At 30.9% G+C, this 71122-nt stretch overlaps 7 protein-coding genes across 7 annotated transcripts; 4 read left to right on the top strand and 3 right to left on the bottom strand.

Moving 5' to 3' along the window:
- The first annotated feature begins 14487 nt into the window (after positions 1-14487).
- LOC125858518 (protein DOWNY MILDEW RESISTANCE 6-like) lies at positions 14488-20907 on the top strand. Its single transcript, XM_049538320.1, has 4 exons — positions 14488-14797; positions 14885-15132; positions 19550-19874; positions 20075-20907. Exons 1-4 carry the CDS (start codon positions 14600-14602, stop codon positions 20315-20317), a joined length of 1014 nt encoding a protein of 337 aa, XP_049394277.1. The 5' UTR covers positions 14488-14599; the 3' UTR covers positions 20318-20907.
- A 745-nt stretch (positions 20908-21652) lies between these two features.
- LOC125858515 (caffeic acid 3-O-methyltransferase-like) lies at positions 21653-25354 on the bottom strand. The gene is given in 5 exon segments (XM_049538313.1): positions 21653-21871; positions 21873-22118; positions 22210-22274; positions 22438-22748; positions 24868-25354. Coding segments are annotated over 5 exon segments (1113 nt in total). The 5' UTR covers positions 25287-25354; the 3' UTR covers positions 21653-21799.
- A 7055-nt stretch (positions 25355-32409) lies between these two features.
- Positions 32410-34570, top strand: LOC125858526 (uncharacterized). The gene is made up of 3 exons (XM_049538328.1): positions 32410-32752; positions 33566-33652; positions 34068-34570. Exons 1-3 carry the CDS (start codon positions 32498-32500, stop codon positions 34185-34187), a joined length of 462 nt encoding a protein of 153 aa, XP_049394285.1. The 5' UTR covers positions 32410-32497; the 3' UTR covers positions 34188-34570.
- A 1101-nt stretch (positions 34571-35671) lies between these two features.
- LOC125858525 (protein OVEREXPRESSOR OF CATIONIC PEROXIDASE 3-like) lies at positions 35672-37276 on the top strand. The gene is made up of 2 exons (XM_049538327.1): positions 35672-35903; positions 36507-37276. Exons 1-2 carry the CDS (start codon positions 35759-35761, stop codon positions 36914-36916), a joined length of 555 nt encoding a protein of 184 aa, XP_049394284.1. The 5' UTR covers positions 35672-35758; the 3' UTR covers positions 36917-37276.
- Positions 37277-38370: 1094 nt separating this feature from the next.
- On the top strand, positions 38371-40263 carry LOC125858524 (nascent polypeptide-associated complex subunit alpha-like protein 2). The gene is made up of 3 exons (XM_049538325.1): positions 38371-38589; positions 39536-39648; positions 39739-40263. The coding sequence occupies exons 1-3, from the start codon at positions 38436-38438 to the stop codon at positions 40084-40086; spliced, it is 615 nt and encodes a 204-aa protein (XP_049394282.1). The 5' UTR covers positions 38371-38435; the 3' UTR covers positions 40087-40263.
- Positions 40264-40333: 70 nt separating this feature from the next.
- On the bottom strand, positions 40334-41858 carry LOC125858519 (peroxidase 5-like). Its single transcript, XM_049538321.1, has 4 exons — positions 41617-41858; positions 41350-41541; positions 41011-41173; positions 40334-40934 (listed from the first exon to the last, which is right to left on the bottom strand). Exons 1-4 carry the CDS (start codon positions 41824-41826, stop codon positions 40525-40527), a joined length of 975 nt encoding a protein of 324 aa, XP_049394278.1. The 5' UTR covers positions 41827-41858; the 3' UTR covers positions 40334-40524.
- A 1788-nt stretch (positions 41859-43646) lies between these two features.
- Positions 43647-49201, bottom strand: LOC125858509 (uncharacterized). The gene is made up of 6 exons (XM_049538304.1): positions 49051-49201; positions 48189-48884; positions 45935-47505; positions 45211-45387; positions 44902-45073; positions 43647-44770 (listed from the first exon to the last, which is right to left on the bottom strand). Exons 2-6 carry the CDS (start codon positions 48850-48852, stop codon positions 43830-43832), a joined length of 3525 nt encoding a protein of 1174 aa, XP_049394261.1. The 5' UTR covers positions 48853-48884; positions 49051-49201; the 3' UTR covers positions 43647-43829.
- Positions 49202-71122: the final 21921 nt, after the last annotated feature.

Below are 71122 nucleotides of genomic sequence, written 5' to 3'. Positions count from 1 at the left end.
GGCTATAGCAATTGACAGAGTCAATAAGACTTAGTCTCAATTTTTCCTTTTGTTTTCTTCTTCTTATTTCCATGTAAGATGGCCCATTTAAAGAGTGCTGTCGCAGTAGAATCATTTCAAATCCTTGGCGGTGCAACGTGCCCTGTCCAAATCACTCTGGTTTATTTTCTCTCTCCAAATCTTTTCAGAAAAATCGAATTTAAGATCTTAGGGTGGATTCGATAAGTAGGAATTTTTTTTCTTGAAACATGATTTTTGGGATGATAATGAGTTTTTTTAAAAAAATTTATTATCTAATGTTTGATATTAAAGCAAAAAAAATTATCCTAAAAATATTTATGTATAATTTAGAGAAATACTATGAAAGGTGAATATTAGGACGCTATGAATATAAATTGATGATGAGGCGTGTTGAAGCCCGGAGGATATCAATGTGCATGTCACTTGTGAATTATGATATATAACTACATAAATTGGACTCAATAAGCAAAGTATTTATCTATATTGGACCAACTCAATATATTCACTTTGATTTGATCCACATACCTGAGTGTTCCTTTGTTCTATTCATTGAACCGATATCATTGGAGTATATATATATACTCTGATGGCATCAAGGAGGAAGATCAGTGTTTCAGTGATATGATGACATATATACTCTAATTGCATCAAAGAATAACTGAGTAGTATCTTCACGAAAACACTGTTTCTTTTTCTTTGATACCATCAGAGTATATATATACTTTGATGGTATCAAGCAGTAAACATGAATTAGTAGTTTAAAATGGAATATAAAAATAAGGAGATACAGCTTGTAAATAGTTTCTATTTCTGTAGTACAAGTGTTTTTCTCCCTTTATTTTTTTTATTTCTACCGGAGATGTCATTACCTCAAATATTTTGACTGATCATAAAAATTAAAAAAGATATTTTCAAAAGATATTTTTCTCCGCACTAAACGCACTCTCCCAAGTTGCTATAACTAGTCGACATCAAATAGGACGCGCAACACGTGCAGTCCCCTCAAAAATTGATTAGTATGTATTCTCAATCATATAAAGTCTTTGTTCCTATTTATATATGTATCCTTTTAAAATTAGATGGTCAATAAGATTTGTCATTTTATAAAATTGATGTATAAATAATGCTTGAATATGAAATTAATCTATTCATATCTCACAAGACATATCAAATTATTTTAGATGTGAAATTTCATTAGTCATTGGAGTGCAAATTAGGCATAAACTGACTGTCCTTTCAAAAGAATCAAATGCATGCATTTCAGCAGCGTGGTTAAAGGTTAAAAAATTATGAATGGTATCGGAAATAATTTCTTCACCTCACAAAAGTTGGAGATGTCATCGTGTTCGTACACTTCACCTTTTTCAAACTTAACTTAAGAAATTACATTGAAACTTTTTTATTGCTATAATAATGATGAGTAGGATTCTGAATTTTCAAGAATTAAATACCAAAATAGCTCGTGTCTATATTTTTTTTCCTTCTAGCGGACACAAGAGTTTGGCCACAAATATATTTGAAAAAAAAATGAAAATTAGTGTTTGGCCATATAATGTTATTACTTGACAAATATATTAAGTTTTAGAAAATAAAAAATGAAAATTGGGCCAAATTCTAGTATTTGAAAACTTTAAAAATCTAAAAATTACAGCAAATTTTTATATATTACTCCATAAAAACACCAATCATCTATAGTTTTGGATTATTTCATTCCTAATTTGTTGTTCAAAATTTATATTGTTATATACAATTTTTATTCGAACCTGCTCTTCATAGTTACTTCCAATTACAAGTAGTAATAATAGTTTTTCGTATACAAATCAATGATATTTCTTTTGTTTTCTTCCTCTCTTTTTTTTTTTCCGAATTCATATTAATTATGGTTATTCTCATGGCTTTTCAAAGATCATTCATTATAAAATGATAATACAAATTTATGGCTGTTTTTAACAATTTTTAAAATTTATAGGAATAAATTATTTTAGCTATTCTTTTCAAAAGTTATGGCCAAACGTATAATAAAACTTTACCCAAAAGTAATTTATCAAAAATATTTAAAAATTTGTGGCGAAACGTTAGCCAAGTGTTTTGGATCCACAAAATAAGAGTAACATGTGATGCTGGATTAATGTTGACATCTCAATTTAATGGAATGTCCGTACATTGCTACCCTCTTTCGGACGCCTTATCTTGCTTGACTTCTAAAGTTGACTGAAAGACCAATTTAGTTCTGATGATTGCATTAAAATTTGAGTTCCTGTGTCAATTTAAAAGATTAAACTCTATTAAATTTGTAAGCAAAGTTGAGGGATTGCGAGTATAACACATATCTCAAAAGCTAGTTTAAAAAAATAAAAAATTGTCCAAGAATTAATAAGGAGAACTTTTATGTTATTAACCATCAATATGAAACTTTTTCATTCATTCAATAAGTAGTACTTAGGTAAATTTAATTTGGAGGTTCAACATCGGGTGATAGATTTGCTGTGAATTTTGATATCATGTAAAATTAAGTTTTGTGCCAAAATTTAGGCCCCAAAGTAAGCTAAAAAAAGGAGGATTACTTAAATTTTTATTTTTTTTACAATCATGGTGTTCAAGTAGACTAATTTCGTGGGATACATGTCACCTAACAAGTCATACCATCAACAGGTACCAAGTAACTCTGTCCACCGATGCTAGGACAAATGAGAAGAATCACCTAGTGTATTTTTTTTGTATCCACTGAGTATTGAACCTCAGATCTCAGACCCAACCACTTTATTGATCTCTAGGTCACACCATGGAGTAGGATTGCTCAAATCATAATTATCTCATTAGCCAAATGCGAGACTTTTTTCATTTTTCAACAAGTTAAAATTTAATGAGTTAAAAACTTGAAATTAAATTAATAAATAAATATTCACAATAATTTTCAAATATTATTTCAAATATTTTGAATTCTATTCATAGGTCAATCAACACTCTTAGCTTTGGATCCCTTAACCTAAGTCACATGTTATGTTTGCACACCCCGCCTAATGAAAACATGGGATGCCAAATTACCAACTAACTTTATATAATAGGTAGAGCTGTCAAAAAGGGTCGGCCCACCCTCACCCGGTCCAAGCCTCGTGGGTCAATGAATTTGAAGGAGGGCTGACCCTTTATTCAGAAGGGCCTGAATATGCTCAACCCAACCCAATCCTTGAAGGGCTGAGGGTTGGGGCGGGCTAGCCCTTCTTTTTTTTCTTTTCAAACTTATAATTCTATAACATCAAGAAAATGAGAAGATTTTCAAATCAAATATGACAAACAATGGTGTTGTTTTAATAACACTAGCAAAAAGCCTAGTGTAATTAGCATGTAAGTGATAAGCAAGATTGGAGGGAGGCGAGGGTGCGAGATTTTGTCTATGCATCCTAGATACATGTGAATCTACTTTGATAGAGTGTATCTAGAACATATTAACCTAATTTTGAGTCCATATATTCCGAGATATATGTATCTGGACCTACCAAAAATTCTGATAAGATTCATAATATTACAACATAGAGTGTATTTAAGTAATTAGATTATATACTAGTTAGATTATTGTAAGTTACCCTAATAAAAAGTTTTGGCCCATGGGCCGACCCCAACCCGTCCCCAATCAAGCCTCAAGGGTCAAGGGTTTATATGGGTCGGGCTTATAAGCCCTTGTGTTTAAAAGGGCTTGAAAAATCTTATCTCAATCCTACCCCAATAACAGGTTGGGTTGGACCGGCCCCATGGGCTAAGCCCATTTTGACGGCTCTAATAATAGGGATTCAATATTTAAGACAATCATATTAATAATTTTTATATCATAGAGTATAAAATTAAATTAAAATTATTAAATTCGATGAATTATATCCAACTAATTAATATGAGAAACTGAGTTGTATTTTATGTAGTACAGTAAATCTCAAGTACTATTATTGGAAATCATTTCTTGAAATTTGAAAATAACTTAAAGGGGACCATTCCCTACTGCAATTTCTTAACCAATTTAGAAGGCGCGATTTTCCTTTTATGGTACGACTATTCCTTTTCTATTTAAAACTTGAATAACATACTTTTAAAAAAAAATTGATATCGAGTTTAGAAAAACAAGTAAAACAAATAAATTGAAACAGAGTCTATTATGTGTTCAACAAAATTTACTAGGTAGGAATATATAATTTGAAACATGAGTCTACTGTATCTTGAAATATTTTTTCGAAAAGAACCTGAGATTATTGAGTCTTTGTACAACGTACTAATAGAACCAACTTGTCAAATATTTTCACTGTTAATTGAAGTTAAAATAATTGCGCATGTTTTGTTATTGTAGCAACACTAAATTTTAAAATTTTGGGGCCACTAGTAGTGTTGTATTCACTACAAGAAAACTGTGAATTACATGAGAATTTTTTCTAGGGAAAATTTTCGCAACTATTTCATGCAAATTTTTCTTGCAAAAGTTTTAAATTCCTCAATATTAGAATATATTACCTACGAAATGTATATTTCCAACAAATTCCGCAGGTAAATTTGGCGCCATTTTGCGCCAAACATGAACTTGCGATATTACCTAGGAAAAAGTAATGGCTAGTACATTATCTCTAGCTAAATCCGCAGGTACATGAACCAAAAAAATATTTTAAAATTATTTTTTTATTTCATAGAAAAATCTCCAGGTAATCCATCCTACATATTTTTTTGGAGATATTTTGGTGAAAATTTATCTAGGGACTTTATTACTTGGGAAATTATTTGGGGATTAGTTGCGGTGAAATTTGTTGGGGATTTATCTAGGAATTTTGGTACTTGGAAAATTATTTGGGGATTAATTGTTGTGAAATTTGCTGGGGATTTATATTTGGGGATTGACCCGGGGATTTTATTACTTGAAAAAATATTTGGGGATTAATTTGTTGTGAAATTTTATGGGGATTTACCTAAGAATTTAATTATCTGAGAAAATATTAAGGGATTTTTTGAAAATTTACGTAGAAATTTCGTGACTTGAAAATTTGAAAAATTAACAAATTACATAAAAGAACATTATAATAACATTAGTAAAAGTAATTTTAATAGGAAAATGTTAAAATCGAAGATAACAAATATATATATATATATATATATATAAGCTAAGCACTATCTTTAATTACTTCCTCATTGATAGAATTATATAAAATGAAAAAAAAAATTACTTGTATTTCCAATTGATATATTTTTTTTACAAGCATTAAAAATTATATGGTTTCTATATAGTAAGTTATTAAATGATATTTATTTCTAAATATATAATTAAGTATTTTAAAATATAATTATTAAAAGATAACTTTAAATTATAAATACCCCACATGTCTAATAAGATATACTATTAACTGTTGATTATAACTTCCTTGCACATTAAACTTATGAATAAATTTATATTTTTAATGATTTATTTATAAGAACTTTGTACGTATAATATAATTTTTTTCTATATTTAATATGCTTAGTTATGATATTATCTCATCGAAAGTATAAACATAAAATCTTCATGATATGTTGTGTGGCAATGATTTATTTTAAATATATAAATAATTTTCATGTTTCATTTTTTAAGAGTTAAATCACATGAACTTTAGCTAATATTTTAAGATATAATTCGTTACCATATTAATATGAGATGACTTTATAGTTCTTTTTATGTAATTTATATTGTATTTTTAATATTTAATTAATTTAATTTAATTTAACTTTAAAAATTAATCAAATCGGAAAAGAACACCAAAAAGTAATATAATATCTTTGGTACTTCTTGTACCACATCGATGGAAGACCCTAAGATATTAGCATATATAATGCTAAGAGTTAGAATATTAAGAGAGTGGAGCAATTATGTATGGGTGGGCACTGGATAGACAATGGTATTTAATATAAGGTAATTGGGATTAAGTGTTAACCATTTAATATGGGTAGACAATGGTATTTAATATAGGTAATAAAGAAGAGGAGTGTATGTGTAGTGAGTGGATAAATACGGGTCTCTAACCAAGAAGAGGTGTATATGTGTATGAGGTTATATAAATTAAATAATTAATTATGAGATAATAATTAATATTGCTTAAAAGAAATTTCTTAAATATTTTCATGCGGCTATATTTGTGAAAAATATTCCTATTTTGTTACTTTTTACCAAAAAAAATTAGGATATTTTTAGTTTTTTTAAAAAAAATTCGCAAGTAATTTACATGCAAAATATAAACCTCTAGGTAAATTACTTGCGGATTTTGAAATTCGCAGGAAATAATTACCTAGAAAGGTTTTACCATCGGATTATTTTTGGTAGGAAAATTTGCAGGAAACCGAATTTTCATATACAATCCCTAGGAAAATCTCCAAATAATCCACACTTTTCTTGTCGTGATTGTGATTTGTGACATATATCATTCATATAATGCTCACCCAAAAAACACGTTTAATCCAATTTATACTTTACTTTTAGAAAAATAGGAGCCACATCTGTAGCTTGTTATTATCTTTAGAGATAAAAAATTGAGGATGGCAATTTCATCACTCAGTTTCAGCATCAATGTTGTGGTGATATATCATATATCTATTGTAGTAAAGTATTTTCTATCAAAATTTTATATTCAAGTCGGATTTAAAAATTCTTTTAGGTGAGGGGTGACTAATTTTGAACTTGCGATCTCATGATACAATTTACAAGTTAGTTAAAAATCATTATTTCACGAAGCAAACTTTACCCAGTAAAATCATTTAATTCATATTTCTATGTTAATACATTAATTTTATATTTTTATGTTAAAATAAAATTATTATATAAATTAATATTCAATAACATGCTTTTGTTATGATATATCTATCGTCTTCATATTCTAAGTTCACCCATGATGATGATTGATGAATGAGACAATATCATACCTACCACAAATTTTGGTGGTTGGCTTTTCAGACATCACTTACACGCGGTCAGTAGAAAGAAGGAAAGGGCTGTAATTAAAGTGAAATTATTCAACCTCAGCCTAGAGTATTTACTTGGCTGTTAACGTTCAAGCCATTGCCTCATATATATATACACATAAAATAATAACATTGGCTGATATCTAATTAAAGAAAAACAATAATACATGTGTATTTCTTCTCTAATTAAAGAAAAACAATAATACATGTGGTTTTGTTTCACTAGTTATTATTATTAATAATACAGGAAAGAGAAGAAATATTCCTTAATTAGTTTTATATATAGAGATTTGAGTGATACACCCTTTGGCCTTTGTGAATAGTTGATTGTGTGTCTGATCTTCTTTATTTTATTTAGTTTGAATTGAAACACATGGTTACCCCAAAATTCATTTGTTTTTATTAATATTAGAACATCTAAATTTCAATATATATATATATATATATATATATATATATATATTAAAATATAAATTAAAATTTGAATATATAAATTTGAGTACACAAATGAATATTAAAATATTATACTACTAAGATGTGAATATACAATAATTAGTAATTAAGACCGTTTGTTTTTCAACATTTGAAGATATAAAATTTATTTTAGAAAGAAATTGAACAAAAAATAAAATATTAAATTAATTCAATATTATATTAATAATATATATATATACACATGCCAGTTAATTCAACTTTACAGCTTTGCACCAATTTGAATCTGGACAGAAGTACTCTGCCAAGGACCAGGTCCTTGCATTTGTGAGGATCATCAAAATACTAGAATATAATGGTGATGATCGTAAATGGTAACTAGTGATGGTCAAAATAGTAATTGACAATGGCCAATGGTGCATGTTGTGCCTGGTGTGTGGTTAAGATCTAAATCTACAAAATACAAACGAACTTAATGATTGAAATTAGAAGAATTAAAATTAAGAACTTCATTAAGTAAGTTTGCATTTTATTTTTTCCTACTTTTAGAAATTGTTTTAGTTTTGACATTGAATGGACAATGGTGATACTATTATATATCGTTTTATTTATTAAACAATGAACTCTAAAAGGAAGGTACCTAGTTCCATCCATTTAAGAGATGAGATTAATATTCCAAAGGGGAAATTATATTCTATATATCAAGAAAAGTTTTATTCCGTTCATGGCTCTTCATGCCTCACTAGGACAGCATATGCTTAATTTTCTCCATACATCTGGAATCACCATTTTACTTTAATAATTTGCCTTTTATTTGTATTCCATTCACATTTTATTTTTTCTAAAAAAAGTGATTCCACAAAAATGGAGTCAATTCCCTAAATGGTCACCCAAGTTTATGGAATTGCCTTAAAATATCATTTATGTTTCATTTAGGACCAAAATATCACTTAACTATCACTATTTTCCTCCAAATATACTTACCACTTCAAAAGTCCCCTCTCTCCAAGTTGGCATGCCATGTCATTGAAGCCTTTTTTTAAAAAAAATAATAGACTTATTTAATTATTCAAACTCATTTAACTAAAATAATGATCTTGTTGTTTTTTTAATTTATATATATATATATTAGTTTATTGAGAAGAAATTTTCATACTTAAAAATCTTTTATCATAATTAACTTTTTATTTTTTTATGCTATGAAGAATAGTTTTTTTTTTTAAACTTACTATAATGCCATCAATTTTGAATACTTATAAACACATATATTCAAAAAATATTGATATATAAATCACTGATCAAAATTAAATTAAAAACAAAAGTTAAATAATAAATTTCTCCTTTTTACCAACTATTTTGTCAACCTTACAAATTTATTTGAATACTTTTATGAAAAGAATTACTTAAAATTTTCAAATAATTTACTTAGAGATTTCAAAAATTCTCAGATAACAATTGCACACAAAAAAAATTCATTGAATTTTAGTTGGTAGAAAAATATGAAGGAATTAGATATTTTAAAAGTATTTTTTTATAATCTTCATAAATTCTCACGTAATTTATATATTTGTTTTGTAGATGCATAAGTTTAATGAATTAAATAGGTCTATTATTTTTTTTAAAAAAATGATGATTTAATGACATGACATATCAACTAGAATAGAAGGAGACTTTTGAGGTATTAGTATATTTTTTTTTAAGGGAAATAAATTAGTAATAATATTAGTCACTTCCTATTTTTATTTTTTAAAATAATAATATTGTAAGCATGAATTTCAAAGTACACAATTTATTATATTGTAATAGTTAATTGACATTTAATATTATTCATGATTAATTGATGTAAGTTAACATTCATGAGTGATTTGCATATCGATATTTTTTTGAACATATGTGTTTATAAGTATTTAAAATTGATGACAATATAGTATATTTTAAAACCCTATTTTTTTATAGCATAAAAAAATAAAAAAGTTTAATTATGATAAAAGATTCTTCAGTATGAAGTTTTCTTCTTAATAAACAAATAACATGGCATGCCAACTAGGAGAGAGTAAAGTTTTTAAAGTTTTAAGTATATTTGAAGGAAAATAGTGATAGTTGGGTGATATTTTGGTCTTAAGTGAAACATAAATGATATTTCAAGGCAATTCCCCAAACTTGGGTGACCATTTAGGGAATTGACTCCACAAAAATGACAAGTTTTATCATTTTTGGCATTATCAACTAGTCAAGACTTTTGAGTTTTGACCGTTGTAGACAAGAGTATATTCTTCTACCACTAAGATCATTAATTTTTCATGATGAAACTTAAAACCATGGAAAATGCATTAGACTTGTCAAGAAGGGTTAAAGGCAAGTGAATTAGGTCCGATCAAGATTATTTCCGTTTAGGGTGAATCGATAGAGTATGAAAGAAAACAAGCAAAGTAAATTAAACAAGGTATCAATGATCAAATATAATGGAGAATATTTTATTATCAGAACTCAACAATGGTGTTTATTGGTGAGCAAGAATAAAGCATATGTTTTTCATAATGTGAGAAAGCTTACTAGGAGCCAGATTGCCCATGCGATATGGAATCATGAGATGAAGTTGAAGTTTTGTTTGGACATGCGATATGAAATTTTTGTGTTGTATATTTTCTTATAAATGTAACAATCTCATAAGTTGTAAAACTATTAAAATAACTCCAATTGTTTATTTAATATTATCAAATAGACAAAAAATTATAAAATCGCATAATAAATTATTACAAAGCTATCTGCCTCCACTTAATTAATTGTTTCATCTAACTTTAATTGATCAAACTTTAATTCAATAAAAAAAATTGAACATAAATTGTAGTGTACTAGTCTTTAATATAATCCTCCCAAGTAGTACGGACAATCTTCTCACGTTGAACTTGCATTTCTCTATCATATGACAAAGAAGACAAACCAACATTGTTACTTAGAGCCATTTGTTGGTCAATATCATTCGCAACTATATTTTCATGCTCATAGACCTTAAATATTTCAAAACCCTTTTGGTATTATCGCAAATAATTATGTAACATTGTACAAGTTATGACAATTTTCACTTGTGTGTCAATATCATATGGTTCATGCCTTATTTCACTTGTGTGCAATTGCACATTTTAAGTACATTAATTTTGTGTTAAAATCAAACATATTGGAAGTAGTGATTATTAAACATTCATCGCCAATTTTGTCTTTTTTCATATTAAATTGCTTTAAACATTTTCATATGTAGCCGAAAGAGAAGTTTTTATATTATGAAAAACCAAAAAAGTATTACTCCATCCGTTTGTATTTATATTCACCAAATCAATTCTTACTTTATCATTTATATTCACCAAATTGAACGCAATAATAAATTCTATGTTGAAAAGAATAATAAAAGTAATGATGTGATTATTAATTTTTATTTACATATGAAATAAATGTTTAGTAGATATAATGTGGTGATGTTTTAACAAAATATAAACTTGTGGATCAACTTTTGTATTTAAAAATCTCAAATCATGATATGGAATTTCCATATCATGATTAGAATATGATATTCCATCTCATGATATGGAATCATGAGATGGAATCAGCGTGAAATCGCATGCCCAAACATTGATTTCATCTCACAATTCCATATCGTGATATGATATCGCATGACCAAACACCTACTTAATTACTTACTGGACAAAAAGTTAAGTCTATGCGTTGGTCAGCATTTTAATATTATATTATATTCTACCTTGGAATGGCCATATTAACAATTTTTGTTTGTCTATTCGTTGGAGCATCTACTGGATCATTACTTGCAATGGATAAACATTTGTGCCTTAGTGGATAATTAATAACCGAAGGCATTATTGCATTAGCCTTTGTGATGAACGTTTCTTTGAACGTTGGAAAGTTGGCCGTTGTGCCAATGCACGTTAGAGGCATTGGTTACCCCTCTCATTATTCCATTCTTAATTCCTCTATTATCCTTGTAACATATGTAACTCCTAAGACCATTATCTTCGCTATTTACTATACCATTATCTTCCTATTTATTTCTAGGAAGACTCCTTTTAGTATAAATAGTGATGGTCTTCATTTGGTATGTTATACACAACACATAAGAAAAAAATAGAGTGTATAAAGTTTGTCAAAAAAAGAATTCTTATTAATTGAAGGAAGGTGTTCTTTTTTGTGGATTGGACTCAACTCTTGTCCAGAGTTGTTGAGTTATATATTGTGATTAGGTTGTTGTATCCTGGAGGGAACAAGTCAAGAATGACTACTGCTGGACCGATGAAAACATTTACTGTAGTGGACTTGAATCTCCTTAAAGAGAGCGAAATATCTGCGCCTTAGCCTGAAAAGATTTATTTCTTCATTTTATTTTCAATTTTAATCTTGTATTTTTTTGTTATTTTGTAATTTTTCACTAACACTATGTTATAGTATGAAAAAATTACTTAAAGGATGGATTATTCTATGAACAATATATTGACTAGTTAAATGTAGTCTTTGTAACTATAAATATTCAAATAATAGCTCTAAGGGAAAGGTTTAGTCATAATATTCACGATTATATGAAGCTCTAAGTGGGGAAAAAGGTCTTCCAAAGCAAATTTAGACATTGCTATTAAAGAAAAAAAGAGAGAATAAATTTAAAGATTAAACAGAACATGATATTTAGTAAAAAGTTAATTTTACATGATTAGGAGTTATTTTTTTTATTTTTTTTTGTAATTTTCTACTTGGCCAATGCGAATTTTTTTTTGTCCCTTGACTTTTTGTTGAGGAAGTCCTCAATCCCATTCTAATTTAAGATAGCGTTATGTCATGTCCCGCCACTATTCGAGCCAAATTTTGCAGCCAAGTAGGCGTAGAGGTTTCTAGAGTCAAGGAGAGAACTCTAGAATGCATTAGATATTTCAAGAAAGCCTTGGAGAATTTTAGACTATGTAGAATTTTCTAGAAAGGGGGCCAATGTGTATATACCTTAGGGACTTCTCTTGTAAATATTAATTGCACTTTTGTCCTTAGGAAGTGTAAAACAATCTTCCAAAAGCAATACAAAAGTGTTATTCCAAAACTCTCTTTGTTTTTTCTAAGTCTTTCCTTAATCATTCTCTTAGCGATTCAAGTCTTAAAGGCTTCCTTGAATTTACAAGATCTTGAAAGAGTAGTGAGTAAATTGTCAAGGGCTGCACGGAACTTTAGCCAACACTCTAAGTTCGTGACAGTTAGTTCTATTATCTCATGAGAATGTATAAAATAGTACTCTATATAGATTCTGATATATTTTTTCTATTAAATTAAGTTTTAGGCTTGACTCCCACCTAAAAAAAAATACTATCAAGAGGAGAATTTTTCAATTTTCATAGTGAAATAAAATTAGGAATCTCGTCCTAATTTGATGTGAGATTCTTTCTATCAACTCCTTCCCCTTCATGCTCGAATTTGAAAGTTCTATATTTGAATTTTCACTATTTGGTTGGAGTGATATTCAAGGATAAGAAATATATTCCCCTCTCCCACGTACAATACGGTGGCGCCATACCGAACCCAATAAACTTGACTCTTATACTATATAAAGAAATGAATAGTGAATCTAACTCAATTCAAAAGTTAGTTTACAAAATAAAGGATTGCCTAAAATCAATATAAGAAGATTACACATCTCTTTTTTATATGATGTGTGATTCTTCAACACCCTCACCTCACGCTCAATATTAAATATATATGATACATGAATAATTTAATCTAGGACAACATCATCCATAAATAATTAATTGAAATGAATTTTACTTTGATACCAGGGAAATGAATTTGATTCTGATGTGAAATAAATATCCTCACATATTGACTATATTATATTGTATAGAGTAATCCTTATTTATTTCATCACTTTTGTCCGACCAATTTTTTTCTAAAAAAAATATTTTTTGCATTTCTCATTGACGTCGGCACATTGTATGAATCTGACCAGTCTAAAAAGGGATGATCAAATCCAAGACAGGCATGTCGGTAATCATAATTTATTTACATTAACTATACAGGAGATTAAAGTAGCTTGTGATTGGTTACCTTAATTATAAATTAAGTGATTTAGGACCCATTTGGATTGACTTAAAAAGTAGCTTTTAAGTTAAAAGTAAAAAAATCAAACTGAAATGACTTTTAAGTCAAAAAATAAAAGTAAGGGGAGCCTACTTTTGGTTTCTGACTTATTTTAAGTCATTTTTGTCTTATTTTAAGTTATTTTTTACCTTGCCAAACACTTCATAACTTATCTTAAGTCATTTTTTGCTTATTTTAAGTTATTTTTTATATTTGCAAAATACTTTCAGAAGTAAAAAATTGACTTAAAAGTATATTTGATCAACTTTTAAGTCAATCCAAACGGGTTATTAGTAAGTTATTTTAAAAGTATTTTGATTTTAATATTTAGCTTTTAAGCAAAGAAAATCTGATTTACCTAGTGGTTAAAAGTACAAAGAATCTGATGATGCCGGTCAGATCTACAAATTAGTAGGTAGTACTCCGCTCATTTTAATAATTTTTTTAAATCTACTATACGTTTTAGAAAGTAAAAACGAATTTTAAATTTTATGCTATTAATTAAAAGATATATAAAATGTAGTGAAATACTCTATAATCTTGTTATATTAAACATGTCACGTGAAAAAATTAGAATTAAAAAATTGTTAAAAAAGACATCATTTTGAAATGGATTATAAAGAAAAATGATCAAACAAATTTATACAAAAGGAGTATTTAATTTTTTTATTTTAGTCCGTCGCATAAAAAATCAGACGTTTTTGATGATATTATCACTCTCATCTATTTAGCAAAAAGTTCATAAAGGTATGTTCTTCTATTTAAATTTTATTTATTTAAGAATATAGTTTTAAAAGAAGCAGTATAGTACTTATATACGCTCATCTTGAGTCTTTGTTTAGCTTAGAGAAAATTCAAATGATATTTTACTAATATATTAAATAGGTACGGTGACATGACACATGGGGATAACTAGCCTGTCTATATAAACATGAACCTTCTCAGAAGTATGAATAAGAATATTGTGAATAAATCTTCTTCATTTGTAATTCACAAATTATTAGTCCTTTTTTTTTATTTCCAATTTAATTATATTTATTTGGTACGCCATATATATATAATATCAATAGATTCCATGGAAACGAAAGTTATTTCGAGCGGAATCCACCACTCTACTCTCCCTCAAAGTTACATCCGACCCGAATCCGACAGGCCACGTCTATCGGAAGTGGTCGATTGTGAAAATGTTCCAATAATTGATTTAGGTTGCGGAGACCAAGCTCAAATAATCCGTCTAATTGGAGAAGCTTGTCAAACTTATGGTTTCTTTCAGGTTCTTATCGTTAAAACTCATGAATTAATAATCATTTTTTTCGATTAATAACGGAAAGATTTAATTGACTTTATGACTATATTTTAGGTAATTAATCATGGTGTACCAAAGGAAGTTGTAGAGCAAATGCTAAGGGTAGCTGGGGAATTTTTCAATTTACCAGTAGAAGAGAAGCTAAAATTGTATTCAGATGATCCTTCAAAGACCATGAGATTATCTACTAGTTTTAATGTTAAAAAGGAGACAGTTCATAATTGGAGAGATTATCTCAGACTTCATTGTCATCCTCTGGAGAAATATGCTCCTGAATGGCCTTCTAATCCATCGTCTTTCAGGTAAACACCATTAATTAACTTGTCTTAATTACTTTCATTATCTTAATATACATTGCTATCCGAGTCATTACTTTTAATTATCTTTATATACGTCAACCACTTTGTGTGTATAGTTATGCATGGTAACCTCAAATAACAGCGTGTATCGTATCTGATGTTGTTACGTATTTAAGTTGTTTATAAATAGGAATATTTTAAAAGTTGGACATGTGTCAGATGCGCGTCAGGTGTTTGTCAGTCTTATAGAATGTAAAATTAATTTCTTTTTAGAAACAATATCTATAAACAAAACCTCACTATAAAATTAAAGAACTACTTATTTAAAATATTAAAAAAAATAGTAATTGATTAGGGAGACTAGTAATAAATTATTTCATCCTAAAAAGGGTCAACTCATAAAAAGAAAAAGAAGGAAGATGATTCTTTGATAATTAAAACTACCTAATCTACCTAGCTAACCTTTCAATAATGTACAAACTGATCTTGATTTTTCTAGAATGCATGTTCCCTTTGAATGTCCCAACCATTTTTAATTCCGTTACCTTGTCTTTTTCCTTCTTTTTTCATATTTCAATGAGTATTTAAGAAGTACTCTCCCAATTTCATATTAATTGAATTCGTAAAGTAATATCTAATCTCCCAATTTCATATTAACTGAATTCGTGAAGCAATACCCATTTATTAAGAAAAATATTCAATGACATAATTTTAATCATATTTTTATTATTGTTTTTTTTTTGTAAAATCATAAATATAACTTTGCAAGCCGTGCAATTTATCACTTAGAAAATATGAAATTTCATTAAAGAAAAAGATAAATATGAAAAAAAAATATCAAACCTCCATCTTGATTTTTGAACAATTCAATTATTTTGTACAATCCAAAAATTTCAGATAATATAGAACAGATGGAGTATTAAGTTTGATTTTGGTCACCTATATTCCCTCTAGTATGTTCAAATATTGAATCACAATTGATTTTTTCATAGATGTAGTCTTGACCTAGTCAATAATTTTGTTGCTATTCCTCAACTTCCGATAACAAAAACTAGAATAGCCACATAAATTAGAGTAACCATTATTCACCATAAGGAAAAAAAATGTAGAATTTTGATTTTTGAAAAGAAAAGAAGGTAAATGTCAGAAACAAGCATGTGAGGCCACATTTGACTATTTCAACGTGTCGTAGTTAGTACCATTTTTTTTAAAAAAATAAAATAAAATATTGTCTCAAGATGTAGTACCATATAGATTAATAATTAACTAATTAAATATTACGTCATGGATGACAAATTTGATGACACCATCATTGTCGCTATATTTTTTCATTAATCGACACGTATGCAATGAGTGTGTCACCCTAGTGATGAAATCACTATGGAGACGTAAGCCGACAAAAGTGAAGGTGATGGGTGGCCTTAAGTCCTGATTCATGTCGACTCAGGATCGGATTCCTTTGTTCGATTGAAATTTTTTCTTATCTTACTTTAATTAGAATAATTTAAAATTAATATTTATTTATTATATCGTTATACAATTATTTAACACTTTATTTTATAGCACAAATTTAAAAAATTATTATATCTTACTACTATATTATGTTAAGTCGAAAAATGTTACATTTAGAAAAAGTAGTGCCTTTTGTTTTAGCAAAGCTCTACTGTTTCTATTTGCTACACAAAAAAAGTACTTTTAGCCTCTTTATAAATATTCACCCGGTCACTTTTTGTCGATCCAATTATATATTAAATAAATTATATTTTGATTCGAATTTGTCTTTTTATTATCACAAAGAGACACATAGTAACCTCGAAAATCAAAGAACTTATCCCAATTTTAATTAGCTAATTTCCTTAAAAAATCGTTCATTTAATCCATCCCAACCCATAAATATTTAAAAAAATAATATAAAAATACTCAATAGGTGATAGATACACTGCCTTTGACCATTTCAGACCCATCATTTTCGTTCGTGTTGTGCAATTTCCCCAGCACTTTTCTTTCTAAGTGTTAATATTAAAAAAAATAAAAAAAGATTCGACTAATATAAAGTTATATAGCATATTTTATCATCAATTTTTTTTATTGTAAGGTTTGAATCTAGACCTTTGAATGTGGGTATAGATATTTTATACATTCTATGTACCTCTTTCTCAAAAAGTAAATAAAAGAGTGCTTAATAATGAGGAAATAAAGAAATTATATACAAGTCTTTTTTTATTGAAATTTCTAGATCACTCTTTTTAAGTGGAGAATAATCGAGAAGCGAATTAATTTAGTAAATTATAGTAACATGTTACGCTATAATTAAGCCGAACAAGGACAAATAACATAAAATAAACAAGTTAAATATAATATTCATAGTTTTATGTACCCCATAAGAATCTGTCTCATCCCTTGAATTTTCCAATTTGTGTGTCCAAAAAGTAATAGTACCCTTTGACAATCTCGTAATGGTGAAAAACACCATAATACAGCAAATTTTCTATACATTGTGATAAAATATCAAGTTTCGAGACCATAAGTAACTTATAATTTGTTTATAATGTTAAATGGTTAGGAAATTTGATTAGAAATTTAAAAAGTCTATAATATTCTTTTTATTTTAAAATAAATGATTTTTTTTAATTAAAAAGTATTAAAGTTAAAAGAGTAAAAATGTTCAAAAAGGTAAAATAACATAGTGTGAAAAAAACATCATTATGGCCAAATTTTCTGGCCAAAAGGATTTTTTCTTTTATTTTTTATATTTTATCTTTATTTTTACCCATAATAGACTTGAAAGGATATTTTGTTCTATTCAATATTTCTTATGCAAAGAGATTTTTTTTCTTTCTGGAGTTTCTACTTTCTATTAACAATTACATAAAATGTTTAATTTTTCTGTTTTTATAATAATGAGTAATGATGACAATTAGTTTTCTTATTTTAAACAAAAGAATAAATGACGGTGGGTAAGCAATGAGAATCTGAAACATAAAAAATAAGAATATGCTGATTTTGTTGAGTTTCATGGCTAAAAAAACGCGTTTTTAAGGATTAATTTACCAAATGAAAGTGACTTGCAACAAAATTTCAAATGGCATAACGTAAGCTAATGAATAATTGGGGCTTTTAGTTCAATTATAGAGCATTTGATTAAACGTTATACTTTAAAATAATAAAAAGTGAGTGGGGGTGTTGAATTAGAAAGCCAACACAGCACAAAAATATGTTTATTCATTTCTTAGTGATTATAGATAGTTATTTAAGCCAACCCCATATCATCATTATGGTCACCATCAAAATTGATCCTGTTTTATATTCCATTAATTAATTAATTAAAAGCAAGTGAATTGTCTATGCTAATTTGCGGCTGGTTTCACGCGTTAATTAAAGTGGTGTTGATTTTTGTGGATCTGTTAAAGCTTCAAGATTTGCCGACATTATTTCTTTTCCAAGTTTCTTTTGGGGTAGAGTTGATGGACTTTTGAATAGCGGGGGAAGAAAGTTACTTCCTTTCTCTGTTCGGATTTATTTGTCAAAATTTTGAATAGTGTGGAAAGAAAGATACTTCTTCCATCTCAATACGTTTCGATGTTGAAAGTTAATTTTATTGATTTTTAAAGCTAAATTAGTTCAATATTTTATAATTATAATTTATTTCTTCAAAAATCTTAATGACAAGTATTATAAATATTGGTCAAAGTTCGGTTGGTTCACAGATAATATTATACCAAGATTATTGTGTTGAGATCATATTTTTTGAACTAATTTATTTTATTTAGAAGGTAATAGTACCTACTAGAATGAGATTAAGGTTGTGTTTAAATTTTGTTATATTGATTGAAATTATAAATTTAATCTGGATTCATTTATATCTTTAATCTGTAAAATATAATTTTTAACCCAAACTTAATCCTGAAATACATTTACTTTATCCTGCGTACCAAATTACTTACCCCTTTGGTACACCCTTATGGCCACTTTTAAAGTTGTTGTTTATAACATTTATAGCATTTTTAAAGTATTTAAATCATAACTATAGTTGATTCGCCTTTCTTAGTTTGAACTTGAGAATATTGTGTCTTACTGTTAAATTATGTGGTGCCCTTAATTCCATCAACAAAATGCATAATTATCAAACTGAATCATTCAACCAGTTTCCTAAATATAATTTGGACATAATAATGCCTATGTCTGGACTTGAGAGTTGTGTAGAATATTAGTCTGATAGTTGAGACTTTGTCATTCTTCTAAAGTAAAGCCGAGCCCAACACTACATTAAACATAGCTTAGAGGGCTCTTACTAAATTGGGTTACTTAATAGAATTCTCACTACTTTTTCTTATATAAAATAAAAAATGATGTAATGTATCAATATTCAATTTATTTCAATTTGAAGAAGAAGAATTAATCTAAATAGTGGTTGTTACAGGGAAATCGTGAGCAGATATTGCACGGAAGTTCGAGAACTCGGATTTAGATTGGAGGAAGCCATAGCAGAGAGCCTGGGCTTAGAGAAAGAGTGTATAAAAGATGTATTGGGAGAACAAGGCCAACATATGGCTATCAATTTTTATCCTCCATGCCCACAACCAGAACTCACTTATGGGCTTCCGGCCCATACTGATCCAAATTCACTTACAATTCTTCTTCAAGACTTGCAAGTTGCTGGTCTTCAAGTTCTTAAAGATGGTAAATGGTTGGCTGTCAAACCTCAACCAGATGCCTTTGTCATTAATCTTGGTGATCAATTGCAGGTAAACCACAACTCCTTGAGTCGTTTGTTTGTTGTGAGGTATAAATTATAATAATATTGGAGGTATTAGGTAGTCGTTGAATTATTTATTTATTCCACCATTCACCTAAAACATAACTACTAGGGTCACTTTTTTTATTTTATTAAAGTGCGATTGCAAAATAAGTTAAATTTGAATCTAATACAATGGTGATTGTGCAGGCAGTAAGTAACGGTAAGTACAAAAGTGTATGGCATCGAGCTATTGTGAATTCGGATCAAGCTAGGATGTCAGTGGCTTCGTTCCTATGTCCGTGCGATAGCGCAAAAATCAGTGCTCCAAAACTCCTGACGGAAGATGGATCTCCAGTCATTTATCAGGACTTCACGTATGCTGAGTATTACAAGAAGTTCTGGAGCAGGAATTTGGACCAGGAACATTGTTTGGAACTTTTCAAGAATTAAATTCTTGGAAGTATGGGATAAGGTGGGATCTCCTGGGATTAAGTTTAGAATTAAATTTATATTTTGTTTGGTTGAGTGTGAGATAAATCTATACTTTCAATCAAACAAAATATAAATTTAATTTCAAACTTAATCCTTGATATCCCGTCTTCTCCGATCCAATCAGACTTAGGCATCATTTAGTCAGCAAACCAAATGACCCCGAATCACAAGTAGTACTACCTATTTTTAATTTGTCTTTTTGCCGAGTTGCCAGCATTTTCAGTACCTTTTTGTTGTAGATTCGAGTTATAGTTATGGGGTGTGAGTTAAACTAGTCTGAAAAAAGAAAAATGCAGACACCAATTATATCTTCATTGCCTTGCTGATTTACCCAATTACATGACTATTCCAATTTTATGTTACTGTAGAGTAGTATTAGCAATTGTCCCGGAGAAATGGACTACAAAATCTTGTTGGATTAATAAGTTGTAGTAGTAATTTCATTGTTTACTGTATTTGCTTCATTGATTTTACTTCTGTGGAAGTTTGCGTGTACCTATGAGTGTTATTAAACACTATGATAATAATAAAACATCGATGTTCGTTAATTCTTCAACGGATTGCTCTTCTTCAACGGATTGGAGCAATGTGGTGTCATGTTTACTTCATTGCCTTGTTTTGTGAGGCCATATTCACAATGTAGGTGTTGAATTCTCTCTAAAATTGGTATAAGATTATCTGTTGGCATTCATGCTACAAGAAGACTAAATAGTGCACTTGATTATATGTTATGACTATTTATATTTGATTGCTCGGGATCATATTCCACTTAATACATTTTTTCTTCTGTTTTTTTAGTGGTGCACTTATGTTCTAGAAATTCTTGATCCATCTAGGCGCCTCTGCAGCTATGAAACAACAAACAATGCCGTTGTGAGAAACTAACTTGAAACAACAAAGCCATAAACAATACTAGTATTTTGCTGTTAAAAGGCCATATTATCTAGAGTACCAAATTAACAAAACAAATACTATTCAGTAACATATTTGCAATTGGCAAAGCTGTGTCACAGCCCACAATTACATGTGCCATGGCCTAGAAATGAGCAAGTTGGACTATCCGATGAAAGACTGCGAAGCCCATGCATCTTCAAAGTACATGAACCATTGCCAAAGACTTTAGGTATTTCTACTCTTTTTTCGCTTCAATTTGTTTGTCTTAATTTTTTTTTTTTTTGGGGCAATTCTTTAGTTTTGATTTTCACATGACATGTTTAAAATCACATTATTAAATGATATTTTGATTTATTCTACATATGACATATATTTAAAATATTTATGATGGCCATATAGTTCAATAGAATATATGATTGAAATTGGCATTCCTTCAATACATATGTATTACAGAAATAGTACATACAAGTTCAAAATCCAGCCAAAAAGCTTCATATTAAACACATCCCTTTCTCTGAGAACAATTATTTTTTGGTTTGAAATCCTTCAATGGAATTGAATTAGTTGATCACTTGGTGAATTCCATAACCCAAGTGTTGTAAGCACAACAAGCCTTGCTGAATCCATTAAATCCAGCGCCTTTAGCCAAAGCCTCAAATTCTTTCTCAGTCCTTTCTTTGCCTCCTGGATTATGTGCTAACATTATTACATCAATATGTACTGTATTCTTTGTGGAAGTTGATGTGTCTGGGACCTCTGGAAGTAAGCATTCCGCAATTATCACTTTCCCATTTGCAGGAAGTGCTTCGTAGCATTTCTTCAAGAACTTTAAGCAATGTTCATCGCTCCAATCATGACAAATCCACTGCAATAGTCATATATTCAATATAATCCTCTCTTTTACATCTTCAATTTTTTCAAAAAGTAAAGCGTTCAAACTTCAATGTATTCATTACCTTCATGAAAATGGCATCCGCTTTCGGCACACTAACAAACATGTCACCACCAATGTGTTCGACGCCTGGATAAAATTTACGAAAGCGATTACAAACAAGAAAAAAGAACATTGATGTCGCTATTATCAATTATAGGTGAAGAATAAGACACATTTCCTTCCGTGATGCACCACATTAACAACTAATCATAACTTGATTTTAGACCATATATTAATTAGCTTAAGTTACCTGGGTAAGGTGGAGCATCTTCAATAACATGTGGCAAATCAAAGTTAATGCCCTTAATGGAGGGATACTTAGAGACAATCATGCTCACAGTAGCCCCTGTTCCACCACCAACATCAACAATGGAGTTGAGTCCTTCAAATCCTTTATAGGCTTCCAGAATCTTCTTGATGGACAAGGTGGTGTGATCAGACATTCCACGGTTGAAAACCTTATTGAATCTTGGATCTGTTCCATGGTACTCGAATGCTGTCATTCCATACGCCTTGTTGAATGGGATTCCACCATCAAGTACTGCATCTTTTAAGTGGTACCTGCAATACAAGTAAATAAATTCTATTCAAATTAACACATTGCGGGTCGGCTCAAACCATCGCAGCACAACTCATATGCTAAATAAAGTTCAGTGACCATACCTGAAATTCAACTCGAAGACTAACGGTTGTAGTTAGATGAGTTAGTGACTTAATTTCTGGTTCTCAATCATTGTTTCCATTACTTCATTCTGTGACTACTTTTAAAACAGAGATAGGTGTGTAGACATTGAAATTTTGTGGGACTCTAGAAGGTGTGTTCAGTTTCAATTAGAATTCTTGAAAGCTACTCAATCCTAGACCCTAGTTCATGCCTATATAAAGGGTACTAAATTCTCTTAAACGGCATCTCAAATATTCTGTAAATTGATGAAATATTCATATAGAGGTCAAAACTAAATCATCCTAATTTGAGAAATATGTCACTAACGACCCTTGAATCATGGATAAATCTTAGACGAGTAATATCAAGGAGGAACAAAATTATATCCGCAATATTTATCAATAAAATTATGTTTCTTCTTATTATCAAAGCAATTAAAGATCTAAGTCTTTTTTTCTTCGTTCTTCCTTAAAAGGAAAAACAAACCATTCATACTCTCATACCTCAAGTTGGATAACTTTCAAACAGTTCAAAGGAAAATCTTTCGATAATTTATTTTATTGTGATTGCAATTTATTTTCTATCACTTTAAAATTTGTTGCAAATCATGTGCTTCCGTATGATTTCTTTTTTCTATGTTTGGTGGCCCATCTTATCACAAGAGAAACCCAATTCAATGAAAGTTCTCAACATCACGATACCTTCTTTTTCAGTTTCCACACATAAAAAAGGAAAATTTATAGTAGTAGGTAATACTACTTCTCATCAATTGTCTGTCGTTTTTTCAATGGGTAGAATAGAATCAATATGTTGAATTACACGCGGGGTTGGTCATAGGTGTCAACATGATAAAGATTCAAAACCTACTTTAATTCACATCTAAAAGGTTTAGCTAAGGGACAAACCACAGTTTAAATTCATTTTCTTTTTCTAGTGGTCTAAAAAATATGGCGTAACCAGAACGAAAAAGAGAAAATGATAATATGATTTGTACTACTTTTGATTGTCTCGTTTTTAACTTTATACCAAGTTTCAGAAGTAGACTTTTTTTTGAATTTTTTTTATTTCAAACTAAAAATAGGTTGAATGTATCAAAATATATTTTAAATAAGATATAAAAAACTAAAATTAAAAAGGGAAAAACATTTCTGTTGCAAAAAAGACTAGAAAAACACTGAAACAAAAATAATAATTAATTTGCAACTGTTAGGTGTGTGTGGGAACTAAATTCACATTGAATGTTGAAAAGAAAAATAAAGTGAGAAGTATTGAAAACACCCATAATGACGTAAATTATTAGTTTAGTCCTTTAATTATTGACAGTCTTAAATACACTTTTTTACTTGGTTAAGCAATTTAAAAACGCCCTCTTATGCCACATGTTGTCCACTATGCGTATATGTGAAAATTTCTGCTAATGTAGCGTACACGTAGATATATATATAGTAAAAAAAGAACATACAAATAAATTAAATGCTAGTAAAATTTAGTAAAGAAGACTTTTTTTGGAAAAAATCAATTTTTTCCCTTACCTCACCCCATCCCGTACCCGGATACCCCAACCCCAACCCCACTACCCACCCACCCCTCACCCACCAATTTTTTAAAAAAGTTTTGTTATCCAACACCTTAAAAAAGCTTTTTATCCAACACCACTAGTCCCCCCACCCCAAAAGAAAACTTTTAAAATAAAATATATTTTTCTCTTATCCCACCCCTACCTCCTCCACTACCCGCAAAAAAAAAACATTTTAAAAGAGATTTTTTTTTGGGAGTGGATGGGTAGTGAGGTGTGAGGTTGAGGTGTTGGGTCGATTAAAATAATAATTTACGTCAAATTTGAAGGTGTTTTTAATACAGTTAGTTATAAGTTGTAAGAATATTTTAACCTTTTGAGAAAACTATGCCAACTTGATCCATCACTACGGATACCGCAACTACATTATAACAATAGGAATTGAGTAATTGTAAACCAGAACAAATGAATCACAAAAAGGCAGAATTAAGGGAATTTACCAGCTCTCCATAAGTACTTTATCTTGATTCATGAGCAAAAGTGGGGCAACAGAAACACCATCCACATTCTTAGTCAAGAACTTACAAACCGGAGCAAGACTATACAGCCGCTCTACACGTCCATCAGGGAGTGTCCTGAGTGTACAATTGAGAACAGAGTAAGTAGCAAGGAGCCTAAGCATTCGATCGAGCATTACCGGTGCATCTGGGTTCTTCGAAGGGAGTTGAGCTGCTAGCTCAGAAGGCGAAATAGATGCACCTGGACCAGCCTTAGCCATAATTTCAAGAAGGTCAAGTTCTACAGCTGATTTTAGGACCATGGGTAGTACAGAGGCACTGGCCAATTGCATAGCGAATAAGAAAGCTTCATCCTCTGTTTGAGTTAGGCTGTTGCTCTGGCTATGGCTTGTTGAACCCATTTTTCAATTTTTTTAAAGATAATTGAATTGAGCAAGTAGAAGAAAACAAAGAGAAATTTTGGGTGATGTGCAGAATGAGAGGAATGTGTGTGGCATTTTATATGGTTATATTTTGTTCACCAACCCAAATTTGGTGGAGATGCTGGCCTACAATTTGACCCCACAGCGCACCACTAAGAATTAGTCATCCTCTCTATAGTTGTGAGTTTAGATACCAATCTGACGTACAAATGAAGTGAGCAACCACTCACTCAATTCACCTTACTCATTCACCATTCCAATCGCGAATCTAAATTTTATGGATTTTTTTTTTAAAAAAAGTTATGAGATCATATTTAATATTAAATATGAAATGTAATTTTAATAAATTTTTAGTCCTTTAACAAAACTCTATATAGGATACAAAAGTTAAATCATCATTTTAATGTGAAATGGTTACACGTTTAATATTGAAAAGGCTTTTTAGTAACATATGCCTACACTTTAACTTTACACGCCTTGCACTGAAAAAAGTTATTTACACTCTAACATTTCACTTGCAACTAATTGGAGGGAAATTGGTGAAAGACTCGAGATTGATTGTTAAATTTCAAGAGAGTCATTTGTAAGATAGCCTTCCTCAATGAAATGTCGATACCCGATCACGATACAACCTTAGGTCACTCTGGAAATGGTCCTTCCTAATTTACTTCTCTATTTTTCTTAAGTTATTTTCTAGATAATTATTTTAGATAAACTCTAAACTTTTAATAACGAGCGCACATATTTAAAAATAATTGTAAAACTGCAGAAAACATGGACTACAATAATTTACATCCCTATTAAATCAAAATTACTTTCAAGACAGTGTTTTGTCACACAACATTCATTATCAATTATCCAAGTTTATTTTCCGAAAAGATTAGATCCTCGTAAAGGGGAATTGCAGACGGCATGATTACTTTAATAGAAGTGTATTCTTTTTAACATATGAAACGGTTTGATAAGTTTTAATATTATTTTATACGAAGGGTATAGGAGAAGAAAAAAAAATACTTAACATAACATGAGCATTACAACCTCCTACTTCGTGATATATATTCCTATATACCAATCCTATTTTAAATTAAAAATTTGGGGACAGGGATCTGTCACCACTTAAAAGAGTTTTATAAAATAAATTAAATCGAATCAAAACTGAACAACAAAAATGTCAAAGGCTAGAAACAAAAAAATTACTCTCCGTCTAACAATAGTTGTCCACTATATTAGCAATAGTTATCCAACAATATTTATTCAATTTAAAAAATTAAGAGGTAATTTACCCTTTATGTTTATTTTATCCTTGTTATTAAATATTATTTATCATCTAACACATTTCTCAAAACATTAAATTTATTAAAGTCTAAGGATAATATAGTAATATTACCCCTATTATTTATTATTTCTTCTCAAATCAATAGTGAACAATTATTATTGAACATAAGGACAAAATAAAATTTAGGTGAGCTATTGTTTCATTATTATGACTATAGAAAAAAGAATACGGATGACAATGGGGCGGGGTGGGTCTAAGACTATGTGGGGTGGGTAGGATGAGGTTGAAGTGGGGTTTTTTAAAAAATAAATAATGCGTTGCGGGTATATATGATTTTTATGTGGGTTCAAACTTAATTTTAACTTTTTACATGTTATAAGGGTGATAGAACATTATTTATTAAGATAATTTTGATAAAACTACTAAAATATTCAAAATAATAAATGAAAATAATACAATTTCTTACATGTTTCCTAGGGGTGTCAAATGGGGGGGGGGGGGTTGGGTTGAAATTGGAGATATTAAAATGGGTTGAAATAGAAATCGGGTTGGGTCTTGACCCACCCAAGTTTACTTTGGGCTCAAATGGGCTAAAAAACGGGTTGGGTCTTGACCCGCCCAATTTGACCCGATTAATCTCAATAATTTTAACATAGTGATATTTAACTTTTATAATCACAATTCGAATTTCAACTCAAGATTTTTTTTTAAAAAAAGTAACAAATAGATAGATAAAATCCTAAAAGATGTTAAATAGATAATAATTCATACCTTTAATATAGTAACATATATTAGTAAAGAGTTTTAAAACGGATTGAAATTGGAGATTGAATTGGGCTCAATTAAGGATTCTCTTAAAACGGGTTAGGCTTGAATGGATTGAAATTAAACCTAATTCAAATTATCTTGAGCCCAACCCTTAAAACTCTGGGCGACCACCTATGTTTGGGTTCATTTTTGACACTCCTAATGTTTCCCAATTGCCTCTAAAAAATAAATTTTTAAGTGACTATCCTATTATATTAATACAACTTAATAGAAAAAAAAATTTAGTATCACATTTCACTAGAAAAAAAAAGATATTTAAAAAGTTATGCGGGGCAGATTGAAAATGAAAAAAATTATTATACAAGACGAGGTGAATTAAAAATTTTAAGGGTTAAACTCAACCCACCCCACCCCGCATTGCCCCATTGCCATCCCTCATCCCTGATAAAGAAGCAATCAAGATCCCAAACTTGCTCCCTCCCACGGCCCACCCACCTTGGGCCCAAGAAGGTATAAATGACAACGACGTCTGTTTTTCTCTAGCTAATTTCTTCTACTTCTTACCTTTCTTCGTTTATAGTAAAATATGATAATTGCGTGAGGATTTAAAAGATCATTTTTTACCAAAAAAGTCAGGAATTAAGCAAACCCAAGTCAAGATAGTTACTGGAAAATGGAGATTTTTCAATTGGTCCACAATGACTAATTATCCAACTAAAGACATAATTGTGTTAACTACTTTGATTTAACTTGTACGTAGAAAATAATCCTGATTTTTTTATTGTTATAGTCTAAGTATTATTATGCATAAGTCATAGCATAACATAAAAAATGATTCCCAAAAAAATAAAAAAATCAATTGTTATAATAAAATATCCTTATAAAAAATTATTGATAAAGAGAAATCTAACTATACTAGTCAAATTTATAAGTTCCTTCTTGCCCTGAAAGATCAATTAATAAAAGTTTTGTGATCTACCTTTCTTCAAATCTTAAATAGAAAATTCAAGCCATATTGGGACTTCATTCTAGATTCAAGATTTAACATAATTTATAGCAGTACTGATTACTTAATTAGTCAAAATTAGCACCCATAAGTAACACTCATATCCTATTATTCCTAAAAGCACGCTTAAGTTTTCAATTCCCACCCAAAACCGTTGCTATTTTCTCTTTTAATAACATGACTTCCTGTGATAGTTATGGTATATTGCATACTTAAATAGCAATATTTAACATATAAAATGTATAGTATAATGATGGAATATACTATATAATAACGGTATAATGCAAATGTGTACGTGTTTATTAAAAAACAATTCCCGGTATTGTAACACCCGGTGTTAGAACAATCTAGATTTAGAAAACACCATACGAGCCAAAAATTTGAAATTTTGCAAGTAATGTTAAGTTATGAGTTTTGGGTCAACTTCAAACGATCATAACTTTCCGTACATGATGAGTTAGGTGGCCCATAAGATATCAAATGAAAGGTCTTGAAATCCTCTTTCCAACGCCACCAAGTTTGCTAAATTTTGAGCTCGTATGAGGGAGATATGGCCATTTGAAATCTGCCTGTCCAGTTAAAGAAAGTTACCCGAATTAGTGAGGGGTATTTTGGTCTTTTTCGTACCCAATCAGATTAATTCGAAATTAGTATTATTTTTGGGGTCAAATCTGATTTGGGTTAGTTTGCGTAATCAAAACACGCTTAGGGTTTTGAGAGGAGTTCGAGAAGAGGAGAAAAGGAGAAAAATTCAAAGCGTTCATCAAGATTCGAGAGATTTTCGAAGGGTTTTCGCCAAGGATTCGATCCTAAGAGGTATGTGAGTTCTCATAGTGTTGGCTTCGTTCACCCAAACGCAAATCATGTTATGTTAATGCAAATTTCATTCTCAAAAGTTGAAGGATATGAGTTCTTGATAAGTATTCTTGAAGTATTGTTTTCGTTCTTGAATTAAGATGGGTTTGATGAGTTCTTGAGATAAGTGTATCGAGTTTAAGAGTTGTTTTTGAGTAGATTCTTGTGTACTTGTATTGGGTAATTGAACATAAGGAAAACTTGAGGAAATCAATCGATTAAAAGTGATTTAGGATCAGAAAATGAGTAGAAAAATTCGTCGGACTGTTCTGGGGAAGGATGGTGCGGCGCCCAGAAGCGCTAGGAGGTCTGGCGTGGCGGGCCAGCAGTGCGCCAAAAAGTGGTTCCTGAAATCTAGGGGTTGGCTCCCGTACCAATAGTGTGCCAGGGTCTCAAGCCCCCACCATTTTTCTGTCGTTTGCTCCGTTTAAGTCTCTTTTAAGTATACATTTGCTTCATACTGATTCTAATAACTCTAAACTACATCGAAATATTGTTCATAAGATGAATTATAACCTTGAATTCATAATTCATATTCAAGGTAGAGTTAAAAGTCATGTTTTGAGAGTTCATTAGAGTCATTTTGATAAGTCTTTTTCAATCATTTTACACTTGTTTTAAGACTTGAGCACTTGAGTTTGAGAAATAGTAGAGTTAAGTTTTTTTTTTTTTTTTAAATTTAACATTCTGCATTTTATTCATCTTAACTCAAAAGTACAAGGATCTGAGGGAGATACAAAAAGTGGCTTACTTCTCCCTAATTTGAAAGGATTTAAACTCCTATTTGAGATGCAGAAAATGTAAAAAATGATTGAAACCTTGGTCATAACCAAATGACACCAAGTTTTCAAATCTAACAATCTGTCAAAAGGCAGATTCTAAACGAAACTCCACCTCAAGGTGGGTCCCGGATGATCTCTATCTTCTTTTTTCGAATAGTTCTAAAGTTAGCCATATTCCATCTATCCATAGTCATAAGGCCCTTAATTCTTCTAGGAAGCTCAGCAAAAGTTGTAAACATAGTGCTCTGTTGATTAGTATGGCATAGCGATGCCAGTTTGTCAGCAACCTTGTTGGCCTCTTGTAACAGTGTCGCAAAATATAACCTGTATTCTCCATGTGGACTTTTAGTTCCTCCACTTCTTTCTGCATCTTCCATGGGGTAGAGTTCTGATCGTTGACACAATTTACTAGTAATTTTGAGTCACTTTCTGCCAAGATAAACTCATATTCATTGTTGATACACCACCTTATGCCATATAACAACGCCATAGCTTCAGCCCAATTACTAGTGCCTTCTCCAAGATTTAGTGAGTAAGCAAAAATAAGATAAGAGGAAACACGGATTTTCAAAAGAGTTTTTGAGCAATTTTGAGTTCCATCTCTTTTAAGAGAAAGATTTTTGCATATTAATCTCAAACTAGAGAAAGAGTTATGTTTTTAAACATATGAACTAGTTATATTTTGGGAGTAGTAGTGAACACCGATATGAGGATGAGTTCAGATAACTCTAAATTCTCATAAACTATGTAGCCAACGTGGATGGAAAGGGTCATACTTTTTAGATGATTCCTTATTGCTTTAAAGTATAGACTAGTGGATCCACTTAGTTAGTAGGTCCTATAGCCTAGCAAAGTATATGACAGTTCTAATAGCGTGGGCTAGACGTTGTACCATCACATAACTCATAGTGATGATTGTTGGTTAGAGAATCTCCCACAGAGTTATTTGTATTTTTACATACAAAATGAGTTATATTGTATTTTCTAATACATTGAGTTATTGTCTACTGTTTTAAAAGCTTTTCTTTATAATGCATCTTTACTAATGCTTTATATTGAAATAAGTTGAGTATTCTTGAGTGGAGTTGAGATGAGGTAAGTTGTTTCTTCAGTTCCAGTTCAAGCTTATGTCTTGTTTAGATTTCTTGTCTCATGCTCGTACATTCCATGTACTGACGCCATTTGGCCTGCATCGTTTATGATGCAGACACAAGTGACCAGGATCATCAACAGCGCTTCGCTGATCCAGTCGAGTTCCAGATTTGTTTGGTGAGCCTCTTTGCTTCTGGAGGATCCATTTTTTATATTTTTCCAGTATTTCAGTTTGTTAGGATGATCGTGGGTCTTGTCCCGACATTCCTCTTAGTATTAAATGCTTCATAGATAGATAAACACTAGTTCATGAGTCTTTTCATTTTCAGTTGTTCATGTTGAGACTTGAGTTGCCTCTTTTGGCCAGTTGAATATTTCTTTAAACATTTTTGAGTTTATCATTTGAGACTTTTGAGTTATAGTTTACTTTTAAAAGTTCTGTTATTATTGAGTGAGTCTTTCGCTGAGAGTTGAGCAAGGCCAAGGGTTCGCTTGGGGTCACCAATGGTTCTCGAGTGTCGGCCACGTCTAGGGTGTAGGCTCAGGGCGTGACAGGTATATATAGAGAATAAATTTTAAAAAATACATAAGATACATATCAATATCCATTAAGTATTATTTACCCTAAAAAATCAAAGAAATAATCCATTAAATATTATGAAAATATCGATGCTTAACAACATATGTATGTGATCAAAATTCACCGTAATTATATCTTATACGCAGAATATATAGTTTACCCTCTGAGTTAGACGTCAAATCCTTTTGACATACCTCCCCAATGTGAACAACTTCTTACTCACCAAACCCCTTTTTTTAAGTGGATTTTCATGTATACATAGACTAATATCGCTCGCCTCACTCTTATCTCGCTCATCACTCTCATATCTCGCTTGTGTATTTGGTATTCCAGAATCCTGATATATGTATATAGTGTGTATCTAGTGTGATTCATATATGTATCTAAATTTTTGTCTGGTATGGAGTTATTAGATAGTGAGATAAAGTATAATCATTTCAAACTATAGGGAGAATTAGTAAATATCATAGAAATATTTGTGTAATTAAATAGTTTCGATTTTTTGAAATAGGAAATTCCCCTATGTTGAAACCAGGCCCAAATGCCCCCCTCTTCTAACGTTAAAGCCCATTTAGTCCTTTAAGAAAGGCCTCTTTTGGGGAAGAAAAGCCTTCTTCGGCCCATTGTGTGTGTGTGGGGGGTGGGGGCCGGGGGGGGGGNGGGGGGGGGGGGGGGGGGGGGGGGGGGGGGGGGGGGGGGGGGAATTAAAAGGTTTATACGGCTACTCCTCTTCCCCAAAAGAAATTCGAATTTTGGGAGAAACGTTCACTTCTCCTGCTACCATCGCAATCCAAATTTTATTTCCATTAACGTTCACTTTTTTCCGCAAAAATGGTGAAGAAGCTTGAAAGGCCGGACTGTGTTACTCCATTGGTAGTAGATTTATCTACTTCACCAACCGATGAAGGAACTCCATTGAGACCTGTATTCTGCCTCAAAAAGAGAGAGCAATTGAAAGAATTTGAAGAGAAAGAGGAGTGCTTTATCCTCGATTTTGATCCTTATGAATCTGTAGATATCTCAAAGTTATCTGTTTCCCAAAATCTTGATGCTTCTGACCTTTCTGTTCTCGCCGAAAAAGGAGAGGTACATTTAATATCTAGGGTTCTTTTGTTTTCTTGTTTTAACCATTATTTGCCTTCAATTTCGACTTAAATTGATGGAATTGGGATTTCTCTATTAGGGCTTGGGGAATGCTGGTTGTATTTTCTTACTTTTTCTTGATATCTTATTGAATTGATTATAATGTCTTTATTTGAATCTCTCTTAATTTAGTCTTATCTCATATATGCAATGTAGCTGCACTTACATTTAAAGGTGATTTGATGACAAAATGAACTATTTACCTCTAAATTGTATACTACATTCCCTTAGCATGAAATGAGATTGATAATCTCTTGTCAGAATTGGGGGTGAAGTGGTACAAACGCGAACTTAATTAGTCGGTAAAGTAGCTCTTAAAATGTCACAACTTGAACAGCATTATCATTAGTCTCATTTCATTAGTCTGTCCAGTTGAGTTTTTTCTTGCTACGTATTTGGGGAACAACTACGAGTGTTGGATTGATCGTGGATGATGTTCCTTAATTTAACATCCCATGGAACAATTAAAAGGATGGATTATTATCTTTTGCTCTTCCTCTGTGGCGATTCCTTATCTCTGTGTACTTGCCATTTTACGTATGTATCCTTGATTCTGCTTGTAGTTGCTGAAAAGGGCTAGGTATAGTTAATTTACTAGTTTTTTTCCAAAAGGGCTCCTCATTTTCCTTATTTCCAACCATCATTTGGCTACCATTTATTATGTGTCGCTGTATAGGATTTTTTGGCCTTGAGTAATCCTTTTATTCTTAATGGGATTCTATGACTGACATGATTATTGATCTTGATGGTGAAAAGGTGGCATGTCGAGACTTTCCACATCCAAGGCATGACTGCGTGAAACATCCTTTTGAGAAGACACCTCACCAGGATTACTGTGAAATGGTAATATTTGTTTCATTTTATTAGTTATGTGATTTTTTATGTCATTAGATTAATCATGTTAAGATTCAATTAGATTGGGTTTGACAGATAGTTGTTGTTCTGGTCTAGGTGAGAGCTAACCTGTGTTCGGTTGATGTCTGACTATTTATATGTTCAATAATTGGACTTTTTTGAAAAGAAAAAAATATTTATGCAATCCATTATTAGATCCAAAAATGGGACAGTTCTAAATTTAAACTTCGATGAGTGTCTCTACAAACATGAAACATTCTACTGTTGTAATGCATTCCTTTTATTGTTACTCTAGCTTTACGTATGTAATACATTCTAATGCTTCGTAGCTTTGTCTTAAATAGTTGTTGTTGTTGTTGTAGTAATAAATTAATCATCTTGTGTGCCTTTGGATTTGGTGCAGTGTTATTGCTATGTCTGTGATGTGGCTGCTCCTTGCAAATCCTGGACTGGGAATTCAGCCCATTGCCATGCCATGAATAATGAGGCTTGGAAGGCTCTGAGGAACGCCCCGAAAAAGTAATTGAAGAAAATGTATTCACAACATTGCAACTTCCCTAGACTTGTAAATTTTGTGCAGTGATGGCTCGATCTGCCCATTAGCTGCAGTATGGTTACGTACCTAGTTATGATCTGGGATATTAAGTTGGATATGAGGTCTGTATTCAAGTGTGTCTCAAAATTAAGCTAGATTTTTGTAGATATTTTGCTTACGTATGCAAAAATATGAACTTGTTCCTTCTAGTATATTAGCGGTTGAAGTGAAGTCACCAGTTAATGCTTCAACTTCAGTGGAAAATGATTTCAACAGCCCTTCTTGCTGTTCTGTTTGAAGCCAACTCCCTTAATTTCTTTGTTTTACAAGTTACAATGTTGCAGATAAATCTTCTGTCTTTGCGAGTACATATTGATTTTTGCTTCTTGTGTTCTTGTTATATCTACGAGTGAACATTATTTAAACTCCGGGGAAGCTTTATAGCTCAATTAGTTGGCTACTTGAACTCTCATCTTACTGCTGAGGGTTTGTTTCCCACATTATAATCCCCTCTCCATTTCCTTCCCCTACCCCTAACTTTTTAAAAATTATTTATAAAGAACATCATTTGAACTCCTCAAAGCTCGATGGAAGTGGATGTTGGATCTGGTTATTCATTTTGTGGCAAACTTAATGATTTGATTCCAAAATGGATGAAGACTATCCATGGTCAAAGTAGTAGGAGGTCCGAAGTTTCATATTTACATCACTTTTGTGTGAAAGTATTTATACAGTTGTAAATTTGCAACTCTAGAAGATTAATTATCACTTTGATATAGTAACTAGCGACTTAATCCTTGGTATGACTAATTTGAATCCGATTTATTCATTTGCTAGTTTTGATGAGAATAGAATTATGAAGTTGACCGAATATTACAATAATAAGTTTGGTGATAACCAACTTCGAGATTTCAATTACCAGCTTGATGATTTCATTGTCTATGCTCGAGAGTGTGATAGCAAATTTCTCAAAAGGGAATTAAGGATGTTGCTCTTATGATGGAAAAAACAAATCTGGATCAAACTTGATGACTTGTTTTACTTGTGAAACTTACATTGATTTTACATGTTGTTTGCTTTTAAGTGTGAAAAGATCATTTTCCTTAATGAAGCTCATAAAAAAATGATATGCTAGACGAACTCACAATCGGTTGAAAGTAAAGGATGCTTACCGTCCGAGCAACTCTCTCTTGTCAAATACTATTTTTTACATTTTTATTTATAATGTACATGATTTATCTTTTGCTCACAAAGTTACTGTCACGGTAAATTTTTTAGATTTTATCATAAATGCAATACTACACTCATATTCGTATTTAGATTCAGAATTCATTTTGTGATGCAATTATTATTAAAGAGAAGAAGCAATGTATTAGTTGGGCCGATGAAATTGGGCTATAGTTGACAAGTCCAAAGGGAGGAACCATAAGGTAATAAACCCACCATTTGGTAAAGTAAATATCTTCCGGCGTACAAATTTTTAATCACAAAACACTGTAAAAAGTGAAAACCCCTTCCCCTTCCCCTTCCCCTTCGCGTGCCAGCATTCAGAAGCAGCGATGCCAGGTGTTATCGTCGAAAACGAGAAGAAGCTTCAGGATGATGACTGGATCGTGGAAGTCGACGATGATATGGATGATTCCGACGAAAGTGATGACGCCGAGGATTCTGACGATGACGATGGCAAGGAAGATGACGCCGAAGGTACTCGTTGTCTTCCCTTATCCCTTTTAGAGCTTCATTCTGCTTTTTGTTATTCAAATTTTGAACTGTCCTAAGTATGTATGCTGGTTTAAATATGGTCTGTTGGTAAACCTCTCATTTCGTGAAATATCTATTCCGACGGCATTCCTTTTAGGTCGATTTGGATTTAGATTTTGAAGTTGAAATGTGAAGATATGAGTTTTTGAAGTTGTTTTTGGACATGCATTATACTTGGAAAAAAATTGAAGTTTGTGAGGGGAAGTTACAAAAACTGTCACATTTCAGATCAAATTTCATGGTCAAACAGATATTTTGAAGATAATTTCAGAAACTACTCTCAAAATTTATGGTCAAACACTAGCTTAGAGAGATCATGTGGTATTTGAAGACTTGAAGTTTTTGGTTGCATGAGTTATTTTGCTGCTACACGCTTGTTAATTCCTTGAAAGTTCTGCCCTAATAGAAACTATTTGTTGTTCTGTTTTGGTAGTTTTAACAATTTAAATGCTCAGTGCGCCTCTGTTTTGAAAGTTTTTTAGAATGAGAAATAGATGAACTTGCATTTCAATTAACTGACCACGAGCATGCATTTCGCAATTGCAGACCGGAATAGGGAGCAATTGGCTGAAATTAGGATGATGTTGGCAAATATTGTAAGGGACCTTGCTGATATTAGAATGACTATGGAAGATAACTTCAAGCAGATGTTGCTAACGCTAGAAGCTCTACCTGATAAGGTTTCAGAAATTCTAGCCCAACATTTAGCTGGTCCATCCGTGTCCCATGAGCCTGGCCCAACCCCCGCATCTACCACAGTGGACAGTATAGCATCTAAGCCTGATTCCGCCTCCTCTTCACATGCACCTGCACCTGCACCTGCTGTTGATGCTCCTCCTGCTAATACTGGTTGTACCCCTGAAAGGGTTCCTGCTTTTCTTGTACCTGCTGCTGCTGCTGTTCCTATCCCGCCTATTGAGGCTGGAGACACACATATGCCAGATTCAGCTGCCTAGTGGAAGTTCTCTTCACCCTACTTATTTTTATTTTGCGTGCATTGGTTGTGTGGTGGGGTGAGGGAATTAATTTTTTGTGGATAATTGTATTTGATTGACTAACCCTTCTTCTAGCAAAAATAGCCATGCTGACTTACTGGAAAAATTGGGACTACGAAGCATGATGTCAATAGTTATTAAGTCGTCTACTACTACTGTATAGTAAACCTTTTGTTAGTCCCTTTTGTATGTTTTGAATATTTTTTGGAGGCAAACGAACAGTTAAGTGTTCAATGTTAAGTATCCTTTTGCACCAAAAAGAAAGAGAAAGAGCCCGAATCCTCATTTTTCTTGCTGCTTTTATTTTTGGTTTGGCTGTAATAAATTTACTTTTGTGCATTTCTTTTGTTGCTATAGTTCTTTTTTGATAGAGTAATTGTAGGAAATACTAATAAATTTCTTGGGTTTCTATGAGTCACCGTTCTTTCTCAAGAACGAATTTTATCTTGAATCAAGTATTTCCAGGTTTTGTTAAATGAAAACAGCCCAAGTACGGCTATTTCAAACCATTTTGATCCTTCCAATCCGTCCATTTACCAGCTTTATACAATCATATGGTAGTGTTAAGTGAATAACTTAAATCCCTAGACTACTTCGAAATAGGAGTTTTCTTCTTGTCTACTTATTTTTCGGCTTTCCCACCTTTGTTAGGTTTTTGAAATGAGAAACCGACATTTTCAATTTTCTATCTATATTTATTTTGTTCAGAAGTGATGGTAGTCTAATTCATTAATTCATCCAAGATCATTAATCATAGTGTCCTTTCTAATAGACGAAAATGATTAGATTTATTATTTTGTCCAAAAAAATGTACCTCTTAAAATTGTTTATTTACATCCAAGCCGAAAGAAACCAATTTACAGAACAGAATAAATCAAAATCGTGAATCATACTGAATTTAGTTAGGTATGGTACTAGTATATCATTTTATGAAACATAATATTGAAAATATAGAACTTGAAATATCTAAAAAGAAACAACTGTATCAAATCGTCCAAGAACGAGCAACTTATATTTGTCACATTATATCGATTAAAGACAACACATGAAATTGATGAATAAAATATAAGAAATCTTCGCAATATTATTATTTTTATTCAAATTATAATGGTCATGGTAGAATTTCAGTGAGCTTAAAAAGATCTGACTTTAACATCGTTACTACAAAAATAAAAAGAAAATTAATTTAATTCACAGTCCTTGAAACATTTTCGTCTTGACAAATATTTTTGTTTTTTTATCCTAAAGATTAAAAGGAGGGAGTTGAATTTCATAATAATCATTCTCTTATGCAATATTATTGGAAGATATGAAAGACAAGGTATAAGTGGGCTGATGATGATATTGGGCTTAAATTACGGAAGCCCATTACAGAGGAACCCTAGGATAAAACCTCACCATTTGTTTCACTCCTTCCTGCTTACGAATTTTATCCTCAAAGCACCGAAAATCCCTGCGGTTCCATCACACACAAGTAGCCATGCCAGGTCCCGTCATCGAAGAACTCGAAGCCGAGAAGAAGATTCAGGAGGATGAGCCCATCGTGGAGGACGTGAAAGAGGAAGACGACCACGATGATGACGCCGACGATTCTGAAGAAGACGAAGATGATGACAAGGAGGATGGTGCCCAAGGTATTATTTGCCTTCCCCTATTCCCTTTTTATTCATTTGTTGCCTTTCCTATAACTGTGCTGATTTTTATATGGTTTGTGAGTGAATTCTATTTCGACGGCATTCCTTTTAGAAGACGTTTTGAAGGTTATTTGATTGGATGAGCTATTTTGCTTATGCATTGCTTAAGATTCCTTGCAATTTGAATCATTTGTGGATAGTATGACGCTTTCAAACTATTTGGGTTTGTTTGGTTAGTAGTAATAAGTTAAATGCTTAAAGCCACTGTTTTCAAAAGCTTGTTAGAAGGAGAAAAGGATTCCAATACAGTTTACTGACTTGTTCGAGTGTGCATTTCTAATTATGGAATGATTAAATCGTGTGATTGATTTTATTCATCATTTTTGTAACTTGTAATACTAGTTGCGTTTTAATTTGTTTATCTTAAAAATTGCCTGCAAGTTGAACTCTTTGTGGATAATACAATGCATTGAAACTATTTGGGTTTTGGTTTTGTAGTAATAAGTTAAATGCTTAATGCGACTGTTTTCAAAAGCTTGTTGGACATCATTTTTGTAATTCGTAATAAATGTTACTGGATCGCCAGGTTTTTGACATTGGATGATGTTATGCCAATCCATTTCTCTCTGAGTAGTTATTGGATGGATTGCCAGGATTTTGAGTATTGCATGAAATTATGTTATGCCTTTTGGTTTGGTGTAGCTTATTAGCTATTGCATGCAATATATTTCCTGGTGTGCAGTTCTGACTAGTATTGATGTTTTTGGACTTGCTACTTATCTCTTTGTGCTTGTTTTGATGATCCATTTTGTTTTGCTTTTGCACAAAATTCTACATGATCTGTTTAACTTCCTTACATGGTTGTATGACGGGTGAGATAACATGCCACACTGTATTATTCTTGGCAATATAATTCTTAGAAGAATATGTGTGGAAAATGATGCAGGTGGCAATTCTAAGCAAAGCAGAAGTGAGAAGAAGAGTCGGAAAGCCATGTTGAAGCTTGGCATGAAACCTGTCACAGGGGTTAGCAGGGTCACTATTAAGAGGACCAAAAATGTAAATTACCTTGATCATTCTTCATTGAATTTTATATTTTTAAAAAAGAATAAGGATTTATGTGAACCATTTTGAATCACAATACTGCAGGTTTTATTCTTCATCTCAAAGCCAGATGTCTTCAAAAGCCCAAATTCTGAGACTTATGTCATATTTGGAGAGGCTAAGATTGAGGATTTGAGCTCTCAGTTGCAGACACAAGCAGCTCAGCAGTTTAGGATGCCAGACATGGGATCTGTTATGGCTAAGCCAGATGTGTCTGGCTCTAATACTGCTGCAGAGGCAGATGAGGAAGAAGAGGTCGATGAGACTGGTGTTGAACCTCGGGACATTGAATTGGTCTCGACACAAGCAGGAGTGTCTAGGAGCAAGGCAGTCAAGGCTCTGAAGACCCACGGTGGAGACATAGTCAGTGCCATCATGGAGCTGACCACTTAAGTGTTTTTTTTTTAAAGTTTCTCCGTTCAGTTCGTGCTCTATGATGAATTTTGGAAGAAGTTGTGCTTTCATTCTATTTTTGTTGCCCTTGTTAATTGGTGAACCGCTATTGAGTAGTAGTGCATTGTAGAACCTCAATGACCAATATCAAGAAATGAAGGGTTTTCTTTATTATTTTGATTGTTTTTGAACTTTTATATTGAGCATGATATCTGGCAATTCCATTTTGCCTGAACAGCACAATAGCTTAAGATCTAATGATTGAAGGTATTTGCAATTTCAATTTTCTGACAGTGATAAAGGACATAATAAAAGGGCAGCAGAGCAATACATAGTCGATTTCCCAGTACTAACTGGTTGAAGAAGATAGTGCGGAAAGTTCCAGCTTGAAAGGAGCAATCCTCTATTAGAATACAGATATATATATAACATTTTTGTTCAGCTATTGATGACTCTACAGTTAGCTCGGATCTCTCCAGTTGTGCCTGCCAAGACACCAATTTGGCCCATTTTAACCATTGCACTAGCAAATTTACTTTTCCAGAGGAATGGATACCTAGCATTTTGTATTACTTGGATAGCTGTAGTTGGATTTGTGAGAAGAGTTTGATCGGATGTAAACAAGCCCCTGTTGGCCAGAATATCGGTGTAGTAACATTCATCAGTGATAGCTGGGCTTACAGGGTTCATTGGCACCACCAAACTTGCATCCGTGCCTTCTGGACATTGCTGTTTCAACTGGGCTGCATAGGAAGGATCAAGACTGGGATCCTGGCTTGTTGTTGAGTTGAAGCTGTATAGTCTGTTACTGAAGGCCAGGCAATGAGATCGACCAATGGTGTGAGCTCCTAGACATCAGAGATCAAAGACTCAGTAAAATGTCAGTGCATAGAACTGAAAACGAAGTGCTACACTGTTGCTTACCAGAGAGAGTAACCATTTCTTCTTGGGTGAGTCCCATATTTTTGAAGTTTTGGGTGAGCTGGTCAACATTCAATATAGGAGAGGGTAAACTTCTTGTTTCTGAAGCTAGTGAGATTCTGCCATCTCTTCTACCAGCTGGAACTTCATAGCCAAATCCTCCAGTCTACAGTAATTTCAAGTGTGCAAGTAAGTAATATAACAACATACTCCATGAAATCCCATAAGTGGACTCTGGAGATGGTAGAGTGTATGTAGACCTTATCTTTACCTTGTGAAGGTAGAGAGGCTAGTACTATGGTAATAAATCTTAATTTGCATCACAAATTGTAGTATACTTACTATCGCTACACTATCCCTAGCAGCAAAAGCGACTATATCAGCACAGGAAACGACTCCTTGACAAACAGATTCCAACCTGGCCTTTGCACTATCAATGACTTCGAAACCTCTAAGGCTCGGGTTATTTGCTGGTGAGTCCTTCTCAGCTGAGTTTGTTGGAGTCGAGTCGATCAGCACTGATCCATCACAACCCTATCCACAATGCCAACAAGGTTAGCCGTTACAACAGATAAAATACATAGATTATGCAAAAATGATACGACTTACTCTAACGAAACAATCATGGAAATGCATGCGGACAAGGCCAGCAGCCACTCCCTTATTTATAAAGAAGGCATTTGCAACCTCTTGTCTCACAATGAACTCAGCCATACTACATGAATTATCATAAAATCCCACTTGAAGTTGTGCTTCTAACATCATACACTCACATAAAACCAAGAATATTAGTGCACTAATCAATATTCTTGCACTCATTTTCCCTTAATTTTTCTTGGTAAAGCTTGAGTAGCTTTATCATTAATAATAGATGTCAATATATAGGGCCTGCCCCAGAATATCAAGTGGATGCAATGTTAATTTGTATTGATACAATAGCTAATCTATAATATTTTAGTGCATGGTTGGAAGGCAATAAACTGTAACTTATACTTCCTCCGTCCATTTTTACTTATTCATGTTTTACCTCACACACAAGAGGTACTTTTTCCGTTTATTTTACTTGTTCAGTATTGGCTTGACACATTCAGAGTAATAAATAAACTGGACAAGTATTAATGAACAACTATTTTTAGTATAGTGGACAAGTTAAACTAGACTGAGGGAATATTAATAAAATGGTATATGATAAATTATTTCTTGATTTTTTAATTTAGACAAGTAACTTTTGTTTTTAATATAGTGCACGAGTATAAGTGGACGGAGGAAGTATATACGTAAGCAAAGATGCCCCAATGTTTTTGAAGGTTTAGTTACAACTGGAGTTGGTTAGTGATTGACTATAAGTGCACGTAAAATACATTTTACTATCTTTCTTTTTCTTTTGGTTTAATAAACTTCTCATCCAATCTATTTTGTTGACTTTTTTTGCATGAAAATACAAAGTGTAGTAGTTAGACATTGCTTTAACCCTAGATTTATGCTAATTGTAGTGGATTATGCTTGCAAGTGGGTCTTTTTATTTTCTATTAGTTCTAATTATATTTCTTTAATCAAATGTATAATCATTGAGTTACGTTAACTACAAAAGACTTGCCGCCAGTTTTAAAAAAAATGAATCGGAGGGTTTTACAAAGAAGAGTATGACTTTTATGCATTGTAAAAAATATATTTACACGATTTTATTTTATAAACATTAGTTGATAATTTGATAAAAATAATAATCTTACTTACTATCACAATTCACAAGTTAATATTCATTGCTAGTATAAAAGAAAATTCACTACACCGTTCATGCATATATGATATATATAACTTAAATCCAAGAATGAATATGATATCTTGGACCCGTGACTTGAGATTTTGCAGATTTATTGGAGTTAAAACACTATTCACTAATATTAAAGTAAAATGTCGGCATTTGATGGTTGAAATAATATTTTAAACAAGGTAATATCACATGCATCTAATTATACTACCAGAAAATAAAGAATTAGTGACTGACACAATTTCGTAGTTAAATAACAATAATCTCATACTCATCTCATTTAACTACAAATTAGCAATGGATTAAAAATAAATTCAAATCCGCGGTAGTTTCTATCGTGTAAATAATAAGCTAGTAATTTAATTCAATTAGGATCCAGCTTGCACATTATGTAAGGTGTCCTTATCAAGTCATAAACAAAAATTATATATATTGCATAGTAATTAACACATACAAGTAATCAGACACTTATACGGAACAAAATACATCCAGCTTATTATATGTTGTATTATGCATATTATTTAATCTTTGTATGTTAACTCCCCCTATTATAGTTCCATAAAAGAAAAACTAATGTATATATTGCTGTTCAATCACAAATAATTATTTCCCAGCTTATAAATATATAATCATGACAACTGGTTTGGTAGTATTTATAAGGTTGCAGGTAAGCAAAACAGGTAAAATATAATTTTCCTACATAAAAAATATTTGCCCTCTAAATAAAATACTTTGTGCAAATTATTTGAAATCAATTTCATATGTAAGACAAAAGAGGTGTAATAAACAAACAAAACGATGAATCATGCATATAGGATCCTGAACTTAAGTGGGTGTTTTCTGCATATGTTTTCCTCAAGTGGGAGCAGAATTTAAGTACTATAGTAATTACTGCACAGGTAAGCTAGAAATAAAACGATGAGCACAACCGAGTAATGATATTGCAGTATCAGCAAGCAGAGAATAGGAATACGTAGTGTTCCGTCTACTCTACAATATATACAGTGTATTCATATGTCGACTGGAAAGAGTAACATCAAAATATCATCAGATGTCAAACATACTCATCCTTGGCAACATGCTCCCAATCTGATGAAGAATTATCATACAAACCTGATGAGTGGTGATTTCCCAGTCTGGCCTTCCTATTTGAATGGACAATTGGATCATCCGCGACAGAGAGAAGAAACTGTTTCATGGAGTCATATCCAGAACCATCAGCGTAAGACCCAAAGGAGTTATATCCTTCACTGGAATTAATACTGTGATGATAAAAGTAAGGTTCTATGACCACACTTGCTCTCTGATCGCCTGATACTTCTCCATTTATCAATCCATGATTCTCCATATCAGCAGAACCAGCAGCAACCATGTCCAGATCTTTTTTAACCCCCATAAACGGTGAATTCAGGTTCTCTCCCCGGCGTGTTAATACATTGAATCTTGCCATAACAGAATCCTCAGCATCATTAGTGACCATATCTGGATCCTTTGTCTCCTCCATGAAAGATGAATTCAAGTTGTCTTCCCGCTGTCTTAAGATGTTGAGTCTCACCTTAACAGAATCCTCAGCATCATTGGCAACCACATCCTGATCCTTTTTCTCTCCCATGAAAGATGATTTCAAGTTGTCTTCCCGTCGTCTTAAGATGTTGAATCTTTCCATAACAGAATCCTCAGTGTCACTGGAAACTATATCAGAAGCTTTTTTCTCTTGCATGAATGATGAACTAAAGTTGTTTCCCTGTTTCCTTAGGATATTTAGTCTCATTGTGACAGAATCCTCAGAATCACTGCCAACCTTAACAGAATCATTTTCCTCTTTCATGAATGACGAACTCAGCTTCTCTTCCCTTCTATTTAAAATATTGAATCTCTCCATTACAGAATCGTCAATGTGGACACTTTTGCTTGAAGTAGAGGGACTCTGAGTGGTAATCTTTGACGCTGAGTCATTTTCAGCTTCAGGTGCCACTGACGAATTCAGGTTTAAGTCTGGAGAAAATTTGAAGTACAAAATCTTATTGGCAACAGCCACATCTACTGAAATGTCTGAAACAGAATAAAGACCACAACTGCGACAGAATCACAGCACAGATACCAAAATAAACAGCTTTTAACTTTACCTTGGCTGAATCTATGCTTCTCCATTTCAATCTTCATACGGTCAAAACGAGATTTATAGCTTAAAGAACATAACTTTGCTTCAGCTTCAAGCCATAAATTCTTGAAAAGAAGGGCTTGGGGCTGCATTCCTTCATCAGAGAGAAAGTTCTCATTGAGGACTTTCTTTATAGCCTGCAAGCCTGCCATATTAGTAGGCCAATAACATAGAACTCTGGATGGTTGGAACTCCTTCAAAGTCTCATTTTCAACATCGAATTTACAAGACCAAAATTTAAATGATAATTTCACAACTTACACATAGAGCATACCTGGACCACTTGTTCTTCATTTGAATCCCCCAAGTCATCTGCAGGAGTTAGAAGGGGTGAATTCTCAGTTTTCTTACCATTGTTCTTGCTCTTATCTTCAGGCGCGGGCTGATTATCGAGGCCACAAGAATCCCAAGCAACTTCTTCCATAAACTGAGGGTGGCCTGTCTCAGTGCCCTGGAGGAGAAAATTACAGTTATCTACAAAATTATGCTAACAAACATGGCCTGTCAAGTCGATGCACAAATAAAGAACTTAAAACTTCGAACCAATCATTCGCACATAAAACAGAAGTGCACATAATGAAAATACCCAAAGTTCAATAAGATAAACAGGACTGACCCAGTCAAAGGCCAAAGATACACAACAATCAAAAGTCAGAAAGCTGACACAAATCCTGTAAATTCGATAAGAAAAATGACATACTAAAACTTAGATTCATATTCTTGTATACGAAACAGAAATGCATGATAAAAGTATTCAAAGGTCAGACAAAAAACGGACTGACCCAGTTACTAGTCAAAAGGGTACCCTAATGATTGAGGTTCTCTTATTTAAACAAATACTTCATGGACATACGATATCCCATTCTAGTATTAAGGTCTGGAAGGAGGGATTTAATTCCACACTGGTAATGGTAATACTGCAACTGCTTCCACAATTTGAACACATTGGCCATACCTAAAAAAAAAATTAACTAGTTTGCTCTCTCCTAAAAACATACCATAAAAGAGCGGCGAGATTCTTCGAACTTTTCGAAAGTGTCATGCTGGGAAACCATTGTATCTTTTGTTTCAATCTTCTTAGCAGTACATGCACCCAGATTGGTAATTGCACTCTTAAGGGTGTCATAGTCTTGACCCTCCAGTAGACATGCATTAGCCAAGCATTGAGATTTAAGTAGTTCCGAAAGGTTATGAATTGCATGCACAAGTGTTTGAACATCCAGCTTTGGACTTGATCCCATTTGATATGGTTGGGCCTGCTTGGCATCTTCTTGAGAAGCTGGTGAACGTAAAACATTTTCTGCAGCATCTAGTGCAACGACTCCACCCTCTAATGTGTCATTGAGGTTCAAACCAGTATGCATATAACCTTCAGGCAAATTATGCTTTTTGGGTCCATATTGGTGGCCATCAACACTAAGGTGCTTGCCCCAGGAATATTGTAGTTGACAATCATTTTCAGAGTACTGAGGTAGACTATATCCTTTGCTAGGCTTATTCAGATCTTCAGAAAAATTAGGTATCCCACCATTGCTGGACAGATCCATAGGCACAAATGTATCTTTTGTGACATCAATGGTCCTGAGTTCTTCTGTGGTGTAGTTATTAGTACCAGTGCCTACCGAAGGAACAGACAGACCATTTCCAGCATATACATTATGGTTATGCAGATTTTCCTCGCCAAGTTTCTTTAAGGAAGTTTTCCCTGAATATTCTGCTGGAGGAAATAAAGGATTGCTTTGACTAAAATCAGCGAATTCTACTTTGCTTGTGAAGAGGCACGGGCTTGGAGCTTCAACAGAGTCGCCGAGAGAAATACGAAAAGCAGGAGCACCTTTCCAGCAGGGTGAATCTACATTTGGGTTATGAAGATCTAGAGCATCTGAACATTTCTCAGCAAAAGTCACAGGTGGTGCACTAGCGCAAGGAGCTTGAGATCCAGATCTTTCTTTAACTGCAATCTCTATGCTATTGCTGCTACAAGGACGGGTTGAGCACAGATTGTTAACTGACGACGATGCAAAAAAAATGTTTTTGATCTTGTCAAAGTCCGGCGGTGTGCTTGAGCCCAAGGAAAACTCTTTAATTGGAGAATCTATTGGTAGCCGAGTTTCCTGACTCTTTAACAGGTCACAGACATCTGATTTCTCACTGTTTGTAGCTCCAGTTTTGCAAATATCCACATTTTTGTGCAAGTCTATCTTTGGTGCGAAGAAACGGCTTCCAGAAGGTGCTGGTCTGATAACCACTACAGGAGAAGATTTTGATGTGGATGTAGTATCACGGGGACAAGAATCAAGGGGTTGGAAGAATTTCTCATGTGGAGTAAAAGGGTTTTCATAGTTCAAGTAATTATTAGAAGACCCTAAAGAAAGACCCACTTGGCAAGACACGGGGAGAATTGAACCCATAGCTGTTTTTGAGTTAAGAGACTGGTAGATTGGTTCTTGAGTGAGATATGATTTGGCATCCATATGTCCCATACTTGAAGGCCCAGTATATACTCCATCAATAAAATTTCCAGCACCAGAATCTTCTCTAGCTATGTTCACACCTTCAAGTGAATTACCTACAAAATGACAGACATCAAAAGCCTCAATCTGATTGCGTTATTGCAACAAGTTTAGACAATTAGAAAATTAGAAAAATGACAGATACTTCGTTTAAGCTCCAAGTTTGAACTAGTTACACGCATAAAGCAACCCTCACCACACATAGAGATAAAATCGCATGAATCAGACACGTAGAAGTAAAAGACTTTAACTCCGTGATATGAATAATTTGTCATTGACATAAGAAGTTGAAATGGATTTGGTAATCGAGGAAAATTTTCAGGTCAGGAATAGTATAATAATACTCATCAACTGAATTAGATTTCTTTCTTTTTTTGGAAGAAAAATAAACTACAACAGTACTTCGGTAGTGAAAAGCAATTAAAAGATTATTACCAACAACAAGCATAAGACATTGAATGGTTAAACCCATACAAGTCATATTTGACATCCTAAATGAAAACAAAAGTTAGATACACTCAGAAAGCAAATTGACACAGATAAACCAAAGACCTGTACAGCTTAGTAATATATTCAAAACAAATCATGGTATGGAACATATATGAACAATAAGAATGCTGAAATTCTAAAGCTGAAAAATGCGAGAAGATATACATTCACATCAATGTTCAATTGTATGAGGAATACATTGCAATTGGAACAATGAGGCTACCTACAGATAAGAACAAAAGGAAATTACCTTGAGACATGCAATTCCTGTAACCATATGAAGCACCAGCATTAACATTCCCCAAGGAAAAACTTCCATCAACTCCATTCCTCTCATCTTGCTTCCCATCAGCCACTTTACTAAAAAAACTCCAATGCGGGTATTCCAAACCAGACAAGCTCTGGGTATAATCAACTTGCGAGGATGCATCAACATGAATACTACCAGAATTAGGCAAAACATCAAGCGAAGGTTCATTGAACGCTGCCGCCGATGGGTGTTCATTGCTCACTATGGAAGGCACATAAGGGGCATAATATCCCTCACGGCCAAACGAATACGTGTCAGTCGAAGCATGAACAGTTGGGTTTGAAGTTGACCAAAAGTGACTACCGGGTTCAACTGAATCAGCAGGGGAAAACTCAGGTGATAAAGGCATATTACAAGTTGTGGGCACAGAATCAGTAACTGAAGGGAAAAAATTGTATCCAGTGGGTGATGGGTCAGCAGCAGCATACTGCCATGACTGTCCAAATGGTACTGTACCAGTATAAGATGAATCACTGAAATTCAACAATTGGGTTGAACCGGGTTTGGAATTGGACCGATCAACAGTAAAAGGTGGAGCTAAAGGTGATAAATTGGAGAAGGATGATGACGAACCCCCATTACCGAAAGACCCTAAACCCATCATCTTTGAGTGAGTCAAAACAATATTTCAATCCACTGATCAAAACCCAAAAAGCTTTGATTAGTCTAAACAATTCTGAACAACAAACAACAGTATCAAGAACAGGTAAAAATTCAATCTTTTTGACCACAAAAACAGGAATCAGAAATTGAAAATAGAGAGATTACAGAATGAATTGAAGAGAAAAGAAAGAGAAGATACCTAGTAGAAATAGTAAGGCATAAGGAGACTGAGAGAGGCAACGGGGACTCTTCTCTCTTGGTTTTCTTGCTCTTTCGTCTTCCCAAATTATAGTGCTGGAATTTGGCTTATTCTGTTTTCGATACTCATCTTTTGTTGATTTCGTTTACTTTCAAAATTACCATCTTGCCCTAAACATCTATTCTACACCCGGCGAAGAAGCCGAAGTTAATGTAATTAATTGGCCACGCCTTCATTATTATCTTCGTCTGTTCATTTTTACTTATTCGATCTTATACGTTAAAAATAATTAATATAAGTATTTTATAGCAATACCTCATAAGAATAGATGTATAGTATTAAATTTTGAAAATATAATTTAGAGAATAAGTAATTAATATTGAGAAAGAAAAAAAAGGTAATAGAATTGACTTAGTAAACTATATTTTATGTTTATTATTTTTCCTAATGAGCGTGAAATGAATTAAAGTGATACTTATTATGAGATGAAAAAAATTGTATTTTTTAGTGCCTTAATTAATTGAAATGTGGATTTTTTATCTTTTTAGTAATGAATCACTAATATTCACAAATTTTAGATGGTTAATAACTATTTGACTGCTTAATTATTCATATATTATGATAAATTTGTGTTATTAGTTATTACTTTATGTATTTGACGGTAATATAACTTCAAAACTAATTCAAACATAATATACTTTCTATATAAAAGGAATTAAAATTTGTTAAAATGGAATGTATATACGTCAAAAGAACCATAGTAAGAATTTATCAATATTTTAAGGTCCAAAATTATTATTATTTCCCCGAGGGACTAAATATTACTTACCATTTACTCAATAAATATGGTAATTTGCAATTGATTTAATTTTTCTTAATTTTTTATTGTTATTTTACGATTTTTCAAATGGATTTACTTTGGTGAGCAAAAGGTGTACTACTTGAAGAAAAACAAAAAAGAAGTCAAGAGATTGAATAGGTAGAGAATAAAGAAAGAAAGAACCAAAATTAATTAGTTATACGTACGACAAAATAAAGGGAACGTGCCCATATTGTTGATATTTTCTTGGCTAATTTTTAGTTCATAAATAAACAAATTAATAGGAGGGTGAATTCCTTTTTACATGTTATTATAAGGTCAAATGGTCTGGTAGACCCTTGTACTTGTATCAGATTGTAAATTGGACCCTTCTACTTATGACTTTGTCAAGTAAACACTTAAACTCAATGAAACACAATATTTTAAATACCTTTGATCATTGACCAAACTTATGTGGCAATAAATTGCTGAGTTGGAAAAATGTGTGAGATACACATGGGTTAAGAGCGTGAATGGATACTTCTCAATAAAATTATACATATAATCAGAAAAATAATAGAAAAGGGAAAAACAAAATATCCCCTTCCTCTTCTCTTATTCTGAAGAAGAAAAATTAGGTCACCACCGTTCATAATTTTCACCAATTCTTTTAGTAATCTCACTCCATTTGGAAAGAAAGTACTCATCCTTCAAACATCCCACAACAAACATACTAATTGAAAAGAAGAAGAAAATTTATCTCATTGAAAGCTCAAATTAGAAATGGGTTATCTGAAATAAAAAAGAAACAAATGCTTAAATTCATTTTTTGTTTGAATGATTCTTTGTGCTGTTTTATTTGTCTTCAAATAAAAAATGGGCTACATGATTTGAGATTTTAATTTGAAGATTCAAATTGAAAACTTCTCTCTAAAATTGAAAGCTCAAATCAAAGGACTGACGGACAGAATTGAGGAATTTGACTTGATATTAGACTCGTAGCTTGGGTTGAAGAGGAGAATTTATCTTTTCTAAAAAATTGTCAAATGGGAACAATTCTCAAGCTATCACTACTGGTGAATTTTTGTGCTTCAGAGTTCCTGGTAAGGAAGATGGAAAAGGGTGGGAGGTGGGTTTGGATTTGGCGTAAGGGGCGGCGGCTGGGTGACCTCAAAGAGGAAAAAGAATAACTTCTTTTTAACATAATTTATCTTTTCATGCTTGACGTGTCATTAAAAATGACATGAATTTCAGGTGTAATTTGATTGTATTACACGCACCGTACTTAAATGAAAAAAGGGTTTAATATACTGTGTTTTGTTGAGTTCAAGAGTTCACTTGATAAAGTTACAAGTAGAAAGGTCCAGTTTACAATTCGACACAAGTACAAGGGTCCACCCGACCATTTGGCCTTATCATAATAACAACATCTTAAAACTTGAGTATAAATATTACTATAAAAATGTGGATAGATTATACGAATTTTTATATATTCTCTCTTTTTGTTTTTCTATGTCTTTGTTGTTGTTGTTTTCTTGGTGCCTTTGTTGTTGAATGTGTAAACTTATAGGGCTTACGACTTCGTTATGTATTTTTTAAGGCCTCAACAATTGTAAACAACACCTAGAACAAAAAAACACATTATACGATAAGTCAAGTGACACTATATCAAAAATAATTTTTAATGACAATTAAGTAATAGTAATGTTTAATTGTTGCTAAATATGTTTATTAGATGCAATTAATACTTTATGTAAATATTTCTAAAGTTTATAACAACACTAGATATAATGAAAACTAACTAATGTCGAGAAAGGCAATAGCCCTCTTTAATTTGTTAATGTACATATTATTAGATCAAATGTTCCTAAAGCTTATAGTGACATTAGACTCAATAACAATTAACTAATCTCAATAAAAACTTTAATACTCTTTGTTAATGCATATATTTATTGCCGCTAAGAGTTATTTTTATTGTTGCGTGGAAGTTCTAACTAACTGATAGACTAATTAATTGAGTCGTCTAAATTCTAGCAGACATCTAACATTGTTAGCAATATTCTTATGTTTGAACAGTAACCGAATACTAAAAATTGTGGCTAAAATTATAAACATCACTACATTAAGTTGTGAGTCTCTAAAAATGCTAAATACAGCTCGAAACTAGAGAAGCTATTTAATTGCACAAATATCCCCTATTTCTATCATAAATTTTTCCTAAAGTTTGAAATAATTATATTTTATTTCACTATTTAATAATTTTATACTATATTTCAAGTAAGATACATGTGAATTATACTAGATACACAAGATATATATGTATCTTATGTACGTATACAGTGAGATATAAAAATGGTGAATGAGATGGGAGAAACACAAGTGAGATTTTTCTATGCATCCTAGATACATGTGAATTACACTAGATACACATACTATATATATGTATCTGGTGTGAAGGGAGGCATGCGAGATTTGTCTATTTATTCTAGATATATGTGAATCGACTTGGATATAGTGTATCTAGAACAAATTACACCTAATTTTGACTACATGTATCTCGAGATCCATGTATTATGAAACTAACATATGTTTAAATAATTATCTCCTAAACTAGTGAGATGTCTATAAATTACCCGATGCAAAACTATCTTGGAGGTATTATTCTTGAAAATACTTATAAATTGAAAACAAATCAAAATAGAAATCTCCTATCGGGAAAGAAAGGGGCAAGTTGGACTAAAGTCAGGCTAATTAGTGGTGCCAGAAATATTTAAATATTTTTTGATTGTTTTAACTAAGCAACTCGAGAATGTTTAAATACATCTCTTCGAGTGTGTAAAATATTTGTCTGAATGGTTAATTAATATCAATTTTAGATTGTTTGAATAACTTTTGACGATTTGTCATAAAAAAAATCATTATTTAAAAAAACTACACATTTTCACAACTAATTCAGTAACAACAAGAAGAAAAAGAAATGCAAAAAAATGAAGATGAAAACGTCAAAAGAATATGGTTGTTTTTTTCTTAATAGTTTTTTGTCCTTCGAAGTTCTCTCCCATGGCATCAATATTTCTTCTCTCCATATATAACTTGTATATCACTGTATTTTATGTTTACATAATATATACACGTGATATACATATGATATATAGTGATATACTATGGCATACACACAATATATAGTGATATACACAATTGTATGTCGTTGTAACTTGTATGCATGAAACATCAGCGATAAATTAAGAGATATTCCTAAGTTATATTTTATCAAACATTAAGTTAACACTATAATTTCAATTTGATTTAGTTGTAATTATATCAGATTTAATTTTTTGAGTTACAAGGTTTACATGCATAGATAATTTAATGATACAGAGTTGATTTCATTTGGTAATGATATCTGAATGGATTGGGTGAATCAAATAGAGTTTTGGCTGAATTGGTCACCCCTAATTACAACTATTAATTGTAATTAATAGATTTGAAGAAATATTTTTTTAAAGAAAAAAAGAAGAAGATAGAAAAGATAAAAAATACTTAGTTAAAATGCAACAGGGGACTCCAAATATTCCCACAAATGTAAAATTTGATACTTCAAGCTCAATTGTAAAAGGTAAGGAAAAACAATAAGAAGATGGACGGGGAATATGAAGTATCGAAGAGGTACTAATAATTTTTCACTATTATTAAAAAATCACTATTTTCTTAGTGAAAAATATTATGTGGTTATTTTTATAGATATTTGATTGAATCAGTGAAAAAAAAAACGATGAAAAAAATAGAAAGCATCTTAGTATTTTAATGAGAATATGTTTTCTACCATGTGTGTTTTTCACTGAGCTGGTTCGATGGAAATGAGTGGGAAAATTATATTTTCTAACGCAAAATTTATCATTAACTCGCAATGAAAAAATCTCTATTTCTAACAGTGAGTGTAATATATATAACTCTCGAGAGAGCTAGAGAATTGGTGAATGTATAGCTTTTCACAATTTGAATAAAGAAATGATCTTTCATGTTTTATTTTTAGATATCTTACGTGTGGAAATAAAAATAATACTCCTATAAAAGAAATTATAAAATTAAAAGTAAATTCATAAAGTGTTACAAAATCAATTGACCCAATTAGGGGTGTACATAGGTCAGTTTGGTTTGGTTTTTCATTAAAAAAATCTAAATCAATTATGTCGGTTTATTAAATCTAAATACCAAATCAAACCACGAAAAGTTGGTTTTTTCAGTTTTGGTTTTAGTCGGTTCTTTCATTTTTTTCGGTTTTTTACAACTTAACGGTGTTTGAAAAAGAGATCAAATATATTTTCACCTACCTGTGTGATAAGCTAAATTTAAGAAATGTTAAATGAATAGAAATTTTCGTAAAGACGGTAAAATTCACATGAGTACAATTTTATTTTTTTTGAAATATCAATGTTCATTATGTTAAATTAATAAGATTAAAGGATGCAGTCAAACTGAATACAAAACGAAATATTTACAAAACAAATTGTTAACTTCGAATTTGAAAAACTATAACAATATAATTGTAACTTCGGATCTTAATACAAAATAAAATATTTACAAATTTTGCAAGCCCAAATTTGAAATAAAGTATATAAACATTGAAAACTATAAACTAACTAAAAATATGATTATAAGTAATATTTTTTATCTATAAATAAAATAAAATTATATATATAATATTACAAAATTTTACAAGCCCAAATTTGAAATAAAATATACAAACATTAAAAACTATAAACTAACTAAAAATATATTAACAAAGTACATTATAAATAATATTTTTTATCTATAAATAAAATAAAATTATATATATAATATTTACAAAATTTTACAAGCCCAAATTTGAAATAAAATATATAAACATTAAAAACTATAAACTTGTAGACACGTATTTTTGATCGAACTTAAAATTTTACACCATTTTTAGAGCTGAAATATTTTTATAAATATAAATTAAATATTTTGACTTTTATCTTATTTTATTAAGTTTATTTTAAAAGATTTGAAAACAACAAAAATAGAATTCTTTTTTTTAAGGTAAGTTTTATTTTCAATTGTTTAAAAAGAAATAAAAGATTACAAAAAGTCTATATTATTTTTGATATTAAGTTTTTATAAATAAGCTAGTATTATTTAATTGATTTTATATATATAGCTAGTTGACTTTTTCTTAGATTTTTATAATTAGTTGATATGTTATTATAATTCTTTTAAGAGTATAGTAAAACTAAAACTAAAAAATAAAAAAATAAAAAACCTAAATAATCTAACTAACCATACACCCCCCACACTCCCACTTTCCCACAATTCTCTACACTCCCTCACGTTCTCCTCAACTAAATCCACTCCTATACCCCTAAACTACTACTACAATCTGCAAAAAAAAAAAAAAAAAAAAAAACCTATCCTATATATATAGGACACACAACGTACACAGGGGAGGACTCCTATATACATCACCATCATAAAGCATCATCAGTTATACGGAAGAAGAGGGCACAAAAAAAAAAAAGCAATACACTTTAAGTCAGAAAGATTTTTGTTCGCGGATTCAAGTTCGTGGCTCCTTAAAGTTAGTTATAATTAACTTTGGAAATCAGTAGATTGTAGCGGTTTCTTTTGTTGGAATTAAGTTTTACGAAAAGGTAATTCTAATTCCTTAAATAGTTCAATGAAATAATTGTTCTGAATTCGATTATGATGTTATGAAGTCCTTAAAATTACATGTATTGTTATATGCCACCATTTTATGACGCATATCATATTGTTGATTGCATGAATTGCTACTGTTTAAATTTGCTCATCGAATTATTTTTACACCTGACGTTAATTTAATCAACTAATTTGATCCAAAGATGGTTGTTGTTTACTCCTAGTTTTATTTCAACATGTCTATGTACATTTATTTGATGGTACAAATTGACAACTTCGTTTATGACTTTAATTTAATTACATGTAAATTGGTTAGAGATTCTGTATTAGTTATCATTTAGAGTTTCTGGAGTTTAATAAATAAATAATATTGCCATACTTATGGAGACAATTAATTATTAGAATAATTTTTATCGTATCCGAAATATTAAAAATGGAGGAGATGAACATTAGTTCATTTGAGTGAGTCATTAATTCATCAACGTGAGATAGTTCTTTTATTAGTAATTTCACACTATCATCATTTGGTGAAGAAAAATTATTATATCACTACGTGCATTATTTTTCTCTCAATTAGTTTAAAGGAAAAATTAATTAAAAAATAATATATAGAATTAAAAAGAAAACGTGAGCAGAGAAAAGTATAATAATAAAACAAAATAGTGCAGAATAGAAAGATGAAGAAAATAAAAAAAAGAAGAGGAATAGATCATTAAAAAGAAAGTAAGAATAAAATAAATAAACATTTAAAACAAAAACAGAAGAAACAAAAGATGAAAAGTGATAAAAAGCAAAAATAAAGAAAAGGTAAAAATAAAAAAAGGGAAAACAAAACTTAGCCAAAAATTATTTAAATCAAAAAAAGAAGAGAAACATTTTTGTTAGATAAAAACAAAAAAAAATAACGGTGAGAAGAAGAAGAAACAGAATGTTTTCAAAATAAATAAATAAATAAATAAATAAAATAAAAACTATAAAAAATAACGTGCAAAAAAAAAAAAGAACAAAAAATAAAAGAAATTTCCAAGAAATTGGTCTTAACCTCTTTAATATTTTCTTTTCTTAAAATTAATCCTAAATCCCATAGAAGTTTACCTCCTATTATAATTCAAATATCTATTCTCACTAAAATGACAATACTAAAATTTCTCGAATTTTCAAAGAAAAATTTAAATAAGACAGTTACAATAAATCAAAGAGGGTGGGATATAGGTAAATGTATAGCTAATAAGTACTATATCCAAAAGCTAAGTCAGGCCAAGATATAAGTCAATGAAGCGACTGTGCTAGAACCACAAGACTCGAGGGGTGCCTTATACCTTCCCCTTGGTCAATAGAATTTCTTATCCAGATTTCTAGTTCGCAGACCATTAAAAATTAGAGTCAACTTCCTTTTGATTAGGGGTAAAAATTAGGTGACTTGGAACACCAAAACTCAATTCCAAGTGGCGACTCTGAAATAAAATAATCCCATTTCGAAACGTCACTTTAATTGGAGAAACTCTATGTTCAAACATTTCGTTTGGAAAAAATAGAGGTGTGACAAAACTAACTAAAAATATATTAACAAAGTAGATTATAAATAATATTTTTTATCTATAAATAAAATAAAATTATATATATAATATTTACAAAATTTTACAATCCCAAATTTGAAATAAAATATATAAACATTGAAAGCTATAAACTAACTAAAAATATATTAACAAAGTAGATTATAAATAATATTTTTATCTATAAATAAAATAAAATAATATTATTTACAAAAATTTACAATCCCAAATTTGAAATAAAATATATAAACATTGAAAGCTATAAACTAACTAAAAATATATTAACAAAGTAGATTATAAATAATATTTTTATCTATAAATAAAATAAAATTATATATATAATATTTACAAAATTTTACAAGCCCAAATTTGAAATAAAATATATAAACACTGAAAACTATATTAACAAAGTAGATCATAAATAATATTTTTTTATCTATAAATAAAATAAAATTATATATATATATATATATATATATATATAATGTCGGTTTGGTTTGGGTTCGATTTGACTGTTTTTCATTTAATACCAAACCAATTAACCAAGAGTGGCCGGTTTTTTTTTTTCAACCGCCAAACCAACCAAACCAAACCACAAGTCGGTTTTTTTTTTCTGTTTGATTTAATTCGTCGATTCGATTTGACTTTACGGTTTGACTTGTACACCCCTAGACCCAATAACATCAATACACATATATGCACTTATTTTTAAAGAGATATGGAAGGAGGAACACGGGCTGTGGCTCCCCTTGACAATTAAATGCATGCATGAATGTAACAAATTATGATTAATATACTTGAAATCAATAGACATAAACTTCTCATTAGGTAAACAACTTTCTTCAATAACACCTTGTTTGGAGGGTTACTAGCCGTCGTATTATATTATATAATTAGTTTAAATATAATGTTTATTTTGATTATTACTTTAATTTTATTGTATTATATATTTATTTAATTCATCGTTAAGTAACAGATGTAACGATCGATACTATAATCGCATCGTTATCTAAATATTATTATTTTTCTCTTTGACCCCTCATTTTCATAATAATACTACCTCGTATCCTACTTTTCTTATAGATTTATCACTCAAATTTACTGAATGTGTGACATTATGTAATGACGAAGAGCAATATAATCTATCAAAATATTATATTCATTAAAATAATACAATACAATATAACACAATATAATACGATACAAACAAGACTTAACAATCATACAAACATAATGTAAGAAGGTTGAAGTTGATAATCTGATTAGTAGTCTTGCAGACTTCAATTTCATTTATTTGTGTTGGTGGCACTTACTAAACTCTTTTATATTATGTATATATAGTGCAATGCAAAATGAAAAATAGAAAAATCCAATTAAGTTTCCAAATAAATTTAGAAAGGTGCAATCACAGCTAGATGCAGTGAATGATCCAACATAGTGGCATATTATTACGGACGTCATTTCACCGTAATTATTGGTATTTGATGAACAGCACTAATTTCTAATATTATTAGTGTTTTTTTAGGACTCTGAAGGGACTAGTCATATAAGATTCTATTTGGGAAGTTTGTGATAAGCTTTGGACGTCAACGATTAGTCAATACATTGAATCATTCATAATTTAATTATTAGCTTAGGTCTCTCAAGGATGTATCACCAATTACGAGCAAGGGGTATTAGGTATAATAACAATAATGATAAAAAAAAAATTATTTCAAATCATGTTACCTACTCATATTAAATTAATAAATGCATGATATATTTTCAAATCTATTTTACTCTATCCTGAAATACTTTTTTTTTTATAGAAGTGAAACTACATAAATTTTAATTGATATTTTAAGATATACTTTTCCATTCATTTTTTTTGTCCACAATACTAAAAGTGTATTTTTACATTTAAATATCAAGAGAAAACATTTTTTTCTTCATATTTTATCCTTAAAATTATTTACTTATTGAGTTATTTCTCAAAGTCTAGAGAATAAACATTACTGTTTATCATTATTTCTTTAAAACCCTATAAAGTCGAAACTTGATTAGTAAATGTGAACGAATGAAGTTTTTTTTTTTTTTTACCGTATTGAAATGGAAAAAAATGCATCTTATAATATTTGTCGTGTAGTTCTCGAATATTTAAATTTTAAAATATTAATTTAATTTATCTCTAAAAATAATCAAATTAACTTTTAAAAAGCGAAACTTGACAAATATTTTGAAACAGACAAAGTATCACTTATTTATTTTATCGGATATCCTCAAAGGAACCACTAAACTTTTCCTCTTCGATGTTCTTTCCGATATAACTTCATATCATTACAATTTTAGCAATTTCATAAGATTTGAAGTTGAAATAGTTTAGAACAAATTAGTATTATTTTTTGGTGAATGGTATTATTTGGAATTTAATTAATAAGGATATATACATGTGATGCCATGAGACTTAAACATCAGTGTGGGTGGCCTGCAAGGTCCACACCAACTGCTGTTGCACATAATGTCAACAAAAAACCTGAGGCAGATCTTCATACACAAAAACCCAATGACATAACATTTACTCTTTAATCACAGGCTTTCTGTCCCACAAGTGGTAGAGTCAAATATTAATTATATATCCAAATTTCAAAAGAATTAAGAATATCACACATAGGATTCTAAAATGCAAGCTCAATTAACTTTTGAGGCAGTAACAAAGCAAGCTTAAAAATAAATATAATGAAAAATACAAGATTTTATTTGCTAGAATGATGTTACGTACCATAACTTTTTCACTAAGTAGTAGAATCATACTCAGGAATGAAGCCATCTTGTGGTCAGGAATTCATCTGAATTTTCTTTCACAAAAAATTATATTATTTATATATAGTTAATTTGTTTTATGTATATATAGTAAATGTACAATCTCCTTAACTAGTTCGTGTGTCTAATTCTTTAAAATTTAAATCCTCTTATTAAAAATCTTAATTTCGCTGCTAAATTCATACTCATGTTTTTAAGTTGTTCAAAGAGATGCTTGGCAACAAAAAAATGTCTAATGTGAAGATATTATTGTTTTTTGGATACATTAATCACTAGAGTTTAGTGCTAACACAAAAAAAATTATATAAATAACTTGTTGGAGTTTAGTTGTCAACAATAGAATTAGTGCGATATGTTAAATGACATTCCAACAACCTCACTAGATTTAGTTGGCGCTAAGCACTTAAATCAGTGCTAACTAGACAAAGTTGATTTTCCAAATTTCAGGGATGCTCTACAAAATTGTATTTTCACTGTTCAATATTAGTTGACCACCTAACTAAAATAAATATATGTTCACTTATTGAATCAAGATAAAATTAATTAAAAAAAATAATCCATTTTACCCCTACAACTAATACTCTTAGGAAGCCTAAATAAATTTAGAAATTCCAAAAAATTCTTTTTCCAAGAATTCATTAATTAATTATTTTGTAGATATTCATAAGCCTTATGCAATTAAGCATAATTTTCATAAATTATTTTAATGTCACATAAATGGTAAATTAGTAAAATTAATCATCTTATTTGTGATTTTTTAAGTACTATGTAAAATGAAAAACGATCAACTAGTATGAAACACAAAGATATATTCCAATTTCTTAGACCAAATTTAATAAACAACGAAAATTTTATATCTTCAAATTGAGTACAAATTTAGAGTAGAAGATCACAAAAATTTAAGTTTCCAAAAAAAACGAGAGAGAAGAATCACAAATATTTTAGTCTCCCAAAAATTAAAAGTAAGATGAATATAAAAAATGTTAACATAACATAAAATTTAATTCTTAGTTTATAGAATTCATTGTTGTCAACGTTTCAGACTAATTCCTTCCCGTATAAAACGAAATAAAAATAAACTATTACGTAACGGTGGCACTTCAAATTAGAGAACTTCATCGAAGCCAACAAGCAAATCACAAATTTCTACTATTTTGGTTATGTAAACGAATTCAGAAAACAATTTAAAGAAGTGAAAGAATTCAAATAATTTATATATAAAATCTGAAACAAAATCTCTTTATTTATAGCCAACAAAAGCGTAAATATAAAAGAATATTGGTTCAAAAGCACATTATAGCTATGACAAATGTCCGAAACGCCCCCCTAGTTTAATTCATGACAAATGATCATCATTTGGTAGATGAAAAAGTAAAATGTAAATAAGGAAATGAAAGAAACAATTTCAATTTCTCATCAATAATAGTTAAACTAATCAAATGGACCGTCCAAATATATAGCTGACATCTAATCAGGGAACCAACATAGGTCCCCGACTATTTTTGCCACTACAGTACAAGTATCTCTTATATCAAAGGGATATAACAATTCATATAGTATACAATATATTTTGGAAAAAATAAATTTGAAATTTAAATTGGATATGTGTAGCCCCCACTTAATATTAATTATTTATTTAGGGGCCAGAAGTGTCATGGGTTACGACCCCTCGACAGTTGCCATTACTTCAATATGGACAAGACGCATTTAGTTGGGTTTAGCCGTTGAGGCCCTCACTATCCTATAATTATAATTTAAATGATTGTAAAACGATTACTCCATTCATTTTTCTTAGGGGTGTTCACGATTTGGATAAAAACCTATTCAAACAAAAAAATTGAACCAAATCAATTTTTATTTGGGTTAGGTGTGGTTTGGTTTTAGATTTTTAAAAATTGATAGTATATGAGTTGGTTATGATTTTGTTTGAAAAAAATCGAAGAAATAATCGAACCGAACCGATAAATTATACATACATAATATATTATTTTTATAAACAATTTTAAAGATCTTATATGTGTTTTCATCAAAATTTATTTATAATTTACTTATCAAAGAAAAATGTCCAAGGTGAGAATATTTATCTTATTGGTTTTATGTATATGAGTGTGTCTATGACAATTCTTTATAAGATTGAAAATATCACTTTCTCTTTCTTCTAGGCCAAGATAATGAATTTTGAAGATTTATTCATAGTAAATTCAACGATTGAAAATTCTGTAATGTTAGTCATTGTAACTATTTTCGTTTTAAATGGATTGTTGTCACTTTTTTCACGTTTTGAATAAATTGTTTCTTTTATTTTTGTCTATGGTTAATAACCGAATAACCAAACCAAACCGAACCGAATCAAAACCGATAACAACCAAATCGATAAATATATACTATATTTAGTTTGGTTTGATTTGATAATTTTAAAATCAATTAAGTTGGTTTGATTTTAATTTTGATCAATAACCAATCCAAACCGATGTGAACACCCTAATTTTTCTAATAGACTAGCCCCTACGCTAAGAACAAATAACACACTACTTTTCTCATATAACAATTCAAAAAAAATTGGGTAAATCCTCAAGCAAAGTAGAAGTATAGGAGAATTCAAACATGTTAGAATGAGTGAACTTGTGGTATTCATTTCGTGACGTTGGCCTAATTCTTTCATAATCTTTATCTGCTCTGATATCATGTTAAAAAATATATGACTATCTCATCTAGAAATTTAATAGTTGTATTCTTTAGCAACTATCCTATATAGAACAATTAGTAAGGATTCATAATTTGGAAAAATGAACTCATCTGAACTAAGAACATGTACGGTTCGACGGAACTCAATATTAAGAAATGTATTGAATAAGTACAAAAATTAAATTTATAACATCAAGAATTAACCCTTAAAATTGTTATTAAAAAATTTAGAACTCCTAAAGTTAAAATTCTTGTTTCTGTTGAGGACATCAAAACTGATATACTCTTTCTTCACTAGAAATGAAGTATAAACCTCTGTTTTTCTTATTGATTTGAAGAAATTAAATCATCATCCATAGTGATGCACATTACAAGATTCAAAGTACAAATTTGTACATTGGAAAATTAAACAAAAAAAAATTGAAATTGCCTCAGCTATAAGTTAACAAGTAAAATTGTTGGTATATATATATATATAACTAAAAGTAAACAATGAAAGAAGAAGGAGAATCTTGAATAACAGGGGAACGAAGGCTCTGTAAAAACAGAGGAACCTGCAAACGCCTTGGAAGAAACAGCTGCTCTCTCATTCTTGATATAACGATTCCGTATTCTTCAAGTAATTCCACCATTTTCCCTACTTTTATCATCTCTTTAATTATTTCTTCTTGATTTAGAAAAAAATGGATAGAGAGTTGCCTTCAAAAATAACAATGGTAGTTGAGAAACCAATTTGCCTCAAACAACAACCACTAAATGAAAAGGAGAAGAGAGCCCATACTAAACAGAGCTATAGCTACCCCTATATATACATAATTTTAGGGGGAAAAAGGACAAATATACCCCCGAACTATCGTAAATGGTATGCAGATACCCTTCGTCATACTATTGGGACATTGATGCCCCTGCCGTCTAAAAACTAGAGCATATATGCCCTTCACTCTAACGGAAGACTAAATAGGGACACGTGGCGCAATCTTATCCGTCGATCCGATATTTAATCGGCGGATAAGATTATGACACATGTATGTCCGTTAGTATAAAGGGTATATATGCTCTAGTTTTTGGACGGCAGGGGCACCAATGTCCCAAAAGTATGACGAAGGGTATCTGCATACCATTTACGATAGTTCAGGGGTATATTTGTCCTTTTTCCCAATTTTATATGTTACTCCTTTTGTCTTCAATTTATCTGACGTAGTTTGAACATAGATTAAAAAGACATTTTAAAATTTTGTGTTGATATAAATCATTTCATTAAGTTAAATTCTTATTAAATTAATTTTTTTTTGAAATTAATTAAATAAAATATGTCATATAAATTGAGTAATATTTTCTTTGCTATTATTGTTGTTATGAGATTTTTGACTTGTATTTTGGGATAATTTGACAATCTTCCATGTGGACTCTGCCCCGTAATGATGTTAGTATTATTGAAAAGTTGAAACTTTTACACATTTTACAATGATTTGGTTTTTGAATAAAGTTTGGTGGCTTTGTTATTTACGCGTTTAGATGAAATAAACATCATTACCCATGAAAAAGATTTACTCTACTTTTATTTATTTAATTTGGAGCTTGGAAGTTGCGTGAAATATGAGATAGGTAGACTTTGTGTTACATGTGAAATCCACCTTCATAGTTTTCATCAATAAGACAAATTTCAAGATTCTCCATGTTATGTTACTTTTGACAATTCATCTCTTATCCACTCACACAAAATGTGAATGAAAACACTAGATAATTCATTTTTAGGTGAAGTGAAAATAATATTAGTATAATAAAAGAACTGGGTCAATAGATCGTAGCTTTATGTAGAGCCAATCTTGTACTGATTTAAATTCAATATACTTTTCATATTGCGATGTCAAATTCAGAAATTTATTTGGAGCTGTTATTTGTTTGGCCTAGTTGTCGAATTCAGTTTATGTTGATGAGTACTTTTTATTAAAAACGTTTTTTTGGACAAAAATATATTTTGTAGAATAGTTTGTATTTCAGTAAATCATTTAAGAGGTCATTTCCTTGTTTTTTTTTATTTAAAAAAAATTGTATTTGATTAAATCATTTAAGGCGTAATTTAATTTGTTAGTAATATATACTTGCCAATATATATAAAATATGCTTTTATGTATCAAATTATTAAAAAGAAAAATTATTACAAACTTTAATTTGATAAATATAATTTAAAATTACTTATTTTTGAGGGAAACTACTTTTTCTCCTTAAAAGCTACTCCATCGATTAAAAAAAGAACGATTCAGTTTGACTTGACAAGAAGTTTAAGAATATAAATAAGACTTTTGTGGTTATCCATTAAAGTTATGTCACAAATAACAAAAATATTTTTTAATCTTGTGACTTAAACATGTCACGTGGAAAGTTGAAGTTAAAATGTTGTCATGAAAATGGATCATTCCTTTTTAAAATGACTAAAAAAAGCAGGTCATTATTTTTTAAAAACGGAGAGAATAAAAAAATAGATATTATTCTAAAATACTTATTTCTTCATTAAAAACTTGATCAAACACCTTTATTGAAAATAAGTGTAAGCATTTTTACTTTAAAGAAAAATTACACACTTTTGACCTTTCATAAGCTTGGTAATCAAGCTACTACTTTTCTTGATAGTTTTGGTTTTGCTTAATAAACACAAAATTAGCGTTTTACGCCGCAAAAGAAGGAGAATAGATAATGATAATTTAAAAAGATTTTACATAGAGAAATCCTTGTATATATTATAAATAAACTACGAGTATAAGGTCAAATTAAAGAATTACTCCTTCCGTCCCATTTTATGTGGCACCATTTTCTTTTTGGTCAGTCCCAAAAATAATGTCACATTTCCTTATATGGTAAGTATTTAAAAGTATAATTCCTTTTTTACCCTTATTGGTCCCACTTAATCTTAAAATAATACTCCAATACATTTATGAGGAGAGAGAAAAGTGAGTCTACTTTTTAAAGGGCAATTTGGTAAACAATCAAAATCTTCATTTATTTCTTAAACTCCGTACCCAGTCAAATATTGCCACATAAAATGAGACGGAGGGAGTAATAAATATATTCTCATGGGAATTGAGAGTTATATTTATATGATGAATATGACAACTCATCATCTAGACATAAAGAGATATAATTTCAAACAATTGTTACCTACTCGATCAACCTACTAATAATAATACAAGTCTAGTCTTTCTCAACTATAAAATTTATATATATTTCAAACAAAATTTAATGACATTATTGAAAAACTTCTTAAAGATGAAATGAATTCAAGATAGAAACTTTTTATCTGAAGAAAAGTATTTAACAAAAAAGTTTTTCTCGGCCAAACCCTAGCTAATAAAATAACTGCCTAATGATTTAATTTAGTTGTGCAGTAAATCTTGAAATGATTACTGGTTTAAGATTTAATATATAATTAATTAAAATTATTAGTCAGTTACTTTAACTAACTAGGGTTTGACCCAGCAGTTAAATACTTTTCTTTAATCACAAATTAACACACTTATATTTAGTTCTCCACTTCTCTTTAATCTTCTATTTTCCATTTCAAATTCCTTGATAATTTTTATTATTATTGCTTAATACAATTGTTTTCTACGACAAAAAATGTAGTCAATAGATCAACGTAACGACGATATATACATGTATTTACCATATTATTATGTTTAATATACAACAACTAAAACGTGAAACTCAAAATTTCGTTCATTTTTCCTGTTGGATTGGATAAATTAATTTCGCATACAAGATATTATACTTAACTAATATCCTTACTATTATTGGGTTTAATTAATTAAGGCGTGGTTTTGTTGACTTAAATAGTGTTGCAGTCACTATCGTTTGTTGCTTATGAGCTACACAATGAAATAAAATATATGAGTAGTCAATTAATTTCTTAATCAAGATTGTTAAAGGCGTATTAATTTATTGGTAAATTTTCCATTGTTCTAATATTTTTGTTCAAGATGGGAGTTATACCATAATGTATGGTGAGTTTGGATTGAATACAAGTTCAACGTTTAAGAAATAATGAAATGCAGGTGGACTTTTTGTTTTTTTGGAATCAAATTTGGTACAAAGTCGTCCCAGATTATTTAGGTCATGTGTCACGACTTATTCATATGTCGATAAATATTTGCAACCTTCTTGTTTTAGAAACTTGTTGCTATATCCTTAGTTTACGTTTAATTAAAAAATAATAATAAACGATCTATATCGGCCAAATCGATACAAATATGAATTATACACGTAACAAGTATTTGTGGTTACAAAATTATACTCCAAAAAAATATATATTCTCTTTTCTCTTGATACAATAGAAATGTTGTTAAGAATGACAAAAGTCTCATATTGATGATTAATGAGATGGATGGACTTCTTATAAGACTTGGACAATCTTCATTCTTTTGAGCAGCTTTTGGGGTGTGAGTTAGACCCAAAACATAATTTAACATGGTATTAGAGTAGGGTCCCTTTGAGCTAGCTATAAAACAATAATACAATTTTAGGAGAATCTACCAGATGTGTGCAATTTTAGTTAAGATTCTTGGAGGCTACTCCATCCTAAACGCTAGTTCATGCATCAAGAAAGTCCAAATCATCTTAGTTTGAGAAATACACTATTAATCTTGAAGCTACTCCATCCTAAACCCTAGTTCATGCATCAAGGAAGTCCAAATCATCTTAATTTGAGAAATACACTATTAATCTCTATTGGGGGGGAGGAACAAGATCGTGTCCATATTATTTTATCAATAAAATTATATATCTTTATATTTTATTTGTGATTATATATAGTTATTTTCTATAATATTAAAATTTGTCACAAACAACCGTAGTAACATTAAGACGTTATAGAACAATAAAAATTCTTCAAGAATGTGTTAGATTGCAGAAGAGGTGTCATTTGACACGAAACTGGTGAGCTTTAGGCATTGAAGATTGGCCCTCACCTGCCTTAAACCCGCAAAGATTTAAAAAAAAAGCAATAAATCCTTCCCACCAGCATAGATTCAAACCCTCCCCTCATATATGCATTAAAATATGTTATGCTCCACAATCGTACCGTCTCGTTGTCATCCTTAGTGTTATTAAAAATATATGGCTGACAATAATAGACTATAAGTTCACTCTTTTAAATGATGATTCGTACCTCTATGATCTACTATTATTAATCTATAATGAATAATGATCCACGTACCTCTAGCGTGGTCGCTTAAAGAACACAAAATAACCAAGGATTTCAACAAATATGAGGTCCATATACTCCTATAAATCATCAATTAATTGGAGTGCTAAGTGTATATACATATATATTAATGAACGCTGATCAAATGATAATTGTTTTTGTTAAAACACATATAACATATATTTACTGATTTGATAATTGATATAATCAAACCTCATATGCTAAGTTTTCTTTTACCTGCAATAGAATGGGCAGAAATAAGTGGCCGGGTCAAACATAAGATAATAACGTGTATGAAAATTTAAGTTTTCAAAAAAGGACAAATAGATAATCTAAAATACAAACATAGTGATCGATTTTAGAAAATTACATAAATTATCTCAAACAAAGTATTACTTACTCGTATTATGCTTTTACTTTGACTAAGAGCGCAAGTAATAGGGGGTGGGGTGCATTAAAAACAATGGCGGCAAATGTATTGTATGGCAAAGTCGATGCTGACATATTCCTAACTCGAAAACTAGAAGCCCCATATTATTTTAGACAAATAAAAGAAAGGCCTCGCAAGTCACAAGTATATTATTATTATCTCTAATGTCTAATTTGTAAACGAAATGTGACATGACATTTAATTTATCCAAACTCACATGCCAAATGAACAGTATTTCAATTCTAGGCATGAAAATGCATCAATCTTCAATTGTATCGTAGCTACTTAACGATTCAAAATTTTAATTTTATGGATTCAAGAGTCGAATTTCAATTATTGAGCCAATAATCTTGTTCGAGTTATGAGTTCATAATTCAATATTTTCAACATTTTTAATATTTTAGACAGAGATAAATTCAAATGTAGGCTAAAAGTTAGGGGTTCATATGAATTCATATATATACTATTGGCCATTGGGTACACCCTTGTACTATACAATTGAGTCCCTCATTGATCACAAAGATAGATAAAGTTCGGCTTGAAATGTGTGAGGTTTCAGAAGGAATACCAATTGTGATAAAATATGCCCTAACAAGAAAAAAAGAAGCCTAGAGGAATGGTGACTTGAATCTTGAAATTAATTTGTAATCGATGGCGATTGATGTTAATCAATAAGTCTCTCATTATTAATAGCAATCTATATTGATAATAATTCGTCTAAAGTTTTAGTGGACTGATCTCTCTCACCTAACAGACTAATTGTTTTAGTTGAGTTCTCATGTTTAATCTATAACCAGATCTAGGCAGATCCACGTGTATAAATAGAGTTGCACGTGCACTTATTAACTTTGAAAAAAATCATGTATATAATATAAGTGTATATCTATATTGAGTTAGCAGAAACTAAATATAATAATAGTGCCCCCATAGAAAGCATATAATGAAATCATATTGTATTGAAATGGATAATTTGGATTACATGTACAAATATAAGAGTTCATTGTTATAGTTACTCCAAACTACTTCAATGTTAACGTTGTTGTCTTCTGGATTCCAAAAACGAGCGGCTTTTCGTTTGCTCCTAACTGTGGCTAACACATCATACTTAGCTTGTTGCAGATTGTAACCTTTTGTTGTTCAAAATCTACATTCACCTGCAATTTGACATATAATTAAGGTTATTCATACAAGTTTCCGACTGATAAATTGATTTCGTACCCAATTCCATATGATAATGAGTGCATATATTTTTTGTCAAAAGCTCGAACGATAAAACAGTAAGTATTGGATTAAGAATAGGGAAACTTACGTGAATGTACCCTTTACCAACATGGTTAAAGTATACACTACTTATACACTTTGGTTGTATATGATGTATATATATGTATAATGTACGTATAAGAAATACATTATTATGTATAAACTAGATGATTCAAAGATACTGATAGCTTGAACATAAGTGAGTTTTATATTACTGACTATAAACAAAATGTAGTGATTTAGGCCAGATCAGGACATATAGATCATATTATGTATGCCCGTTTTCCTAGGCCCTAAGCTTGTTGGGCCTAAGTTGCTTAAATCTACTGACACAAAAACATATTTGTTGACTTGGGCATTATCCTCTTGGTCCTTAACATATTTGGGGAGGCTCAATGTATAGACTTAAAAAATACACAACTTAGACCTCTACAAATTACTAACTCAATACAAGAACCAAAAAACAAGACATCTGATGACACTTTAAGATCATTAAAAGTTTATTTCATCAAATTTTGTCCCAATACACATGCTATAGTACATAATTTTACCTTTGATATGGGAAAGAGCATTGTTGATTTTTCTCTCACAACCATAAGAGTATAGAGGAACCATCATTTCCACATACTGAGACTCTACATTAATATTTCTGCCTGCTGGAACTATCTGCATGTTCGCCATATATCCCCAAATTCAACACAATAACTATAGTTCTTATCTTATTTGTGTTATATAATACAGTATGTGTCAACTTAGGTTGAGTATGATGAGTTACGTTATTATATATAATTATATATATATAGTGATAATTAGCATTTAGAGGATTATGACATTGATGACGATCTAAAATCAAAAGCAGCAGACAAACATACAAAAAATGATTCTTTCTAAAAAGTTAGATGAAAAATTAAAGAGCTAGCTAGCACCCCTTTTTTACTTTTCGCTTTTAGATTCTTAATTCATCTATTTTTATAGTACAAATTAATTAACCCTACTGCTGGTGAAAGTCATTAATTTTATAGTATTGTATGGTTCACTGAATAGAGGAAATTTTATTTAAGTTTTTTAAAAAGGAGACGTGGAATTATGACTAGGACTTTTTGTTTTTTGGAATCAAATTTGGTACAAAGTCGTCTCAGATTAATTAGGTCATGTGTCGCGACTTATTCATATGCGATAGATAATTTTAACCTTCTTGTTTAAGAAACTTGTTGCTACGTCCTTAGTTTTCGTTTAATTGAAAAAAAGTAAACGATCAATATCAGCCAAATGGATACAAATATGAATAATACACGTACGCAAGTATTTGTGGTTATGAAATTATACTCCTTCAAATTTTTTTTTTATCTTTTCCCTTGATACAATAGAAATGTTGTTAAAGAATGACAAAAGTCCATGGTTCATGAGATGTGTGGACTCCTTATAAGGTTTGGACAATTCTCCTCCCTTTGAGCTAGCTTTTGGGGTGTGAGTTAGGCCCAAAACCTAATTTAACATGGTATCAGTGTCAGATGCTAAGCACTGGGCGTGAGGTGTTAAAGAATGACAAAAGTTGCACATTGATGGTTAATGAGATGGATGGACTCTTTTTAAGGCTTGAACAATTTTCCTCCCTTTGAGTTAACTTTTGGAGTGTGAGTTAGGCCCAAGACCTAATCATTAAGCGTTGGGTG

Source organism: Solanum stenotomum, chromosome 3 (assembly GCF_019186545.1).
Source record: "Solanum stenotomum isolate F172 chromosome 3, ASM1918654v1, whole genome shotgun sequence".
Taxonomy (NCBI): domain Eukaryota; kingdom Viridiplantae; phylum Streptophyta; class Magnoliopsida; order Solanales; family Solanaceae; genus Solanum; species Solanum stenotomum.
Note: the sequence above shows the minus strand (reverse complement) of the source record. Positions and strands in the feature narration are given on the sequence as shown.

Excerpts from the sequence above, each read along its gene's own strand:
- LOC125858518 (XM_049538320.1), top strand. The coding sequence starts at position 14,600 with ATGGAAACGAAAGTTATTTCGAGCGGAATCCACCACTCTACTCTCCCT. Across the intron at positions 15,133-19,549 it reads TCTAATCCATCGTCTTTCAG|GGAAATCGTGAGCAGATATT; the intron begins GTAAACACCATT and ends TGGTTGTTACAG. Across the intron at positions 19,875-20,074 it reads ATCTTGGTGATCAATTGCAG|GCAGTAAGTAACGGTAAGTA; the intron begins GTAAACCACAAC and ends GTGATTGTGCAG.
- LOC125858526 (XM_049538328.1), top strand. The coding sequence starts at position 32,498 with ATGGTGAAGAAGCTTGAAAGGCCGGACTGTGTTACTCCATTGGTAGTA. Across the intron at positions 32,753-33,565 it reads TTCTCGCCGAAAAAGGAGAG|GTGGCATGTCGAGACTTTCC; the intron begins GTACATTTAATA and ends GATGGTGAAAAG. Across the intron at positions 33,653-34,067 it reads ACCAGGATTACTGTGAAATG|TGTTATTGCTATGTCTGTGA; the intron begins GTAATATTTGTT and ends GATTTGGTGCAG.
- LOC125858525 (XM_049538327.1), top strand. The coding sequence starts at position 35,759 with ATGCCAGGTGTTATCGTCGAAAACGAGAAGAAGCTTCAGGATGATGAC. Across the intron at positions 35,904-36,506 it reads CAAGGAAGATGACGCCGAAG|ACCGGAATAGGGAGCAATTG; the intron begins GTACTCGTTGTC and ends TCGCAATTGCAG.
- LOC125858524 (XM_049538325.1), top strand. The coding sequence starts at position 38,436 with ATGCCAGGTCCCGTCATCGAAGAACTCGAAGCCGAGAAGAAGATTCAG. Across the intron at positions 38,590-39,535 it reads CAAGGAGGATGGTGCCCAAG|GTGGCAATTCTAAGCAAAGC; the intron begins GTATTATTTGCC and ends AAAATGATGCAG. Across the intron at positions 39,649-39,738 it reads CTATTAAGAGGACCAAAAAT|GTTTTATTCTTCATCTCAAA; the intron begins GTAAATTACCTT and ends ACAATACTGCAG.
- LOC125858519 (XM_049538321.1), bottom strand. The coding sequence starts at position 41,826 with ATGAGTGCAAGAATATTGATTAGTGCACTAATATTCTTGGTTTTATGT. Across the intron at positions 41,542-41,616 it reads TCCATGATTGTTTCGTTAGA|GGTTGTGATGGATCAGTGCT; the intron begins GTAAGTCGTATC and ends CATTGTGGATAG. Across the intron at positions 41,174-41,349 it reads CTAGGGATAGTGTAGCGATA|ACTGGAGGATTTGGCTATGA; the intron begins GTAAGTATACTA and ends AAATTACTGTAG.
- LOC125858509 (XM_049538304.1), bottom strand. The coding sequence starts at position 48,852 with ATGATGGGTTTAGGGTCTTTCGGTAATGGGGGTTCGTCATCATCCTTC. Across the intron at positions 47,506-48,188 it reads CAGGAATTGCATGTCTCAAG|GTAATTCACTTGAAGGTGTG; the intron begins GTAATTTCCTTT and ends GTCATTTTGTAG. Across the intron at positions 45,388-45,934 it reads AATCTCGCCGCTCTTTTATG|GGCACTGAGACAGGCCACCC; the intron begins GTATGTTTTTAG and ends TTTCTCCTCCAG.